The sequence below is a fragment of the Epinephelus moara genome, chromosome 16 (assembly GCF_006386435.1).
Source record: "Epinephelus moara isolate mb chromosome 16, YSFRI_EMoa_1.0, whole genome shotgun sequence".
Taxonomy (NCBI): Eukaryota; Metazoa; Chordata; class Actinopteri; order Perciformes; family Serranidae; genus Epinephelus; species Epinephelus moara.
In genome coordinates this window covers 24,112,407-24,183,651 of record NC_065521.1, presented here as the reverse complement: position 1 = coordinate 24,183,651, position 71,245 = coordinate 24,112,407, and the positions used below count along the sequence as shown (strand labels likewise).

Genomic DNA, 71,245 nt, shown 5'->3' with positions numbered 1-71,245 from the left:
TAATGGTTGTTGAGACATTTCAGTCCACAAATGTTAAAAAGGAAACATCAGAGAAAATTGCATAGTCATAGTTTTCCTAATATCAGGCAGCCTTACCTGCATATTGACTTGCATCTTTGTGTATCAATAAAATCTATGTCATGTACTTCTTGTATGTATGGTGTGCATATAGTGTGTTTTTATCCAGCTGTGTGAAACTAACACCTGTGTTTTGTCTCTGCAGTCAGATTATCACTTTGAGTACACAGAGTGTGACGCACTCGGGTCACGATGGAGAGTGGCGGTTCCCAACAAAGCCGACATATGCACAGGCCTCCCCGATCCAGTTAAAGGCACACAGTGCAGTAAGTGTCCGACTCTTATATCTCATTTTATCCACCATCCACAATCTGTATCACAGCTATAAAGGTCCAGTGTGTCGGATTTAGGGGCATCTATTGGCAGAAATGGTATATGATCATAAGAGTCATAGTGTTGTCGTTACCTTAGAATGAGCCTTTAATATCTACATATGGAGAGGGTCCTCTTCCAGGGAATCCGCCATGTTGTTTCTACAGTTGCTCAGAACAGACAAACCAAACACACATGGCTTTAGATTGGGTCATTCATGTTTTCGCATCTTCCACCATAGTTACATGTTTGGCTCATGGGTGAAGTTTCAGTTCTGCAACCTCACCTCTAGAGGCTAATTAATCTCACACTGGACTTTTAATGAGTAAATATTGTCACCACACTTTATCCTCTCTCTGTATCTTGCCATGTTGTCCACATCTTCATGATACTCTTCCACTGTGGCCTCTTTCTTTCTTTTCCTCTCACAGCCTTCTCCTGTAGTGAGGGGGAGTTCCTTGACATGCAGTCGCAGCAGTGCCAGAAGTGTGCTGCAGGCACCTACTCGCTGGGCACCGGCGTGGCCTTTGATGAGTGGGACAGCCTGCCGTCTGGTTTTGTCACCCACGGGGTGACCGGCAATGGCGGGGATTCCCACACAGACTGCTCCAAGTCAGTATATGCCTCAGTTGTAATATGATTTTAAAAGCAGGTTTTACTGATCAGTCAAAGCTCTCACTGTTTCTTAGTTTCAAGTGGTGCTGGGTATTATACTGATATTGTGACATGAGACTAGATATTGTCAGATTTTGGATGTTGTAATATCATATGTGTTATATTTTCCTGGTTTTAAAGACTTCATTAGAGTAAAGTGATGTCATTTTCTTACCCCACTTAGTCATTATATCCACATTACTGATGATTGTTTATCGAAAATCTCATTGTGTACATACTTTGTGAAAGCACCAATAGTCAACCCAAGAATTTCATTGCAGTATCAAGGTATTTGGTCAATGAAATCGTGATATTTGTTTTTCTCCATATCATCTTAGTTTAGTTTCAAGAAACTCATCAAACTGTTTCTGCTGCTGCTGTTTCTCCAGCTCAACCTGGACGCCAAAGGGTGACCACATAGCCTCAAACACAGACGAGTGCACTGCAACACTGTCGTATGCTGTGAGCCTGAAGCAACCTGGAACTGTGACCTTTGATTATTTCTACCCGGACAGCAACATTTACTTTGAGTTCTTTGTAAGTGCTTTAAGACGACTGTTGATGTTGACAAAGATGGCTGTCTTTAGAGGGGGATGTTTGGTCACCTCTGACTCAAATCTCCTGCAGGTTCAGAATGACCAGTGTCAGTCTACGGACTCTGAGAGCCGCTGGATGAAGATCTCTGACAGCTTCTTCAGCAAACACGGGGTTTGTCTCACTGTTGGTCTTCGTCACACCTGCTGGCGTCTGGTTTTCATTTGCCGGAGAATTCAGATTGTAAGACCTTTCAATGTTTTTGTTCCTTTCTCATTTTCACATCACTCTGTGCAGGTTGAGCTTAAGAGCGGCAACAATGTGTTGTACTGGAGAACCACTGGGTATACTCTGGAGGGCAGCACTATCAAACCCGTGCTGTTAAAAAACATCGCCATCTCAGGTAGATTATCTCTGTAGTGTGTCGTGTGCAGCAGTCACTCCTCAGCTCTTTCCTGTTAATGATTACAAGTTGATTGATGCTGTTTTTTTCCAGGAGTGTCCTACACCTCAGAGTGTTTCCACTGTAAACCCGGCACCCACAGTGCAAAAGCAGGATCTGCCCGCTGCACCCCCTGCCCTGCTGACACCTACTCCAACAAGGGTGCCACCGTTTGCCATCAGTGTGAAAAAGACAAATACTCAGGTTTCTATTTCTAATGCTCTGTCCACAAACACCAGTCGTGTCACTGACCAGCATACGCTTTAACTCATACATATATCTGAACTTACAACTGTTACGCATTTGCATATTGTCGCACTCGTGCAAAGTACTCTGCATGCAAATACTGCATTTACTGCTTAAGTGTGTGAGGTTTGTCTTATCTCTGGATCTTAATGTGAGCTGTGTGTTTTCCCTCGTCCGGCTTGGTTTGTATTTTTCCAGAGGCTGGCTCAGGGAGCTGCAAACCGAGACCTGCGTGTACAAACAGTGACTACTTCTACACCCACACGCCCTGTGACTCTGAGGGAAAGGTAATGTAGGTTTAGTAGAGGTGAACACACACACACACACACACACACACACACACACAGATTTCACCTTGAAACAGCCAGCAGCCATCTGGTGTAACTATTAGGTTTCTGTAAATATGGATTGTCTGGGCTGATTGTGTGTGCCACAGAGCATCTGGTGCCTTCTTTCATGTATTCATGTCTGGCTTGCTGTGCGTCTCAGACTCAGCTAATGTACAAGTGGATCGAGCCGAAGATCTGCTGTGAGACTGTCAAAGAAGCCGTGAAGCTGCCTGCATCAGGGGAGAAGCAAACCTGTCCTCCATGCAACCCGGGTTTCTTTGTCACCAACTCTTCCATCTGTGAACCCTGCACCCAAGGTTTCTTCTCAAATGGCACAGGTGCAGAATCATTACCCTCCTCCTTAAATGCATGTCAGACTTTCATTCATGTGTACATACCAGAGACCTTGACATTTGATACTAAGTATATTGATAATAATAAACGCTAATCTACAGCCTTTGTGATAATAAGAGTCCCACAGCAGCACTATAAAGATCATTAAAATAGATGGATGTAAATTAGTACATTAAACTATCAAAGAGTCAAATGTTCTTGACTGATGTTTCTTGTTTTATTTTCCAGTTTTTTAGCACATGCATACTCTGACAAAATAACACATTATTTACTCACAGCCTGCAACGAGTGCCCCGTTGGAACAGAGCCAGTGGTGGGTTACGAGTACAAATGGTGGAACACGATGCCGAGCAACATGAAGAGCACTGTCTTTCGCCGAGAGTTCGGCGAATCTGAACACAGCACGGGTGAGAAACGTAATATTTGGGCAACACAGTGTAGATGGAGAGGGCAGACAACACAGCAGTTAAATGATAACCATCATAGTCAGAAAAAAAACCCCTAAAGAAGGGTGACCGAAAACAGCTAGAGGTTGAAGGATGGCACGAACAGTGGGAAGGCGAGGAATCTGGGGACCGCAGACAAAAAAATATAAACCATATAAACCTTGCTAGTTGGATTGTTTTGTCAAACTGCTATGTCAAAGCTGAGAAATTAACTGTTAGTTGTGATATTAAATGTTATTTTGTTTGTAATGACAGCATGGGAGGTGGCTGGAGAGTACATCTACACTGCCCCCGGGGATCAGGACACAGACTACCTAATGCTCACGCTCGATGTCCCTGGATACAGGTGAAGTCAAACATGTCTCTTAAAGGAGTTAAATGTCTATATGTGTACTATATCCAAGTTGGAAATGCTGAATGAAAGGTCACTTGTGTCCACAGGCTGCCTCAGTCCGTGGCCAAAGACAGCGAGACGAGTGAGCTTTCTCGCATCACCTTCGTCTTTAAGACCACGTGTACAGCTGACTGCAAATTTTACTTCCTGGCGGTGAGGAGAAATGTTCCCACATATAAAAAAGTAAAGCTTGACATCACTATGATGTGTGCGGGTGATGTGATGTGAGTGTATTTCTCTGCAGGGTTACAATCAGTGGAATAACGAATTGGTGGAGCACTGGAAAGGCAGCAACATGCAACAGTCATACTCCTATGTGATCCAGAGCAACAGCACCACCAGCTTCACCTGGACGTTTAGAAGAACAGAGGAACGTAACGTGGTGAGACGCAGTCATATATACCCAAAATCACTCTTCATCTGTGACCTTCATACAGCTTCACCCCCTCAGCCTTAAACATATCACGCCGCAGAAGGAAGTGTGCATCTACTCATGAACGAGAGGCTCATGCTTGTGACAGTGCAAGAAGAAATCATTGATGGCACTAATGTTAGCTAGCTCAGTGGTGCTAGGTGAGCTAGCAGTAGATGCACATGTTTTCTGCACGGTGATACAGTTGATAGGTGTATTTTGTTAGAAATAAAGTAGTTCCTACATGAAACTGCAACAAGGTCTGTGGATTATCTTGAGTAACCAGGTCATGATTTCAGGAAAGACACATTGCTGTTGAGTTTTTCAAATGTTTTTTTTTTTTTTGCGCTTTGCGCACCACAAGCCAAGTGCCATCTAGTTCCATTATATTGGAGTGAAGACGTCTCTACGGCCGATATCTCCAACAGTCTGCAACTCATACTGAAACAATCTAGACTGATAAATAGCACAAAAGTTAAGAGGAAATAAATGTTTTTAACGTTTAATTCATGGCAGTCAGTTGGACCTCTTAGGTCCCTCTATGTGTTCTTTGCTGTGCTTCATCAAAGTGAAAATTTACAGAGAAGTAATGCATTCATTTGGGGAAACAAATCTGCTCTTTTTTCTGAATTAATGACATAATAATGTTGTTAATTAAAAAATTGGGCTTTTTTCTGAAGTGAATGCATTATGTTTCCTGAAAAAACTTGCTAGTAATCTCTGACAGTAAATGTGAAAACAGTGTGCCGAGAACTACAGGTACATGTAAGAGGAAGTCTGACACTCCATTAGATTTATAAGAGAGTGAGAAGATGAAGCACCAAATTTAACAATAAATACGGTGAATTTATTTACAAATTATGTCATTAAATGTTTCAAATCATCACTAGAATTTGTTATGTCAGACTGCTGTGGCGTCAAGTTTTCTTTCTCAGATTTGTGGAGTTCTTTTGCAGAGTGAGTTTCCCCCAGTTGCTGCACTGAACTCTAGAGGGCAGTCTAGAGCTGTGTGTCTACTTTGAAAACCTTTGAATGACCTTTGCACATAGTCTGACTGAGAGCTGAGAAGAAAGCATGAATAGACGTAAAATAAATCCTAAAAAGGACAGATAACTACTCTGTGTGTAGAGTGACTCATCTGGTGACTAAAACTGTCTTCTCTTCCCTCAGGAGCGGAAATACAGCTCTGATTCTGCAAAGATCTTCTCCATCCACATCACCAATGTGATCGGAGGTGTGGCCACTGAGTGTAGCCGCTGTGCCCTTAATTCCGCTATGGCCGACTCCGCCTGTGTTCCCTGCCCACCGGGACACTACATGGTCAGCGAGACTGGAGCGTGTGAGAGCTGCCCGCCAAACACCTTCATCAGGGCCGGTCAGCCTGTCGGAGAGGCTGCTTGTGTTCAGTGTGGACCAAACACACAGAGAAACAAGGTGATGGGAACAAAATCTTGACCACTAAAATCTCTAAATACAAATTCCTGACTTAATTGATCAATGTACAAATGTCTGCAGAGCTGTTGAGGACATAGAGGTCATGTCTTTGAGAGGAGTTTACTATTACTACTACTACTACTATTATACACAGTGGAAGATGTTAAAGGCTAATTTTCACACTTTTAAAGACTTTATCTCTCTAAGTATGACTGTTTTAGTTTGCAGAAATAATCTTCACTATGTGCCTCCTACTTGCCTTGTTTTATAAAATTTACCAATATATATCGACCCACATCATGTAGCCTTTACTAATGTAATTCTATACAAAACAAAAACACACAGAACTAAAACACAAAAACCAAATAAATTTAGGACTTACTGGTAGGATGACCTCTATATTCCACCTGATATCAGCATTTCCTGGTTGTCTTCTTTGGGTTTCCCACAGTCGGTACATGAGATTATTCCACCCACTGAAAACACAATATGTTCCTCTCCATCCTCCAGGCCTACACAGCTTGTCTCAGTGACTGTACGTTGGATGTGCAGACAGGAGAAGGCGCGCTGCTGCACTATGACTTCTCTCCTCTGTCCAACGTCAGCGGCTTCCACAGCAGCCCCCGCTTCACCAACAAAGGCCTGAGATATTTCCATCGCTTTAATTTTGGCCTGTGTGGGAGAGAGGTGAGAAGCTGTGATCCTGGTGACTGGTGTTTTTCATAAAATTTTAGTTTGATGTTAAAGCTGCTGTGTCTCTCTTACAGGGCAGAGTACCGGCTACCTGCATGGACAATGTGACAGCGAGTGGGAAAGAGGTCAAAGGTTACGTCTGTAGGGCCACTGTGGTTCCTTCTGAAATCAGGAGTCAGAGCGTGGTGTCCACCCAGCCTTTCATCATCGGTGACTCACTTGCCGGTATGGACTGAATGCTGCATCCACCTATTGCTGTAGAGGAGAAAATATTTAGGATTTCCCCAGATTTTGTCATTTGCAGTACAGTTGTTAAAAATGCCCTGATTTTAATTAAGGGGACACAGTTTTATCATTTGTATTATATATTGTTTAGTCTGCTGGGACGTCTCAACAACCATTGGATAGAAAACTTTGTACAGACATTCATGGTTCCAACAGGTTGAATCATAATGATTTCGGTGATCCTCTGACTTTTCCACTTGCACCTCCATGAGCAAACACTTCAGTTTATGACCAGCCAATGTCATCCCCATCAGCGTCAGTGGAACTTTGTACTTAGTGCTAATTAGCAAATGTTAGCACGCTAACACACTAATCTAAGATGGTGAACATAGCAAACATTAGACCTGCCAAACATTAACGTCAGTATTCTCACTGGGAGCCTTCTGCACGCTGATGTTAGCATTTAGCTCATAGCACCACTACACCACAGTACTGGGGGTGGAGATCTTTAGGCACCTTATGATTCCATTCTGATTCAGAGGGCTGTGATGCAATTATAAGACGATTATTGATGCATCACATTTTTTTTTATTTCTACGCATGATTTATTTTTTGTCAGTGTGTGACAGCTTGCTGTTTTTAAATTATAACTTTTTGCAGTGGTGAAAGAGGCATTCAGATCTTAATGTTCAGAGACAGCAAGAATAAATATGTGTAATAAGTTTGTCACACCATAAGAAAACGTGTTATTAAGCACCCAGCCACATGCTCTAAGACGCTAGTCATGCCCACTCACTCGCAGTAAAGCTGCAGCCTCTTTTAATTGTAGCACTGCCATGGACGCTCCATCTAGCAGCTTCATTGGACTTGTACAACCATACATGTTTAAGCTATCAGAGCCAGATTCACATTTGGAGTCTGAGGTTATTGACCTGCCCGAAAATCAACCTAGTTCTTAGTCTGCAACAGAATGGCCATTTTTAATTAATCTTTAAATTAATAGATAGTTCTTGTGCTTCATTGCGTCATCCAGCAGGCTTTTAACCTGGAAAATCCTGGACATAGAAATGGTGAAAAACAGTTTAATGGTCTTTTGTCCCCCACCTTTACACAGCACAGCCTCTGAAGCTGTGAGCATGGCTGCAGACTTGTTGTCTCATTACTGTGTAGTTTGATACCTTACAGTGTAGTTTTACCTCCTCAGGTCCACAGTCAAATAAACAGTCAAAATACACGTCGCTTCTTAGGGCTGATAGAAGATGAAGTTGGAACTGCAGGTTTACACTGTGTACATGTCATAGATCAGATAAATATGTTACATGTCTTCTTATTCTGAAGGTGTGACGACAGACACGACCCTGAACGGCATCTCATCTCCAGAGTGGCTGTTTCCCGCTGCGTCCGGCCTGCCAGATGTCATCTTCTATTACAAGTAAATAAGATCACAGTTTATCATTTATTTATTTTCATTCATCCACTGTGATGCTTAAGAGTACATATTTGATGCTTGTGAAATTTGTCACATATTGGAAGTTAAGATCTTTATGTTTGTGATGTTTCCAGGTCCAGTGAGACGACTCAGGCCTGTAAACAAGGCAGGTCGACCACCGTCAGGCTGAGATGTAACCCCACAGTGACTGCTAAAGACCACATCACGCTGCCAAGGTAGCTTTCACTGCGACCAAGCTCAACTTTTGACCCTACAAGAGTTGCTCAGAAAACTTTTGATATTACACACATATTGTATTACAGCAGTCACACTGAGCTCTGAGCTGTGGACAAAGAGGCTCCTCTGAGATTTTTTTTCATCACATACAGGTTGTAATCATCCCTCTTATCTGTGTTTTCCTCCATAGTAACTGTTCAGAGGGGACGTGTGATGGTTGTACTTTCCACTTTCTGTGGCAGAGCCAGCATGCGTGTCCACTCTGCACCAAAGACCACTACAGAGAGATTGTCAGCGCTTGTGTCCAAGGAATACAGGTAGAGCTGCACAGGCACGGTCATACTGACAAAAATAATTTTACCTCCTCAACCCCACAAACCCATCACAGATCCATCACAAACTTGCATTGTTTGGAGAGAAATATTGAAATGTTTAAAATTTCTATTATGTCAGACTGAATTACAGGGTAAAAAAAAAAGATAATATCATTTGCAAGACAAAATTTCCATTTTATATGACACTTTAACTCTAAAGAGGGGTGTCTTGCATTTCTTTAAAAGGGAACTACACCCAAATTCATACATAGGAATACTATGGTCTAAGACAGTCAAAAAATCTTAGTAAAAATGAACAACTCTCTCCCAAATGCAAAAACTACAGTGCTAAATCCCTCAAAGATGTCATTTGTTTAAAGTCTGGAGCTGCTCCACAGTAAATGAATTGGGAAAGACGGCAAGGCAAAGCCAAAATCACAAGGCACACCTGTATTTATATCTGTGCACAATAGCTGCTATAACTTGTGTTATCACTCTTATCATGACATAAGACAATAAAAGTAAGAAAAAATAAGACAGGTAGCTTTCCTAATACTGTCTACTGACTCTTTTCTTTCGTTGGTAGGTTGTCTTCACTGGTGCTTTGTTGTAATTTGCAATAAAGCGGCTTTTTCCTTTTAAATGTTATCACCCCTCACACTGGCTGCCAATCAGGGCTTTTCATGACTCACACACTTATAATTCCCACCTGCGAATAGCGACAAATAGATTCCCTGTGAAGGTTTTTTCAAATTTGATTAAATTAAATTACATTTTTAGCTAGAGTTTGCCTCTTTATGAGGAAATGGGTGCACACAGCATACTGATACAGCCAGCTAAAAATTAATTCATCACTTTTTGTATAGGCCCAGTTGAATACTGCAATAATAATGTGTGGTTATAACAAAATCCCACAGCACACCAGTGTGCCTGCTGCAGCACACCATTTGAGAACCACTGTTCTAGATAACACTGAGAACAACCAGGGGAATGTTCAGTATATGGGTGTATTTTCTGTTTCAGACCTGAGAACATTACAATAGAATAAAGCTCATCTGGGTATAAAAAAAGAAAATAAACATACTGTGGTTCCACAAAATCAGTCTCCTATTGATTGGTCTCATGTTTCTGGCTTTGAGAGAGAGAAGCCCATGTTGACAGACATTGATTGAACTTTCCTAGGTCATGGAAGTAACATATTGAAATTCTTTATTTAGGTGGTGTTTCCTTGAAGGTACTATAAGCATGATGCCGACACAGTGAAACACTGGAACACACATATATAATGTTTAAGTAACTTTTATGGGAAATTTAAAGCAATAGTATGACATTTTGAGAAATAACACTTATTCACTTTCTGGCAGAGATGAGAAGATCAATCTTGGAACACATCAGCTTTCAGTCTGAGGATGGTAATCCTCTGGGGGCGATGGCCAATATTTTGAGCTGATCTGATGTAGCCGGCTGATATCCAGCAACAACACATCCTATTCTACGCGCCTGTGATTTTGTCTAATCTCTATAAACAGTTATCTGCACATGAATGCAGGATGCAGTTGTAGTCTTTTGCGTATTGTTTTTATAAAACTGCTTGTGACATCTTGACCGTGGCTTTCGCTTGCAAATGAACATGTAGCCCATTTTGTAGAAAATACCACAGTACATATAGTGTATTGCCAGTCAGCCTGAAAATACAGAGATATGAATTTTTGTCCATATTGCCCAGCCTTAACTGAGGCAAATCTAACTGTCTCTGTGTGTGTGTGTTTCAGAGAACCACCTATGTGTGGCAGCAGCCGTTGCAGTGTTTCGGAGGAGAGTCACTACCGCCACAAAAAGTCAATGCCTGTGTGACTCTGGATTTCTGGCTCAAGTTTGGTGTTTCCACGGGAACGATCGCTGCTGTGCTGCTCATCAGTATCAGCTGCTATTTCTGGAAGAAGACACGCAAGTGAGACTTCGGAGCTTAGCATTTCTTTTGGTGTTTTCTAAAGCACTGATATGTCATGTTAATAAATAAGATTAAAGCATAGTAAAAAAACAACTCTCCCAATCTCCACAGGTTGCAGTATAAATACTCCAAGCTGATGATGAGCTCCGGGGGTAAAGAGTGTGAGCTGCCCACTGCAGACAGCTGTGCAATAATGGAGGGAGAGGACGCAGAGGACGACCTCATGGACCTCACCAAGAAGTCCTTCTTCACCAAAATTAGGTCCTTCTCACGAGAGGTCAGTGACCCCTTCATTCACACATATTGAGCTACAAATAAGGCAGCGTCTCATGCTTTATGTTTTTATCCATGTGTTTTCAGAGGACATCAGATGGATTTGACTCGGTTCCACTCAAATCATCTTCGTCACACCATCAAATACTGGAGGAAGACTCTGATGATTAATTCAGAGGACGAACAGATTCTTCTATCAAACTTTAAGACAAACCGATCCAACAGACGGAGTCACAGAAAACAGACTTTTTAAATTAATGAATAGAGTGATAGTTTTATTGAGTATTATTTGTCATATGTTAGGCTGCCGAACCTAATATTGCAATAGGAAGTCTCCATATTGGGGATATTCTGTATTTTCAAAGCCAAATTGTGTTTTTCAAACTTAGATGAGAACCAAACCGTGGATAAAGTTACAATTTTTGTACATGTGTCAGACTGTGTACATTTTACATAATTGTGAGTGTGTATTTCATTCTTTTTTTTGTTTTTTTTTTGGTTTTTTTTGGGCTATCCTGTTTTTTATTTGACCAGCCACCCAGTTCAGGCTTATAAAGTTACTGGCAACATGTGAATTATATGTGCTACAGCTTTTGATAACCTTTTATGCTGCACCTAAGATTATGATATAATCTTGCTTTGTATTTTCTACAATAAAAAAACAACACAAATGTCCATCTCGAGAAATTAAGAATAACCTCAAATGCTGCCTTAAAACCATATTCCAAAGCATAAAAATTTCTTAATAAATCACTTTGTGTTACATACATTATATGATACTTTTATGTTACTGCTTCATATGTTCATGTGTATTGTCATGTGCCTTGGATTGAAACAAAATATAGCTTTATATAAAGAGTATTTCTTCTGTGGTTGTTGGTTTAGTTAAGAATAAAAAAATGTGAATTTTAATGTCATGCACATGTAATAAATGTTTTAAATATTTAACCAAAGACTTAAATCTGCGTGTCATGATTCCAAAAAACGGAAATACAAAATTTTAATCAAAAATGTCTCTCTTCTGCAATTTTCCATGGAAACACATAAAATCATAAAAGTATCACTATAAGCAGTAGTGGAATGTAACTACAAACATTAAGTGAAACACTGCACTGAAGTATCTATTTTCTGCACTGGTACTACTACTTCACTACAATACAGAGTAAAACATTGTACTTTTTACCCATTTTTACATTTTTCTGACCACTGTTAGTTACTAATTACTTTGCACATTAAGGTTTTCCTCCCAGCTGGCTAATTTTCACCTGCAGTCCTTTGGCAAGATGTTTTGATACCAATAAAAAAAATATCACAGAATAAAAACAGCAGTAAGCCATAAAGACAGCATTAACTCCAAAAAACAGAAATTCTCAAGCCATGTAAAGCAACAAGCACCAGCATCAGCAATATAATCTTATAAAATATGTATTGTTTTAGATTAAATACCAAAAAGTGTATAAAATTGTTAAAAGTAAAGTGTTGTAAAGTGTAGTAGTGCTGTTTACACATTAATGCATCAATAATCCAAAAATATACTATAAAATAATGTAACTGATGAGCCATTCTGCTGCATTATGAATATTTTTCACTTTTGATACTTCTAGTACATTTAGTTGATAATACTTTTGCAGATAAGTAAGTTTGAATAAATTGGATTTTTTTTTTACATGTTTTCTGCCACTTTTTAAGTTAAGAATCTTAATAATCTTTCCACCACAAACTGTCGTTTTATAACTCCATGATTTCGATTATTGTTTCGATTAGGGTGTTTCATTTTTTCCCGGTAACACCTGAAAGCAGCACTGGTTTTAGTTTCCGTCTCTGTCCTCGGGCTCAGCTCGGCCGCGCTCGGCTGTCCCAAGTTGTGTTCTCTCGCGAGAGTTCGCGACGTGTTGCAAGCGGGGTGAAATCTCGGGAGCTGTCTGAAGGAACAAATAGCGTGAAGATTTAAAAACGTGCATTTAGCAGACGGTGATTCTGCAACATTTCGCAAGAAGGCAGCACCGTGACTTTCGATTATTTAAAGCTCTCTATCGACGATAAACGTTTAATTTCGCCTCTTATCGTAACTTGGAGGAAGTTAAACTCTGCACGGCTCGGAGTACCCACCTCGGAGCAGAAAGTCAGGTCGGTGGTCGGCAGTTGGTTCTGCAGGAATGTCGCAGAAAGAGAGACCCAAGTTTTATCGACAGGAGGTCAACAAGACGATATGGGAAGTCCCAGAGCGGTACCAAAACCTGTCCCCGGTTGGCTCTGGCGCCTACGGCTCCGTCTGGTAAGTCACTTTATATGTTAGTTTGTGAACGTTAGTGTAGCCTAGTCACCTAACTTAACCTCCATTCATTTAGACGAGGCCTGCGCTGCAGATGCTAAAGTTAGGTTAGCTGGTCCCGAGTGTTGGCTAGCAAGGTGGAGCCACGATGTGCTTTCGAACAAGAAACCCTGTTGACTTGTTATTTATGTCGTGTTATCCACCTGTAAAACTTGTATTAAATATGTCTAGGTGCATATTTACTCACACAAGCCGCACTGCAGGAAGCTGCTCACTAACTATAATGTTCAACTGTTGGGGAAAAAAGTACGTGCGTCTTTATCTGAGCAGTGTTACGATCCAGAAATGACTAATCGATCAGTATTTGTAATCACGCACTGCAGCTGCAGGTCCTGTTTTCAGAGGGTACTTTTACTTTTATTTGGAAAGATAGACTTAATTTACATAATTAGTGCAAGATCCCACCAACAGGTGATGTAATCTGAGTAAGCAGAGATGAGGTTAACAGATACTGTTGGGTGTTGCTAATGTGTTTTGGAAAGATCTCGAGAGCAAATGTTTTTGATCATGTGACTATATTCCTGTTATTGTTGCTTTCATATACATATGTAATATAAACTGATATTATCTAAGTGTAAATAGTGTTAGTAGTGTTGATAAGGTGGCCAAAAGATTAATGATTTCAAAGGTATTTTCACTCATGCACAATAGTTAGATAAACTTTGTTTTGATGGTTGATTCATGAGTCGATTGACAAAAATGCATAAACAATTTGGAGCATTGATTAATCGTCATCAAGCTGGGAAAATTACTTTAACTTGAGGATTTGTTGTTTTTCTGTTTATACAACTGGAAATTAAATATCGTTACTTTTTGGCTAGTTTTCTATTATTGCATAGATTAAATTATAATTATGTTAATTATAAAAAGACTGATTGGTTGATAATGCAATTAATGACAGGTCATTTCAGTGTCCTATTTTACAACTTTAATGAAAATGTCTCTTTTAGGGGGTTCTGCAATTAATGTTTTCAGTTATGACAGATACATTTGCAGCACATAATCATTTGCATTTACAGTGCACATGAAATCTTGCCTGAGATTGTTTTAGCCGAGCTGCTGCTGAGGTGGATTTCCTTAATGCTGCATCTGGGCAAAGTATAAGCTTTCATGGCATAGACCCTTTGCATTGGCCTGGTGATTAAATAGGTTGTGCTGATACTATCTAGGACACAACATTGTTGTGGTACACTTGATTTAGTGGGCAGATGTTTGTTTTGCAAATGGAAGCGGACAGCTGTGCTGTTGCTGGGCAATAGGATAATCTGTTGCTGGTCAGATTACTGTCAGCTCACCAGTGCATTGACTGGCATTGTTGTTTTTTCCAAACAGTTCACTGGCTTATGTTGTCAGTGTTTACATGATGGACTAAGTGCACTGTGAAGTTTATTTACACTGAAACTGTGTGGCTTCACTGTTGAGATGGCACATAACTGAACATTTTACAGTTTATAGAAAACACTGATAATGATATCAGGTTATCTCGATAAGCATTATGGACTGCATTCATACAATGACTTTGTCCAAAGTGCTCACCAGTCTTTTTCACACACAGGCATACACACACACACACACACACACACACACACACACACAGTATACATCAGTATTAATATTGCACCAATATTGAAGAGTTGACTCTTGTTGCCTTCACACAATGTTTACATACTGAGATCATCATCAATCATCAGTAATGTGGATATGATGAATAAGTTGTTAAAGGCAAATACCAGAACAACTAGAACACTCTGGAACGTACGTAATTTACGGTCAGAAAATGACCTCACTTAACTGTAATGCAGCCTTTAAAACCAGGAATAGACAACACTTACCATACAATATCCAAAATCTAAGACGATATCGAGTCATATCACAAAACAGATAAAATATTGATATATCACCCAGCCTTATATTTAGTTATCAGGGTCAAAAAAGTTGTCAAAGCAGTCAGTGTCTGTGCAGCTTCATTTTTCATTAAAATATAATTGCTGACACATTTTGACCAGATGCCTTGGGAAGCCCCTTAATCTGCTTTGAGAGCTTATTTCCATGAGGTCGAGCAGTTTCTCTCTCTGAAATGCATATTTGTTATTCTTTTTCTTAAATTATTATCCATATTGAGCCTAATTTGGTTGTAGTGGATTTGCTCTTGCTATAGATACAGTTTTTTTCAGAAACATACATATGCTTTAATAGCTTGACACATGCACCTACATTTGTATTATGAGAAAAACATGTAGGTATAGGTTGATGTGCATTTGTGCTGTTGGTGCATCCCTGTTCACACTGGTTTTTGAGTCTCAGCAGTAGTTACCAGTGGCTGTCCACTGGCTGTGACTATGGTTAGGTGAGCTGAGCCGGAGGAAGTGTTGGGTTTGGCTTAGAGACAGTGAGCCTTCAGAGTGCAGGACAGATTGCAGGCAGGGCTGCTCCCAATCTGCTGAGAGATGACATTTTCTGCTGATGTCGCCCTTTTCCCGCAGCCTTCAGCAGCTCTTACTGCACCTCATTTGGTTTTGAGTGCAAACTCAGCCCATTTTTTCTCATCTGCCTAAAAATGACAAGCCTACTTTTCATGTCAAGTTAATTTCCAGTTCAGAGTGTTGGTTTTAATCACACATAGGTTTTATTCTTTAAATCAGTTCATGCTGACAAAAAATGTTGTATGTAAGTGGGGCTACAGAAACAAGTGTGCAATTACTGATGACATTAAAGCTTACACTTACACCTCTTTTTTTTTTAACAGTTCGGCACATGACATGACATCATTTTCCAAGGTAGCTGTGAAGAAGCTCTCTCGGCCATTTCAGTCCATCATCCACGCCAAGAGAACGTACAGAGAGCTGCGGCTGCTGAAGCACATGAAACATGAAAATGTAAGTCGACTTGTTTCTGTTCCTTTTTCTTCTGTCTAATGGTGAACAGTCATATAAGTTGTTTCCTTATGCAATACCTCACACTGTGTTTGCTTATTATGTTGCATACATGCTTATATTAAGGACAACAACTGCCCATTATTGTGTGTTGTTAACTCTACACTGGTTTTCATATTTTTGCAGGTGATTGGCCTCCTAGATGTCTTCAGCCCTGCAACGAGTCTGAAGGAATTCACTGATGTGTAAGTTGAATGTGTTTACCTCAGCGACACTGTGCATGATCAGTGTTCAACAGACTGCAGCCTTTAGTTTTGCAGCAGACAATGCTAGCTGCAGCTGGGAAACACCTGGACACAGGCCAGCTGACTAAATACACTGGAACATTTCTTCGGCTGTTAACTATGTTAGTTATTCATTTGCTGGCTGCCACAAGAGTCATTTCACCACCAGCTTCCTTTTCTTTGTTTCCTGCTTTCTGGCTTTGTGAAACAGATCTGCTTTGCTGGAAAACAGGTAGTTATTGTTTGTTGATGTTAGAAGTTGTTAGAACAGGGAAGTGGACATCTAGACTGTGAGTCAATCCTCAGACGTGTTTGCTGCCTCCCCCGTCCTTTGTGGAATGCCTCTTTTCTCTTCTCTACACACTGACTGACTTGTATCAAGATCTAATTGTGACGGATTTCAGTCGACAGCCGACATAAGAATGTGTCTCAACTACACGCTTGGAGTCAGATTTCACTGCCCCGTTCATTTTTAATTTCATACTTCTAACATGCCCTAATGGAAAATTATTCCTCCAGATTTGACTCATCCTGACTATTTGGGAGCTGTGTGGGAGAGGGCAGTGCAGCATCAGGGGACCCACCTCATGTCTGAGGCCTTGGTCAACTGCATTGGCAGGATTATTTCTAATACCTAACATGCATGTCATTTGTGTGGGAGGAACCCCACTGAAATACTGGGAGAATATCAACTCCCACTACCAGAGGACAGGAACTTGGAGACAGTGCTCCTTGATTTTTAACCAGGGGAAACTGCAATCACTGGGAAACAGAAAATGTTGCATGCTTGAGCTTAGTTATATAACTACAGATGAGGATATGCAGAAGCTATTTTGTGACTAAGGACTTTTTATAAGCCTTTTCAGAGTAGTTTGCTATATGCAAATCAAATATATTCACATTTGTGTCACATGAAGACAGTCTGAGAATGCTGTCAGGGTTATACTTGCAATGCAGGGTCTCCACACTCTAATACACTGTATGGCATTTGCTATCTGAAAGAGTGCCTCTGCTCTTTCCCCCTAGAGTTTAAGGCTGTATTTCATTCTCCCTGACCACTAGAGATGATGTAGATATGTGTACATCCCAAGTATTATACGCTGTTTCTGGCAGTCCTCTAGTAATTTACTTCTTAAACGTCCACCTTTGCTGTAAAATACTGCAGGAAAACCCTTATGCATGCTGCACTACCTAGGCCGTCTCAAGCCTCCCTGAACCCTCAGAACCGGTTGTGTTTCAGGTGCAGTCATGCCTGCACTGAGAGCTGTTCACTGTCAGATCATCCAAGATACATTTAAATGCAAAATGTTAAAAAGCTTGGGCTGATGTAGAGTACCGTACCAAAGTTGACCTTTTTCCCCTCAGTCATGTCTCCAAATAGCATCTCTCTCATGCAGCATGTCTGCATGGCATTTTCATATTTTACAAATGTCCATTATAAGACTTGATATCTTCATGAATAACATTTTTTTAAGGAGAACTCCGCCGATTTATCCATCAGTCTATTTATAGGTCTTGAGGAGTGTTACTGCTAGTGTGAAAAAGTGGCGTAACTTATTTTGGGAAGGGAACTGCGAGGGATGCAATCTTGAGGAAATTAAACTTGTGACATCACCGGCGTTACTGATAACATGGGACATTTCACAGTAAGGAAGATATCTGTAGAGCTCTTACTTTGATCTTTAGATCTGGAGATCTTCCCCTTGCTTTGAACAAAACAAAACAGGAACATTTGGTGTTGGTGTAGCAACGACAACATTTTTTCTTTTAATAAACCTGCTTACGTTTTTTTTTTTCTTTTGGGCTCGGCAGCAGCTCCCTCCTCCTCTTCATCTCCCGCTTCTCCCACAGGGTTTGCTCTCCACCCAAAGATCACTGCTTCTTCCTCTTTCATCCTCCTGGTCTCCTTCGGGTTGTAGTTACCCCGGTAGCACGAGTCCATGGATGCTGCCTGGCACATGTTTGATTCTGGCAGAGCTCACTGTGGTCACGCCATCCACACTTTAGAGTTGGAGCTCTGTGCTGTGACTCTGCTGCTGCTGCTGCACAGAGCAGACACTCACAGTTTATAGCTGTAGCATCTGTTGTCTGACCAAGTATTGATAACACATTTTACAAATTAGAGTTTTTTCTTTTAAGAATGTGGACACTGATAGTTATTTAAAAAGCAAAACAATGGTGGGGCAGTGCACAACTAATGTTATCAGTGTGGGACTGGTGCATGCTCCAACACTGTTTAACACCAACTACTGCCACGAGCATAGGAGCTGCTTGAAACCTGATAAATTGTCCCAAGTGATGTCACTTGAGTCAGCATCTTGAGGCTGAAGACTGCAAGTTTTAAAAAGAAAATGTGTGAAGTTACTAACGTAATCTTAACAGACATCTGTAGCCTGCTCTTCACCTCTGCTCGAGGCTAGTGACTTGAGGCAACATTAGCTGCTACAAGCATAACACTGTTGAATCTCTGACTTAATTGTTGGCAGTTTAATTGCATTGTGGGTAATGTAGACAGCAGCTTTAGACAAGAAAGAAGAATGCATGGATTAGGAAAGACTATATTTCTGGCTCTGATGCATCAGTTTTGATCCTTATAATATCAACTATCCATTCTGAGGATATCATTGTGCAGCAGTGCATTTCTAAATCAGTTCTTTATTAATGTGCAGCATTTATATGTCAAATTGGAACAATACTTTGCATAGAGACATACTTCTTCATCACACTTAGAGCAGTGGAAGCTATGTTTGCTGTTGAAATGCAGATTAGCATGTCATATAAGACTGAAGGCAATACAAGATCACACTTGTACATTGTGTGTGAGACTGGGCCCCTGAGAGAAAGGAAGAATAGACAGAAAAGAGGAGGGAGAGAATACACAGGTGGTGTGGAGCTTCTCTTACACTACATAAAGAATAAATGCTGAGTCACAGGTTGTCAGAAAGAAATATGGCTCTCTTATATGCACATCTGCTAGAACATTGGAAATGTTTTGAGTGCATTATGACATCTAGGAAAAATCCCAGATATGCAGGTGCCGTAACTATGGCTCCCCTGGCTCTAAAAATACAGGCTGAGTCACAGCGCTGTGGTAAGGCTCCTCCAGCCATGCTCCTGTTTCTATAGGAGAGGAAAACAGAGGTCACTATTTATATCCCTTTTTTTCCAAGGCGGGTGAACTTTGGAGTGTGTCTGCGTCCCCGTGTGCTGCTCAGCACAAGTTCAAGCATAACCAGGTGCTATTTTAAGGCCTCGCTCTGTGTGCTGTGTGAGAATAGAAGAGTATTCACGAAGAGGGTATTTGTTGAGCAGCAGACTGACGAAGCAGCACATGGCTCTGTGTATTTTGGCTGTAACATCCTGCTCTCGCCTTCTTCCACAAGTGCTGTTTGGGCATTTTAAACAGCTCTGGGATTAGATTTGAATTATCCACTGATGCAGTCCCATTAAGCCCATTTATCTGGGTGTGCTGTTAAATGACGTTCCATTTGTGAAGGGCTTGGCCTTTCAGTGCCTCTGGAGAGAAGTGCGAGTGAAAAGAAGTAGCAGCTAAACCGGTTTAAGCTCACATAGCCATATGGGAAATTAGTTTCACTGCAAACAACTCTGGAAAAATTTTTTTTGAAGTGCAAATATATTCATTTATATCCTTCTGGCTTTTTGTGGAGTGAAAAACTGTTGACATGTTTTCTGATGTTTGTGTCTGTTTAAACTTTTATGATTGGCAGGTATCTGGTGACTCACTTAATGGGGGCAGATCTCAACAACATAGTGAAATGTCAGAAACTCACAGATGACCACGTGCAGTTCCTCATATACCAGATCCTCAGAGGGTTAAAGGTGAGGTTTTAGAGAAGTTGGTCAACAATTTGGAAAACTCACTCACTTATCTTCTTGCCAAGAATTAAGCTACTTCTACACTAATATGTTGTTTTTACTGACTTTTGAAATGAAAACAGTCTTTGTACACACAAGCATTTTAGCACTGTTACAGAATGGTCTCTGTCCATACCAACTATACCTGAAAACACAATGACTATTCATGTACAACATGGATATATAAAGAGACCGGGATACAGCTTTTGAGGTGTCATCCCGTTCATTCCTATGAAAGTTGCCCAGTGGCGCGTGAAGTAAAAAACCACCATGTATAGAATTCCCCAGATGACAAATACTGCCTCTGCATCACTGGGCCCATAGAGCTAGTGCACGAGAGACTTTCACCATTTTAGGCAGCTGCTTAAGGTTTAGCACTCTTTAGCTAACTTGAATAGCAATAAAATAAAATAATCTTGCGCCTCTTCTAGACTTTTCAGATGTTATCAGACCGAATTGATTGATGTGACGCTGACAAAAATGTATGCACTGATTTTAAGGACACCTCTTCAGCTATGTAAGTCTATGAGAAAAAGTATTTTTGGCCCCAGTAGCTTGACACCGAGTTCAGAAGTTATAATTCCATTGTTTTGTGTCTATAAAAATTGGCTTTAAAGCCTGATGCACTTCCTAAAGGCCTTACGTATACTAGGCATGGGGTGCCAGTGGAAACATGAAGCAGATTGTCTACTCTGAGTTCAATGTCAGTGTGTTTTTGTTTTGTTATTTTCTTTTTTACTTTACAGTTGGATCAAAAATCTCCTTGCCGAGTCATTTTTTACTTTCCCTTATACTGTCTATTTTTTGGCAGTTATTAAATAATGATAAAGACTTAAGTTAACTGTCATGAAAAATGATCTCATTTTATTCACCTTGATCTCAAACTTGCGGCAAACTGCGCAATATATAGTTGGACTTTCATCCACATCCTACCAACTAACTTTTTTTAACCACTTGGATGATCGAGCAAGTGAGTTGCTAGATCTAATAGCCCCACGTGGCATTTTACTTGCCCCGAACAACCCCCATTGTTGAGCCCTGCTACTTTGCAGTAGATTGCACAGTTACAGAAAATATTATAGAGGAAAAGTAGGACCAGAGAGACCAGACAGTTGATAAATAAATAAAAGTAACACGATAAGGCGGTCAAAGATGCAGAAAACAGGGGGACATACTAAAGTGGTACTGGAAGCATTATCCATTGCTGTAGGACACCATGTCAGTGGGAAAGGAGTAAAGTTAACCTGAAACAATAGGTATGTAAACCTAGTTTTAATGTTTTGCTTGACACGTCGGGACTGCTGGGGCTCAATCAGTTTGTGAACGTGGGTGTCTTTGTCATCTTTTTCTAAAGGCTTCATATCCACCTGACGACTAAAACCAAACCCTGCAGTTTTCAAGCTAAAATTAGGTTATAGTGTTTTCAAAATTCTCTGTTTTCGGAGTTCAGAAACACCGGAGTATTGTGGTGTAAATATAGCACTAGTTGTGCATTTTAAAATGAAAACATATTGGTGTGGATGTAGCCTAGGATGAGAAGATCGATGCCACTCTCATATCTGCCTAGCTCAGCATAAATACTAGAGCCCTGAAGTCTCTGCTGGTTGCCTGGCAACCCCACAGTGAAGATAAGACCATGGGTAGTCCCTTCACACGGCCACAAAGTAGACTGGCACACAGCCTCTCTTAAAACCACCACTTTTAGTTTGTACTCTTTGGTTTTTGTGCAGGCATTACATGTTAATAAGTGAGCTCCAGAAGTTGGTTACATTCGAAAAGAGCCAAGCTAGCGGTTTCCCCCTGCTGCTAGTCTTTATGCTAAGTTAAGCGAACTGCCTCATGTCTGTATTTAGTAGACAGTTATGATAACAGAGAGTGGTAACAGTGTCTCATCTAACTCTCAAAATGTTAGACGAATCAGTGGTTCCTACAATGTACTGACATTATCTGTAGTGTTTAATCAATACATCTTCAAACTGATAATGGAATTTAATGCTCATGTTCTCCTCCATCTCTCTGCAGTATATCCACTCCGCAGACATCATTCACAGAGTAAGTGCCGTGTTTGTTTTTTGTCTGACAAATGTCAGACTTTGTGTTTGACTCTGATTTTGTGTGTCAGGGTTTATGACAGCTTCCACTTGGCAGAGTCCGGCCTGTGCCTTGTGCAAACACTAAAGAGAAGTCGTAAACAGGACCTTTACTTTTACATGGTGTTGATGATGTCATGCTTCTATTTTAATGTCAACAACAAAGGGGACAGATTTATTTCCATCATTAAAATAGGAATAGTTCTCCAGTTTAAGATTTCAGATGTGCTGTCCTTCCAATTTTATGGGCATCTCCTGAACTTAAATTACACTAATTCACATTCATGACTTTCCTTTCCACAGGATTTGAAACCTAGTAATCTGGCGGTGAATGAAGACTGTGAGCTTAAGGTCTGTGAGCTGCTGCTCTTATAAAAAAAAATACCAGTTTGTACTGAGTCCACATATGTGAATATTTTGCAAACAGCGTTTTGTTTTGCACTTCAATCACTCCCAGATTTTGGATTTTGGTTTGGCACGGCACACTGATGATGAGATGACTGGCTACGTGGCCACCCGCTGGTACCGCGCACCAGAGATCATGTTGAACTGGATGCATTACAACATGACAGGTAGCTTTTTGATTGATTGATATGTCCCTATTTTTGTGACATGCATATGAAGTGACCAACCCTCATAGGTTTACAAGACACAGTTTCAGTGGTCAAACATTTCATTACATTACAAAATTACAGGTTATTTTACAGCTTGGTCTTACACTAAGTATACTGCCTTCTCTCCCAAGCTTTACAAATAAAGTCTGCAACACAAAAGCTCCCATTCTGAAGCATGACTTAAGTTTTTCGTGGTCATCTAGCCAAAAGAAATCAGGTCATTTTTACAAAAACGCACATTTCTTATGTCCTTTTAAAGCAAAACATGAACCTCATTCTCAGTTTCACCTGGCTCACACACAAAAGTCTATGCTCCTCTAGTGTGACATTAAACCTGCTGGTCTCTAGAACTAATGGTAGTGTTCCTGAGTGTAACTGTGCTTTGTCTTATAAATGATACTTCACATAAAGTTCTACACTGACTGTAGCTATTCTTTATGTGAAAATAAGTTTATATAGTATATCAAACACAGACTATTTTGCTTTATATTTGATTAACATTTTGCCCCTGATCTCCTGAATATCACACGCACTAACCTGTTCTGTAAAATCAATGACAAATTGTTCAATTAAATTAATGATTTCAACTCGTCAGTCCAGGGATAACCATGAAAAATGTCCCAGTTGAATCTAACATTGTAAATTACATTTAAAAGATCATCCTCAGTGACTCTCTGCACCTATCTATCATGATAAATGAGCTGTTTAATAAGTGAATATTAATGTTTGTGCTTCTCTGTGTTTCAGTGGATATTTGGTCAGTGGGCTGTATAATGGCAGAACTCCTTACTGGAAAAACTCTTTTTCCTGGAACTGACCGTATCCTTTTTCATTTGAGAGTACAGTGTGTTCAGAGCTCCCATAGCTGGAGAGACATCATTTGCATAACAAATCAAAGGGGTTAAACTCACATTGATGTTGTTGCTGAAGTGCTGATTTAGGATGTTTTTTTTCCTCGCACAGTAGCAGAAACTGAGCTGCAATGCCTCTTTTCTGTGCCCTCTCACCAAAACCTGCTTTTCTGCTTTCTCTTCCAACACAACGCTGCCTGAGGTGTATTTAAATATTAAAAATGTAACACAGATAGTACCTGTTTCCACGCTTCCCTCTGGCTTGACACATACCCTTCACTGTAATGTTTCCACTGACGTGCTTCAGCTCTCCCTACACCGTCAGTATGCACCGTTGGCTTGGGTCCACTTTCTGCCACCACTGCCAGTCTTTGTATGGGCCTATCAATCTGCACTGTCTGTTCTCAATATTTTGTTTATCTTTCTCTCCCTCTGCCAGCGTTTTCAGACTTACGGCTGAGCTTGTACGTTAAGTGTACCACAGGGCTGTCCACTGCGTCAACCTTTACTGTGTTGTAAGCTGTCCACTTGTTTCACATACTTTCTTTGCTCTGTGAAGACGTGTGTGTGTAGGCTTTTTCTTTTCTTGCATCTCATGTGTGAAATATAAAGTAAATGCAGTGAAATTTAGCATCACTGATGGTTTTTAAGTGACATACGTTTCACAAGGAGGATGAAGACAGATTACAAGTTGTCCCTTGTCCAGCCTCTGGTCTTCCTTTACCGTGTGCCGGTAGACATTGATCAGTTGAAGCTAATCATGATGCTCGTCGGGACACCAGGGCCTGAGCTCTTGATGAAAATATCTTCAGAGTCTGTGAGTTCATACGATGTGCAAGGTTTCTCTCTAACCAGTTTTCTCCTCTAATCTTGCCACTCTGTTAATAACCTCGGTGTATCTGCTACCAAACTGACAGCATGTTTTCCAGCTTTCAGCGTTGTTGGTTTCAGACTTGCTTCCTGCCTCTTTAACTGGGTGAAATAATTTACATTTGTCATGATGTGTGTGTGTGTGATAATGACCCAGGTGATTGGGCTCTGGCTTTCACTGATTGACTGTAATTCTTCTCAGTCTTAACTGTTTTTTGTCACATTTTGCTTCAGAGCTTGAAGCTTGCTTTTCAGTATAACATTGTAGATCATGTAGTCTTTTTAGCCGCAGTGTTAGATTGAGAAGCAGCTTCTTAACCAACTGTGCTCTGTCGCTATACTCCCCTTGACACAAGCTTCATAGATATAAACCAGCTTCAGCAGATAATGCGTCTAACAGGAACGCCCCCAGCATCTCTAATAAACAGGATGCCCAGCCATGAGGTGAGCAGGATCCACAGTTACTTTCTTTAGACCAGACAGTAGGCCGCGGTGGGAGGACACTCAGACCTGATGTAACCTTTGCTTTGCTTTTAAAGCAACGCAGCTCTTGGCTTAGTGTTCTATATTTATCCTGACACTGCTAACCCAAGATGGGACCATACTAACATATATAAAATAACAATAGCAGCATTTGATGCCAAGATTGAACTGTGTTAATCTTTCTTAAACTTTAATTGTCTTACCTGTTAAGTGGGGTTGTATGAGGTACTTAAGTTGAGCTCCTAGTCAGAAATTTCACCTTGAACGCACCCGGGAGTTAGATTCTAACAGTATTTGAAACTTAATATATTGCTTATTTGCACTTTTGTGTTACTTTTGTCTCATTAAATCTGTCATACACACAGCCCTGTCCAACTTCTATCTGTGGACATGTTGCTACAGTGTTTGTATGCCCAAAATACAGTGTAATGTATTGTCATCAACTCATATTGTTAACAGTGGCACGCCTGTCTGGAACTGGTATTGTCAACAACTTGGTTTTCTGACTTGTTGTACCGGAATGCTGTCAACTAGGGTGTGTTGTCATTCCCAGCTCTGACCTCACGAGGTAAATGGGACACTGTGTTATCCATAGTCAGTGTAAATACCTGCAGTAGATGGCTGTTGGCACACTGCTGTGGACAGGGGGCAGCAGCAAAACATCAGTTTAAGTGTACTCTAGGATATTTTCATCACTTCCCCTTGCCGTCAGACAGCCCTCTCTGACAGGGAGCTGAATCTTCAACTCGTCTAGGCTCTCTTTAAAGCCACCAAACCCTGTTGACAAAAAGCAGTAATTTTCGCTAGCATAGCAACGGAGCTGCTGATCTACCGCTGCCACAATCAGTTAGGTTGTGTTATTGAGGGAGTTCAGTGAATCCAAACTAACCCTTTAAATCCCCAAAGTCAAACAATGACTCAAACTAACTTAGCGATTTAGGCAGCGGTAGACCAGCATGTCTGTAAAATTAGTGTTTTTGTCAAAGATGGTGGCTTTAAAGGAAGCAATGTAATGGTTTTATCTCCTTGTCAGAAAGAGCTCACTGACAATAAGGTGAAGTGGCGAAAATCTGCTAAATATAGAGTACATCTAAACTTATATTTATTTTGTGCTGACTGCCTTCTACTGTAGGTAGTACACAGAGTGTGGATAAGTACCTCATACAACCCCACTTCAAAATAATATTCAAACTATTCCTTTAAGTGATAAGGCTACGAAGGTGTTAACGGCCACACTAATAAGTGCATCACTCAGTTGACTCAAACTACTTTGGTCAAGTGAGGTGTGAGGAACAGCATGGCCTGTAGAAGCTACTTTCTGCGATGTAAGATTTTAATTATCAAGTTTAATCCTAGTAATTGTATGTACTCTGACACGCTCGCTGAATGAGATTGTAACAATGACTGCCAGAAGTGGCTCTGAACGTGTGTGGTAAAGGCATTTGCGTGCTTGTCATTTCACTCGGGTGGTATTAAAATACCTCCTCAGAGTTAAACATGCACAGTATGTGCTGTAGCGAGGCTTTCTGTTGGTAATACAGCAGTTACTAACAGCACTTTCTGTGTGGAAGATGCTTTATTCTGTGGTTTTCTTTCTGTTTGTGGTTCTGCACACTTGATTTCTTGATTCTATTAACATGTTTTTGTGTAATTTTCCAAATGATAAAATACCTGCCAGCCTGCAATCTAAAATTTTCTTTTATACCGTGAGAATTATTATCAGGAAAATCATAATGAGTAAGATAAATAAATCTGTCTTTTTTCACTGGTATTTTCACAGGGTATTTTCTCTTTTACAGGATATTTGGGGCTTGCTGTTTTCAGTTTTTAATTTATAAGAAAAAGAACTGCATTTATTTAGTTTTATTATTTAAAAAATACTAAAATAGAGTAAAAAACATGATGAAAACTGTATATTGAAATAGTATTTGCATCACTTAAACCGTTGAACTGGACACAGTGACAGAGAGGGCCACATCACAATGTTTTTCCTCTCTGTCTTGCTGTTGTGAGGCAACATGTCAGGGCTGTCAATCACACGTTTGCCGCAAGCTACATAGCAAAGCTATCAACAGCTGCTGCGTATGTGTTTATGACTGCCTGCGTCTCACTTCAGCAGTCAGAAACCCCATGGCGCTAAAAACTTACCTGAAACTTCTCCAAAAAAAGTGGACCTCTTTAGTTTATGTCACTGTATTTTAGTGCAGACAGTAAAAATAACTATTCATTGTAAAAGGAGGACCTTGTTTACTGTAAACTGCACTGATCTGCGTCATCATGCACGAGGAAACACGACAACCTGTGGTGCGTGGGGGCATGAAAATAAGGGTGAAAATAATTATTTTTCATTGAAGATCTGTAAAAAAAAAAAAAAGTGAGCCTCAAGTGTACTGCAGACACCACCATATATACTCTTAGTAGTATTTCTATATATTCAGGGTTATGTGATACAGTGTAGTCAGATCTGTACATAGTGATAAGTGAGCTGTAATAATTTGATGCAGGTGGCTGTATTGAACAGAATCGGTAGCATGGAAATATGTGAGCATTATGAAACAGGCGGTACTGAATGTGGGCGACACGTTGCTGCTGGTGGGAGCTGACATTTGATTTACTGTGTGTATTTTCACAGGCCAGGAACTACATCAGCTCCTTGGCACAGACTCCCAAGAGGAACTTTGCTGATGTGTTCATTGGTGCCAACCCACTCGGTAAGACCAGACATCTGCTTTATCGTGTTGTGGTGACACAGCCCTGCTAACTGCAATTAATCTTTTCTTTTTTGTTTTTATTGGTTTAAACTAAACTTGGGTCAAAACTCTCAAATCAAAGACAAGTTGATATTTAGCTGTGTTTACATGTTTTTAAAGCTGTGGACCTCCTGGAGAAAATGCTGGTTCTGGACACAGACAAGCGGATAACAGCGGCCGAGGCTTTGGCTCACCCATACTTCGGCCAGTATCACGACCCAGACGACGAGCCAGAGGCCGAGCCCTATGACCAGAGCTTTGAGAGCCGCGAGCTGGAGATTGAAGAGTGGAAACGTATGTCATTATTCTACACAGAAAGTCTGTAAAAAAAAAAAAAATCACATAATTTAAGTGATTGGTTTGCAAGAAACATAATATAGAGGTTTGTTTCTCAAAAATGTTATTTATGTTTCCTGACATGTCCCTCGTAGTGGGCATTGTGTCAGTCTTTTTCACAAAAAGTAGATTACAGTACAGTACATTCACATTACAGCTTTAAACACAGGTTTGAATGCACCAAATGCATCCTCAGTGTGTTGAGATCCGATTGGTCAGAGCACATTCGGAGGAGGTCTGGGCCACATATGGCCACATTCTTTTAGCAGAGACTAATGTTTCCTGGGCCACCACCTAATCAGCTGACTGCATTGCTTATCTGACACCCCATCGGATAAGCAAACCATTTTTTGCTGCCTCTACACAGATCAGATGCAGTGCTGAAATACAGTCCTCTGAGCCACTCTCCTCCCTGCAAATAGTCAGGTCAACATCTGCCTGGTTAGCACAAGCTAACACAGCAGCAGCTATTCAACGGTCACAACAAACTCTCATTTGACTCTGTTGTTAAACCAGATAATAACCGTAACATAACGTTAGCCGTGTAATGATGTGCACTGTATGTGTGTGCGGGTGGACTCTCACCAACTGTCCCTGGCGTAGTGGACCCCACACTTCCGCAGCAGTAATCTCGTAGGGGTGGGGAGGCAGAGGGGCTGCAGCCAAGGTGTGTCATGATAAACAGAGAGAGCAGAGCGAGGGGGGGCTGAGCAAATCAGTGGGCTGCACGCAGGTCTACAATGAAATGTGTCGATTTTTCCCATTTTTTAAAAGCCTAGTAAAGAGTGTGGATAATGCACAACAAACCTCCCACTGCTTAAAAACAATGCCACATTTGGACATATTTATTTGCATGTAAAGTGGGAGAGTAAGATCTGATCACTAGTCGTCACTTGTGACGCACGTGGGGATGTATTCTATTGCCAGATGTGAACAGACAGACAGAGTTGTCCTCTTGTGATTGGATTACCTTTACCCAACAAAGGACATAGGTTAAAACGTGAATTTTGAAAGGCTTAAAATGAACATACAAATCTTAAATCTTTATATCATATAGTTAAGACTCTCATACATAAGAACATCCTTATAGACAACAGAATATATCTATAAATTTGATCTTATATGTCCCTTACTGCCATAAAATGTGTTAACTTCAATCCCCACTTTTTGAAAAGACAGAAGATGTTCTCTTGGTCACACCCCCATGTTTGCACAGGAAAGCCCAGGATGTGCCTCTCACAGTACATTAGGACTTAAACTGCATGAATTGTGTTTGAGATAAAGGCCTCAGTGTCATGTCCTCCACGGAGAACAAATATGAATTGCTGGGTCTGCCATACTGACAGTATAAAAACCCTGATATGTATTTGAACAATGTCTCATTTCTTGCAGGATTAACCTACGAGGAGCTGTGTAGTTTTGAGCCACCTATCTTTGATGAGGACGACATGGAGTGAGGGGACGTGCTTCCCACATTGACCCCAGCCGCCGACAATTTGTAACAACCTCAAACATGTGCATTAGTGTTAAACTCTAAGACACATTTGTATCAGAGTGCCTGCCAGCCTTTGTCAGTCTGTATTAACCAAGAAAACTTTGTCCACGAGTAGCTCTCGTTAGGAGGTCATTACCAGCGCAGGGAAAGGAAGAGCTCGACCAGTTATCATTATTCTTATTTATGAACCACTAATGTTGAAGGTCTGTTGCTGGGAAATGTCACTTCTTGCCAATAGCTGAAATCATTTTATATTCTTCAAATTTTTTTTTTTTTTTTTAAATTTAGATTTTGATGACTCATCACTGTGACACTGAGATGCTGAAACACCTGGACCTATAGCTGTGCTATTTTGTGTTTTTAAATTTTCTGTGGAGTAACTTATGAATAAGCTTCCATCAATTGAAAAAGGAATATGCTAGTCTACCACTCGCCCTGCCAAGCTGTCACATATAGCACTGGGTCACATGTGTTTGTTAAACGATTCAGTTATATTGTTCCTGTATTTAAAAAGAGATGATTCTGAAGGGTTTCATATCTGTGACAGAAGTAAATTTGATGTTTTTAGGTATTTGACAATTTGAGAATGTGCCTGTTCTGTGTAGTCACTGACCTTCAGTGCTCGCCAACTGAATATCACACGTTTTAATGGTTATTTTGATAGTTTAGATGCTCTGTGAGTCATATTGTGGCAACACAGAAATATCTGAGCCTCTGCTGTTTGAGAGACAGTGCTATTCAACAAGACACCCGAGTAGGAATAAAAATATTCGTAATGGGTACACGCTCTACTCAAAAATATGTAAATATCTGTGCGTAATTTTTTAAATCTCTGACTTATTGTGCTTATGTTCTAAAGCAATCACTTTTAGTATGTACATCAGTTAAAGACTTGTGTGTGCGTTTGCGAGAGTGTGTTGTTGGTTTACAGGAATTTTAAGTGTCATGCTAAAACCTCTAATAGAAATACTGCTTAAATGTGTAAAAGAGGGATTTCAGATGTATTTATACTGTGTGGAGGTGGTATTTATAAACAACAATCGAAAGATCCCTTAAACTATTTTCAGTCCAGCAGAGTAACTACTATCATCAGTCCTTTGTTTAACAAAATAAAGACTTATTTTTAAGAGACCTAAGTTGTTGTCATTTTTAAATTCCTTATTTTCTAAAGACATTTTTATCAACAGTGCCAGTCCTCAGTGATTTCACTTGATAATTAATAAATTAATTGATGTGGATGATTTTACCAAGAGGACAATGACCTGCATAGTGATTTTGTATTTTGAAAATACATGATATGTCATTACATTTACTGAGTGCATGTTAGGACTGGCACAATATCAGATTTTCAGTACATGATTATCATGGCCAAAAGAGTTCATGATGACAATATCAAGATATTTGTGGAAAATTGAAAAAAAAGAAGATATTATCAGTCACATTCATCCTTAACTTTTATTTATTGTGTGTGGGTTTTTTTTCTCTCTTTTTGGCAAGCGAATTGTACTCAAAATACAAGTGTAAAGATGTGGAGAGTGTCTGTAACCAGAACTGCAAAATCATAAATAAAGAGTAATTGCACTTACAGGACAGTAAAAAGGCAACCAGATGTTGTTCAGGGAAGGAGACAAACTGATAATGTGAAGAAAGCGTAATGAATTAAGATGGACTGGATTACTTGTGTATCATTAACATGATGTCAATATATAATTTTTAAAATGGTTATCGTCAGTGTTGGTATATTGCTTCATCCCAATGCATATTTTGTGGTGGGGTGAAATCAACTTAACACAGACATGATGTTTGGACACGTTTTCCAAAAAATAACCAGATATTCCAGTGCAGAAAAGACAAAGTTTTAGCTTAATGGTAATTTGAAAATAGTGCATAGACACTGAAGCTAAAAAAGAATACTTTGCAAATTGGCTAAGCTGTTACTTACAGTTTTCAGGTGATTTGCCAAGGTCAGTGTAGATTTCTGACCCACCATTTCCTTTGGTGTATCTAGCACTCAACTTTTGGGGTCATCTTTGCATATTTTAAACCTATTCTAGACACTTCTTTTAATTTATGTCAGAAAAATAAGATTAGATCATTTAGAATATTAATAACAGCTGTCTTAGGTTATATTTTGGACCCCAAGTACGACCCTGCAAATGTTAATACTGCTGGCAGTGGTAGTGTGGGGCATCTTTTTGCACACCACTGTCAGTTTCAGTCTCTAAAGTGGATTTTTTTTTTTTCCGTAGAACCGTCAGACATTTGGTTTGTTATTTGAATTAAAATTTAACACAGGCCACAGATAAACCATTTCATCACCTCACCCTCCATCAAGTAGATTATTTGACACTGTACACACACTTTAAGGCAGGCATGTCCAAAGTCCAGCCCGGGGCCAGTTGTGGCCCCCCGACCAATTTAAAACGGCCCTCGGCTACACTATATGTGGCCCACCAAACAATATTGGTCAATCAAGCATGATCACTTTGAATTTTTTGTCTTCACCTCACAATGACAGGACTATCATACAGTTTGTAGACATGCATCATGAAGGAACTACACAGGCAAAAGGAATGTGTTTACACAATAAGACGCTAATAATACATCTGTTCACTTTAGCCTTCAACTAGCTCTGACTCTCCTGATACAGGTCTGAAACTCTTTACACTTTTACTTTCTATTTATGCTTCACGCTGCTCCAACTCTTTTAAAATCTTACTTGACTTTATGATTTGCAGTTTTACAACTCTATGATTTACTGAATTAGTTAATCCATGTTTTAAACTGTTTTAAATGTAATTTTATATTGAATTGCCTTGTCTGTTTTATGTCCAATATGTGTATTTTCATTTGAAGCACTCAGTGCTTATACTGCCCTTACTGTAAAGCACTTAGTGCTGCATTTCTTGTACGAAAGGTGCTATATAAATCAAGTTTATTATTATGATCATTATCATAATGTCAGCAAGAAAGTATGTTAGTATGTCAAATGTATTAATATAGTGCTTTTCATAGACATAGGCAACAAAGTGCTTGACAAGGCCAATATACAACATACAAGAATAAAAACATAGAAGATGGGGCGTCGGTGTCTTGGTGGTAGAGCGGGCGCCCCATGTGCAGGGCTGTTGCCGCAGTGGCCCGGGTTTGAGTCCAGCCTGTGGCCCTTTGCTGCATGTCATCCCCTCTCTCTCTCCCCGTTTCACACTTAACTGTCCTGTCCATTAAAGACAAAAAATGCCCAAAAAATATCTTTAAAAAAAAACAAAAAAAAAAAACATAGAAGATAAAGCAACTCCCAGGGCTACACATCAAAGCAAAGGGAATGGTTACCTAACAGCAGATGTTACTAGGTAGCAGACATGGCACCATCAATGAAGCGTTTGTTTGTGATTTATTTTAAATAATCCATTTAATGATAGAAGCAGCTGCCCCCCAGGTATTCTCACATGATCTAATCTGGCCCCCATTCATAAAACTTTGGACACCCCTGCTTTAAGGCAATATACTGTAGCACTGCCTCACATTGAAAGTAAATAAAAGGTTAAATATTGAGCTGGCAGTGCCATCAGTACTGCCACATGTGACACTTCTTTGTAGCAGGCTGTTCACTCTCTGTGTTTTCCTGCAGCTTCAGTGGAGTAAAAACCATGAAAGATGGTCTGGTGCTCAGGTGGAGACATCACTGGGGAAGCTCCCCCTTGAGCAAAACGACCCAGTGCGCATGCGTGGAACATTCGATCACTGGTGGTGTAGCTAACGGCTAAGCTACGATTCCAGCCAACATGGAGAGGAAAGGTAAATCTTTACACCGACACGCCGCACACTGTATGAGCAATGATAGCCCGTGTGTGTGTTGACAGTGCAGTTGATGTTCCTCCGCGGTCACAAATGTAAAATGTAGCCGAGCTGCATGCGTTCAGAGGGTGGTTTAATTGAACGCGTCTGTCATGCACTGTTGAGCTGGAGCGAGCTACGTTAGCTCTCTAGACATTAGCTTTAGCTTCAGTGGGACATGTCAGGATTATGTAGCTGCGTTTAGCTTTATAGCTCTGTCCGTGTAACCCCCAATACCTTTAACACCGACAACATTAAACAGCCGCTATTGTGTTAACCGAGCAGCTAGCCACCGGAGTAAAATTACTATAATGTCACACTGTCGTTACAGTCGTTTAGAAGAACGGTTACCTGGGTAGGTAGCTTACTGATGTAGCTTTACTTAACGTTAGACGGCTTCCAGTATCAAACCGGGTGACTGGCAGCCCGACAGATACACCGTAATTGTGATTTAGATGTTGGAAATTATAAATCTGGGATAAAACAGTGCATAATGACCGGGCAGGATGAGGTAGTTGTACGCTTTGCCTCGGACAGTGTCATCCTTTTTGTCTTGAGTGTCAAGCAGACAACAAACGGCTTCCAGACAATGGCAAGATAACTGGTCACTGGTTTCTTTTGACAGTTCTGGCACTCCAGGCGAGGAAGAAGAGGGGGAAAGCAAAGAAGACCACCAAAAAGTGAGTTTATCTGTTCATTTTGTATATGACAACCTCAGGCATGCATTTGGTCCCTTCAGTCAGAGGTGGTTGATTGTTACAGCTTGACACATGCACTGTGTGTGCATGGTCCAGATGTTAAGGTGTGAAACTAACACAAGGTCCTTGACTGCATGCTTGCATTTTATTTTGGTCTCTGCATGATCCAAAGATAAGGAAGTGTAAGCCTGGTTAACATACCTCAAAAGAGCACTCTGGGTTGGTTTCCATAGCTTTCCATTTTTGCATGGAGGTTCAAGTAAGGGCATTAGCATTATTCATTAGGACAGTTATATTTATGAGATATAAATTGTACGCTGCCCGTATAGAATGTGCAGTATGCATTGCCTGAAATAAACCACCCGAAGACTATGTCCTACTATAGAAATAGTTTATGAATGACTGCATAAAGATAATGTGACATTTAGGGCTCGAAATAGACCGCTCAAGTGTTGATCTCCAATACTGATTGTTTTGGTGCACCTAACTATTTACTAATCATGCCATCAGTGGCATCCTCCGGAGTGTTACATAACAGCCTGAGCTATATTTAAAACCAGAGAATGAAGAAGCCCACATCAGCCCACCGAAGCATGGTATTTCACTGAAAACGGCACTACTGCAGATACTCACCTCCTGATAGTGTTATCCTCATAGCTGAAACATTCATCATCATATGATATTAAGAAGCTAATTAGAACGTAAAACAGTACAGTTGCATGCAACGGTGATGCTTGCATGCTGAGCACCATGTGCACAGAAGAGCAGTAGCACTTGTAGTGAAGGACATTGCGGACATAGCAGCTATAGCTCTGAATCAGTTGTCAGGATGAATATCAGTTTAATTTAAGCCTCTCAGGGGAAAATATACATCAGAACAACTCAAATATTAGACACGAAGTTTCCTTCGCACCCACACTAATAAGCACCACCAAGAAATAGGTGCACCCACCCAAAATTAGAGCAGCCATGTATTTTCCTTTCATGAAAATCTGGCTAATTGGAGAGCGTGTGGCTCCACATTTAAGTAATGATATTACTTTGATGCCACCCTGTCTTCATTCTTTGATTGTCAGTGAAGAGCTGTGACTGAGTATGAGAAATGAGAGGATTAATTATCACCAAATCTGATTGCTTCCTACAAATGTGTTATTAATTACAAGAAACTCCGTTATGCAAGAGTAGCTAATACATTTCACATTCATTTAAAAGTCAAAATTCTGTTCAAATGATTTAGTAATTAATTGCCGCAGTTTGTTCTGGTGCACAAACATGCCTTAAAAAACCTCTCTGCTTCAAATAAGCGTGTCAGGCATGAATAAGTAGGTTGTAGATTATGTGGAAACCAGCAGCTCATTTGTGAGACACTACAGACCAGTTTGGGAATTTATTTGAATGTGATCTCAGCTCTCTTGGCTCCCGTGGTGATGAGCAGCCTTAATCTGCTCTGTGGAGGAAGTAACATCAGGCTGCCTGGCTTTCAAGTTAATATTAGGAACTGAACTGTTGGCAAACACAGATATAGGATGTTGCACATAGATACACAAAGTGCTCAAATGCCAATGTGATTTTCATACTTTATAAAATGACTGAATATGGTGTTATATGATTAGAAATATCCTTAGCTGTAAAGCCACTTCATTTTTCCTACACATTAGCAGCTGTCAAACATGATTGGTTGAAATGCCAGAACAACTATATATTAATTTCTCATTTAAAGAGTTGTATGACTAAATTAATGAAACCTCAAATGAATACAGGATTATTCTCGTTAAAAATGGAGGTATGTTCTCGTTATAAAGCAGGTATACCCCCTTAAGAAAGGCATTATATATTCAAAATTGACACTTAGGCCACCCTGTTGTTCACTGATGCCTGCATTGATTTTTTTTTTTTTTTTTTAAAGATATTTTTTTGGGCATTTTTAGCCTTTATTTGATAGGACAGACAAGCGTGAAAGGGGGAGAGAGAGAGGGAGTGACATGCAGCAAAGGGCCACAGGCTGGAGTCGAACCCGGGCCGCTGCGGCAACAGCCTTGTACATGGGGCGCCTGCTCTACCACTAAGCCACCGATGCCCCGCATTGATATATTATTAGCTGCAGTTATGGTCAAAACACTGGTAACTACAATAAAAAAAAAAAATAATAATAATAATAATATGAATAGACTTTCCGACAGGTCCTTTATGCTTATGCTAAATGTCAGTCATAATTATGTGCAGACGCTTAGATGCCTTATTTTTTTTGGGTTCTTGACATGTAGTGCATTAAAACATGATATTTTCCTGTAGTAATCTGCAAAACCTATTCATTTTCCTAATGCTCTTTTTATAATATCTTAATTTTTGTTCAGTCTTTTATGGCTTGCTCTACATGTACTTTGTCTCTTCCATCTGACAACCCGACATAATGACAAAATAATTGAGCTCTTTGTAACTGTGGCACCCCAGTGACACAGCATTACACCCAAATGTTTTATTTTTATGATGATGCATTATTTTTTTCTTTTCTAATGCAGCTGCAGTTTTTTTTACCCAGATCCTATTAATTTGTAATGCATTATCTACCAATACTGAGTACTGAAGTCCTGACTGAACAGTGTATTATAGTATCACAGTTGCACAGTGCACACTTAACCCAAAATAGGACTGCATTGAGATAAGTAAAAACCATTCATATTCAGACACGTGTTGACAGCTGCGTAGCAGCATAGATTTCGTTCAGTGTTTCCTACATTTTGTGTGTGTGATATGTGTGTAAGGAGGAGTGTCAGTGGGGATGTGTTGTGGCAGGAAGAGTTTGATGAGATTTTGACAGCGTCTCTTTTTCTCCAGTATAAATAAAATATAGAAGTTCCAATGCAGTTATCAATCATCAGCAGCAATTCACAGGCGTGGTCCACCTGAAAGATGTTTTTATAACTCAAGTTGCCTTTGCTCGCTTACAGTCTCTTTCAGTGTGCAAGCTGCTGTGTATAAGTTTGTGAGTATTTTGTTTCTAGCAGATAGAGAGCAATTAAAATTGGTTTCGCTTTGGATTGGCTTTGGACGTCCTTCTGTATTTGTTTGAGCTGCTGTTAAAGTTCAAAGTCCTTCAAATTGTGGATTATTCTTAATGGTGTTCAACATTCATTTTAATTAAAAGTGGTAATACATTCTGTTGGTTAGGTCAGGGCAGATAATGTCAAACCTAAAACACTTAAAGGTAGATTACAACATAACTTCCAGGTGACGTGATGCAAATGAACAACCTGTCCAAGGTTTAAAGGTCTGGTGTCTGGCCAGCGCAGCTTTGCCATTGTGTTCCTGTGGGAATAAAGCCAGCTGCTGCTCTATTGTTTTGTCTTGGGAACAATTAGCTGTGATGCATTAAGCAGGATCTAGGTGTGGTTAAATTCATGGGGTGGAGGCTAATGACAGTTATTGTTAACAAACTCTGTAAAAGATGTAGAACATTTGTGTTACCCTTGTTAGATAGTTGTTTAATAGGAGTGCATTCATATAATTGAATGACAGGTAATTGGTAGCAAGTGCTGTATAGATAAACACTTAAAAAACTTCCATTCTCAGACAGGAAAGAATATGTCAGGGACTCTGTTCCTTATGAAGTCTATGATGTTTGTGTGCATGTGTTTGTCCATCAGGCAGCCAGTCAATCCAAGAGCTCGACAACATCCCCAGCAAGAAGCCTCGCCACAGGAACCCGAGGAACCTGAGGAGATCCTTGGCTCTGACGATGAGGAGCAGGAAGACCCCAATGACTACTGCAAAGGTGAGTCCTGTCTTATTCAGTAGGTTAATCTACATGCTGTGACCCAGTTATTATAAATAACCAGATTTAAATGTTTGATGAAAGCGTTGCTGTGGTTTACAGTAAATAAACTTCCTTTGTAACTGAGTTATGCCAATTTATAATCTTAATTTAAGACAACCCAGTTAAGGTATTTTATGACAAACTGTCTAAACTGTTTAGTCAGCCTGTATTTTCTCCTCTTGTAGGTGGCTACCACCATGTGAAAGTAGGAGACCTTTACAATGGAAAATACCATGTGATCCGGAAACTGGGCTGGGGACACTTCTCCACCGTGTGGCTCGCCTGGGACATCCAGTACGAGAAAACCTTTTTCTTACTGCACTGTTTTGTTTTTGAGGCCTGAAGTTGGATACAGATTCAGTAGCAGCTGACTCTGAGACTGTTGTGGTACGACCTTATACAGTGCTTCCTGTTAGCGAACGTTGCTTGCTCTGTGGTTGCAGGGTTAAGAGGTTTGTTGCAATGAAGGTGGTGAAGAGTGCGGAGCACTACACAGAGACAGCAGTGGATGAGATCAAACTCCTCAGATCCGTGAGTAGATGAGTTAATTGCACACAGAAGATTTTGTGAGTTGAAATCAGGAAGTGGAGTAAATGTATGCAAATATGTACTGATGACATTAATGCAGACACACTGGGATGATAAAGTTGGTAAAGATAAATACTAGAACAGCTAGAACAGTCTGGTAAGTTCAGAAAATGACATCACTCTACTGCAATACAGCCTTTAAAATCAGGAAAAGACAACACTCATGATGTAACCATATCCAAAATCTAAGATCCTATCTAGTCTCATATCATGATATCAATATGTTGCCCAGCCCATTACAGACTTTACATAATCTGTGACTTCCCCCATGGTTTTGTGTAACAACATTCGGCATGTTAGACATGTATGTTCAAGCAGTATTCCATGACTACAGATAAAGACATACCAGCTCTGTATTGGTCCAGTCTAACACTGTAAGGTGTAAAGCCTGAATGTTGTGGTTGTGTTGTTCTGCTTCTTTGTTCCCAGGTCAGAAACTCAGACACCAATGACCCCAACCGGGAGATGGTGGTCCAGATGTTAGACGACTTCAAGATCTCTGGTATTAATGGAACTCGTATCCTTTAAAGCCAGATATTGTTAATGCTTCCTGATCGTATTCAGATTTGATCTCTTTAATTGCCTCCTATTGGGAAGACTAAAGCCTGTTAATTCTTAGAAAAACACTTTGACAAGGAGAGGATCATTCCTTCCCCTGGTGTCAAATTTAGCTGTGAAAGCAGTATGCAAGTAACAATGTAAACAACAGGTGATGGGCATAATAGATGGAACCTTGTGTGTCCCAAACAGACTTCCACCTATCACAACACTTTGGCTGAGTAAGATCCACTGAATGCCACAGGGAGAGCTGGAGCTGTAACATGACACTCCCTAACAACACTGTAGTGTTTGCACTTCTATGACCCACCCAATAATGTTTATAATTGTCATGTAGGTGAGGTGACCATAGAGCCTTAGCATGTTTAGGAAATTGTTTTCAGTGTGGCTTTACTTGCATTACCTTAACTGTTGTTGTCTTCAGATGTCTGCATGGTGTTTGAGGTGTTGGGGCATCACTTATTAAAGTGGATAATAAAGTCCAATTACCAGGGGCTGCCCCTGCCATGTGTGAAGAGCATCATAAAACAGGTAATATTTAGCTTTTGTATGCTGGTTTCTCCTGATGGAGGTTTGGTTATAGCTTCCAGCAGTTAAAAGGGCCAGGTAAACTGTAGGCGGAGTGACAGGTGGAAACAAGTCAGGGCGGAGCATTTTGTGCTTGCATTTTTTTCAGCTAAGGAGCTTTTGTCATAATGTAACTGATTCATAAATGTTGATACAGTATGCTTGGATAATTGATTTTACATCACTAAGTATTGATTTATTTTTAGTTTGCTCAGATTGCTCAGATACACAGTTAAACCTTTAAAATCCCCATTTATTCATTTTCCAGGTACTCCAAGGCCTGGACTACTTGCACACAAAGTGTCAGATCATCCACACAGACATCAAGCCAGAGAATATCCTGATGAGTGTCGATGAGCCTTATGTACGGAAGCTTGCAGCTGAAGCCACGGAGTGGCAGAGGGCTGGGGCTCCTCCTCCCTCCGGTTCAGCAAGTATGAGACAAACACTTGTTCATATTTACATTCATGAGCTCAGTTTGGTCACAGGTTGTACTCATCTGATATTCTCTTTTCAGTAAGCACAGCGCCTGCTCCAAAACAGGTACAACCTTTTATTATTTACTTTTTGCATACTACATCAGCCTCCCATGTTCTCAGTACAACACATTTAAAGCAGTCCCACAAATGTGCAACTCTAAAGTTTTGAATTTGTTTTTGTTTTTTTTCTGACAGACGGTAAAAATGTCCAAGAACAAGAAGAAGAAGTTAAAAAAGAAGCAGAAGCGTCAGGCGGAGCTGCTGGAAAAGTGCATCCTGGACCTGGAGGAGATGGAGAAGACCACAGAGCCACGAGAGGATGAAGAGGATGAAGATGAGGACCCGCAGTCTCCAAAGGGACGGGCCTGCGCTCCACTCAGACAGGTGTCTATGCAGGAGATAGTTAACGAGGAGATAGAGGGTAAGAAGCCAACGTCACAGAAGGAATATTTGCTTTTTAATTTTTTATTGCTGTTGGTTAAAGTTCTGTCACAGCTGTGAAACAGTAATAAAATCCCTGGTATGAGTCACGAGTGTAAAGAAATGTCTTCCGCCTTTTCCTGATATTTTCAGAGAGCAGTGTGGATGCAGATCTCATAAGGGTGGGACCAGAGGGACTGTCGGAGGTGAACTGCAATGGCCATGTGGAGTCAGACCAGAGGCAGTCCCAGTGGAGGGAAGAAGACCAACACAATGGCAACGCAGAGCCCACAGAGCAATGTGCCAGTCAGGAGGAGCAGCATGAGGAGTCCCCTGTTCAACTCATGTGCAATGGTGTGGACTCTGCGGATCTTACAGAGCTGGACACTGAGACTGAGGGCAGGGGTGCTCGTAGTGGAAAAACTGAGAGACACCATCCTGCTGGGCGGGAGGAGGGAGAGCTGCAGCAAAGCATTTTGCAGGAGGAGGATGAGGATGAGGGAGGGCACGACAGACTGAACGGTCAGTCAGCCAAAATCAGTACATCTACTAAGTGCAAAGAGTTTTTTTTAGTAGCTGTTTGCTCTGGCTGGGCTGCTTTTGAAGTTTAATAAAGCCGCAGCCATGTGAACTTTGGAATATTGATCGTTAGGCTCTTCTTTTATTAGATGTTTAGTCCATTCTTATCTTTTCGTCTCTCTCTCTGTCTCTTTCTGCTCTCACATAGGCAAGCTCACAGCAGGATCCCTGCTAGTTAACCCCCTTGAGCCAGTCAATTCAGACAAGATCAAGGTCAAGATTGCAGACTTGGGAAACGCCTGCTGGGTGGTGAGTAGCCTGCTAATGACCTGAGGGATTTCCTGATTAGGGATGAAGCCTCCAGCTAGGGACACATGCAGTGTCATCTAGCTACCAAAATAGAAATACTTAAATCTTTCAGCCCTTTGTTTAATGTGTTGCATTGAACTAAGCTTTGAAATATAATGGCAGATAAAGTCAGATTCAGTTCTCAGACTCAGCTCTGTCACACATTTTGATTATTTCTCCTCCTCTGTCTCTTTCTCTTTCAGCACAAGCACTTTACAGAAGACATCCAGACACGGCAGTACAGGTCCTTAGAGGTGCTCATTGGTGCTGGATACAGCACACCGGCCGATATATGGAGCACAGCCTGCATGGTGAGAAACTGCACTGACAATCAACTATTGCATTGTGTCGAAACCTAAGAAAAAAATCACAGTCCAATGTACCTTGAAGTGTTATGAGAGCGTAGCAGCTGGTGTGTGGGAGTAAAGATATTCCTTCATACGGTGTCTTTTCCTTTGTTTATGATGATTGTGTTGTCTCCTCAGGCCTTTGAGCTCGCCACAGGGGACTACTTGTTTGAACCACATTCTGGGGAAGATTATTCCAGGGATGAAGGTATTGCTGGGACTTCCTCTTCCTGCCTATTCTCTGGTTTATCCAGTTATAACTGCGCAGCATTAATCCTTCTTGGTGCTATATTTAGCAGTATTTTTGAAATGTATGCTTTACTGGTAAGAGGCTTTATCATTGGTGGTAATTTTAAACACTTACTGCTGCTGTGAAAAGCTTCATGATGTTTTTTTTGTATGAAATTTGCACTTATTGGAGTTGTATTGCTATTATGAATTATTTAAAATATCCACACATCAAATAAGAGTTTCACAGTAAGCATGGCAAGTTGTGTCCTTCGCTCCAAATTTTTCAGTTTTCATAATAAGCTCCTGTGCACTTTCTTTAATTTCCCACTGTGCTAACACTTAAATGGGGTACTCCATTACAGTGATTTCAAATGGTGTCAAATTCAGAGGAAATCAAGGTGTGAATCATGTGATGATGAGTACCAGCATTCCTGTGTTTATTTCCTCTCTAACACCTCAAACCACACTGTGACTGCACTGGAGAGGGGGCCATCTCTCATTTCCTCACTCATCTTATCTTCACCTCCTCACTCACTCTCGGTCATGTGTCATTGTTCTCCTCCTTATGCTTTCTTTATGTTAATGTTGGCTCGCTGCTTAGCTTGAGGTTTCTGTACTGACATGATTTTGCTGCAGCATGTCAGGTATGTGCTAAGATTCGTTTTATTGGCACATGCCCCGCAGCTGTTAATCGGCTTCCTCACACCTACATTGCATGAACTCATGATGCTGTTGCTTAATATGATTCTACAGCTTGTTCTGTTGTTTTTTACTAATCACTCATCATGTATCAATATCTGCCATTCACGCTTTAGTGCGTATGCCTTTGGCTGTGCTTTAAACCTCATTTTCAGTCTGGTTCCATTTCATTTGTTTTGTTATATGAAAGTGAATGGCCTATATGTGTTTAAATGTGTGTAGCTTTTGATGTAAATAATATAGACGTCCTATAGATGTGCTTTTTGTCATACGCTGTAGGCTGTCATCATCCATTGTTCCTAATACATTGATACTAGGGCTGGGCAAGATATTGATCCTATATCGATATTGTGATGTGAGAGAACAGTGAGTGTTTCCCTGACAATTGTACGGCTTGGTGCTCTGCCAGGCCAAAAACTATTGTAAAGTATATTTCAATAATGCGCAATATCCAGTCTAGTGTTTCCCCTATTTTCAGTCATGCAGCGATGCACTGCCATGAACTGCAGTGGCGCAGTCAGTTGAAAAGTTGAAGTGAAGATGACGTTGTCGGGACTGGTTACAAACAGGCTCAGTCGTAATCAACACGCGTACGTGCTGAGTGACAAATTCAGTGTTTTGTGTTTAAAGCTGAGCTAGACCAGAGAGCTTTCGGTTAAAGCAGATTGTGATGTTGTTTTGCCACCATGTTGTCAGTGAAGTTTGCTCGGAGTGATATAATGTGCCCCGGCGGTGCTTTTTATGTGGTGTGAGCACTGCAATGGACTCTGTTTAAAAAAAAAAAAAAAAAGAAAGAAGAAGCCTTTTGAATGCTACATGCCACCAGTCGTGGTGATTTATGAGGCACTTTGGCCTTGTGTGCTCTGAATAATTTGGCACGCAGTTAACACACTCCTCATAATTGTTTGAATGAAAACTCAACTGGTATCTGCTCCTGGTGTTCTTTGCCGCTGTTTTGAAAGAAGTTAATAACAGGAGTAACAGGTGAACCAGATTTAAAAGTGACACGTTTTAAAATAAGTGCTGTGTGGTGGATTTAATTCATGGCGATGTGAAGAGTGGTTCATGTGGATTTTGAAAAGTATCTGAAAAATATTTTACAAACATTAGTGTTACATTTGCGAATAGAATTTGGTGTGGGAGACGACCCCATTTATCCACATTAATACTGATTATTTATCATAAATCTCACTGTGTAACTGTGAAGACAATGATAGTCAACCCTACAATATTACCGCAATATATGGATGACATTGAGTTATTTTGTCAAAAATATCGTGATATTTAATTTTCTCCGTATCGCCCAGCCCTAACTGTTCCACATAACTGTTTGCCATCTCTCTCCTATCCCCTCTCCTCCCTCGAAACTGTTACCCTCTGACTCTCTGTCTCTCCTCCTCGGATGTGCCTCATTTCCAGACCATCTTGCTCTCATGATTGAGTTGCTCGGTAAAATTCCTCGTCACTATGCTCTGAGTGGGAAATACTCACAGGAATACTTCACCAAGAGAGGTACGCCACCCCTCTGTCTGTGGCTCGCTCTGGGAACGGTGGATGTGAGGTGAAGGGGGAGAGTCAGCACATTCAGTTCTACCAAAGTTGTTGGTGTGTGCAGGCCAGTGGGCAAAATAATGAATACAGCCCAATAAATGTATCTTACTTTGAACAGTGCCATGAGACATTGATACAAGTGTCAGTAGTTGTGCCAAAGATTGCCTGGCAGAGGTACACTCACTACCTTCTTAGTTGTAGCCAGATGACTTGGCTGCCAGTACTGTATTGATCCCTGTAGGGGAAATTCTCATTACTTTTTTCCTTCATGGGTTAGTCAACTGCTTTTAACTAGCAGTGTTTCTTTTAATTACAGACATGTGTATGATATCAGTTTCCGAATATAAAATGGCATCAGAAGTTTTTATGAGCGTTTGTAACACTGTGATAACTAAGAAGGGGTCTGGGAATAACACCTCATCCATAAGGGATCTCCAGCCTGAAATAGTTTGAGAACCTTTGTGCTCCAGATGGCCCCTGTGGAGCTGGCAGACATGTTCAAGAGCGCTTCTGCAGGGCAGATGCCTGTTTCTGGGGCTTGAACCTGAATCCTGGTCTCTGTGCTGGAAACCCTCTGCTGCCTTCACTGTGGCACAGAGTCTTAATAAGATAACCTTTGTAATGAATCAGTGCACTGATTTCCTTACTGTGATCTTATTACATTTGTCTAATGCAGTAATGCAATGTGCTACTGTTCCTAAATTCAGCAACCACATCATAGTTACCAATCAAACAGTTATATTGTTACTTACGTTACATAAGTTCTTCAGTTTTCTGTATAATGGCCGGATAGTCTAGTGCGCCTCTGGAGAGCCTCTTTAGCCTTGGCAGTCTGTTACTGACTGAAGGAGGAACAGGTTGTCTGTGAAACGATTTAAGAGACTCTCACTGGGTATAACCGCTGCTTTAGTGATAAACATGTCAAATAAGCTGCACTAGTCTACTAAGAAGCCATGGTTTGGTGAGTGAACGACTCGAGTGAGTTTGTTTGGCCAGTTAAATGCAGTTTATGTGCCATTTAAAGATATTTTTCTCCTCTTAAATCTGTCATCAATATCTAACAATGTCAGGAAGGCTAGTCTCGTATTTAATTTATAGATGTACTTTTATTTTAAGGTAAGATGGGGATTTGTGCTGATATGTGGGCACATGTAAGGTTCAGTACTATAGATTTAATTGCTGATAACATGACAGTACATCTCAGGCAGTGTTGCGGAGTACTGCAAAATTAATGTAACAAGAAGTGAAATAAATTACTTTCTTCAGGGAGTAAAAAAAGTAAAATAATGCATTACTTTTTAAAAAAGTAAGGAGTGATGTGTTATATATATTTTTTGAGTAACGACCCCAACACTGCTGATTTCTTATGTTATTTGTTGATATGGTGAAGTGTTTGAAGTGTGAGAAAATTATCGAGACCTGCGTTACTACTTTAAAATTAGGATGAGGCTTCAGCAGGTATTAACAGGTGTATATGATAAAAACACTGCCAACTTAGTATGAGTAAGTGAAGGTGTTTGCTTTGAGACTGAAGGAAAGGCTTATCAGTTAAAGGCTGATTACAGTGAGAAAGAGTATTATTCCCTCCTAGTTGTAGCTGGAGCGGAGCTGGAAACAGTTTAAGAACCTTAGAGCACTTGTAATGTCTGGTGGCTAGGTTTGATGACGTGATTTCTAACTGTAGGTCTGCGCACCCAAGCCTCTGCAACAATCTGGCCCGTATATGTATGTGTGCTGTCAGCCTGACCTTCCTCAGCCCTCCACCCACACACCCAGAGTGGGCCTGTGACTGGGACACTGTCTGACGAATGTGTTGTGTGTCTTGTCTGTCTTGTCCCTCTCCTCTTGGAAATCGGCTGCCGTGTAGACCATATAGCGCTGATCATTGAGCTGCTGGGGAGTGTCCCACGCAAACTCATTATGAGCGGCAAATATTCCAAGGATTTTTTCACCAAGAAAGGTAAAACAAAGACGCATCAGTGTCAAGATGAGAGACGGCTTTCTGCCTGTCGTTAAGATCATTGCTTAGAGCTACCTATATTTTCACATTTTCTGTTGTGTGAAGTTTTTAAAATGTTTTTTTACCTGAACTTTAATTGTTAAAACATTCCCATCATTAGATATTACTATTTAAAAGAAATGCCTGTCCTGGAAAACAGTTAATAAACTCAAATATTTAATGTATGTTATATCTAGATATTTGAATATGTTTTCACAGACTAAACTAGCTCATGGTAAATTTACATGTGGGGAACTGTGGTATGTTCCTGCACGGCTCTCTGATGCTGCGCTGTCTGTCCGTCTGCAGGTGATTTGAAACACATCACCAAGCTGAAGCCGTGGGGCCTGCTCGAGGTGCTGATTGACAAGTATGAGTGGCCCCGTGAAGAAGCCGAGTGCTTTACTGACTTCCTGCTTCCCATGCTGGAGCTGATCCCAGAGAAGAGAGCCACAGCCGCGGAGTGCTTGCGTCACCCCTGGCTCACCCTCTAGTGGAGACCTCCAGCCATTGCACCTCCCTCTCCCTGTCACTCTCTCCAGAGACTGCAACAGATCACTTTCCAGTTTGGGCATATCAGATGAATATTTATTTCTCTTTATTTTTTTGTTTTGGATTTCTTATGTTCTTGTTATTGAACTAATGCTTCTGTGTATGTTTGCTTTGTGTTTGTTGGTTCTCCTCTTGGTGTGACGACGTCAGGAATCCAGTGGATTATATTACTTTGTGGTCATGTTGGCTCCAACCTGCTGTGCTCCGTTCACCCACCCAACTAAGCAAACCTGTTATTGTACTGCTAGTGACTCATCCTTGTTTGTTACACTCCTGCACTAAAACCCAAACAAATCAAGGATATGTAGCCTTTCTTGGTCATTTTTGTCCCCTTTAAAAAGGATTCGCTATCACTTCTTTTCTCGTGCATTTTCATTAGTGCTGTGTTGTTTTTTTTTAAGAATTATTTTATCTTCTATTACACATGTAAGGTATACATTTTGTATTTGTAAAGTAGGCTTAGAAAGTTGCACACTGGGCTGACATTTACACTGACTGTGGTAATGTTCACAGCATTTTTCCAGACAGAGTTTCCACTGTCTGATAACGTAGGTCATATTATTTAGCCATAACAAATCCGTTGTCACCTGGTACTTAGTGTGGTTAGTTAATTATAATAAATGAGATCTTTCATTCTCATGGGAGGCTGGTATTCTCATACAACTATTACAATTCAGGAATATAGTGTTCTAAAGGTTTCAACAAGAGGACATGTTAAGAAGCCCAATTTAAAGGAAAAAAAGTGAAAATAAACTGTATATATCTGTACCAAAGAGTTTGCCTTTATGTATATTACAGTTATGTACAGTTTTTAACAGATCTTATATCTTAGCTAAACTTATTTAGCTGGGTAGCTGTGTTTTAATAAAGCGTATGGAAGATGTGTTCGCGCTCCGTTGTGTGTATGGCCAACTGTTCAATAATGTCACTGTTTTTACCATAGAAATGGTGAGATCCGATGTTATGTAATGGTGTCCCAAATTGATCATATCAGAGTTACCTATGTATCTATTGAGCCTAGGTCAAAACAACAATTTACATCAGTGTCAGATTCAAGAGCATAGACGTACTGTAAGCTGTCAACTTACAAAACTGTACAACACACCATACAATAAAAGCAGATGTTCATACAATACAAAGTGACTGTATCCAGCTTGTTTCTCTGGGTTTATTAGGTTTGTGACTTCAAGTACAGAATTTATTGCCAGGTTTGTGAAGCAGGAAAAGACTGCTACATTTCAATTAACCAAAAGTACATCATGACATTTCAGGATGCTTGCTCATTGCCCTCAAAGCACATCAGCATCACACTTTGGTCCTGGAGGTCCGTGTTCATCAGTTGTTTTCTGTAAAAGAGGAAAAAATGCTCTTATGAAAGAAGTCCTGTCTTTAATTGACCAAAAAGCAGTTGTTAGAGCTGTAAAGAGCAAAATCCTCATTCATTTTTATAAGCTACAACATAGGAAAACGTTGCGTAGCACAGTTTTGGACCTGGCTCTGCACCCACATGCCATGAACTGATCTCCCCCTTAGATTACTTTTGTAGCAGTAAGGCTACATTGTTTCTAGGGTGAGTCTTTCCCTCCATCCTTCTGCTGAAATTGACTGGAAATCTATATTTTAAAACTGATATTTTAAAAAAAATCCTTTATCTGGAGCCCTATAGAGCAGTGGTTTCCAACTGGTCCAGCCACAGGTTCCAGATTTCACCTCAGTCATTAGTTCAAGGTCCTTAGAGTTGAATAAATTCAGCGTCATGCTTGTGTGCGTTCATATCATTGAGCTAGTTTGTTGTCTCTGTTAAGTAGCTGTCTGCTATTCACTCACTCTACAGCAGGAAACAGCACTTCAAAATAAAAGCTATGTGCCGGAAATTCATTGTACTTCAAAATAAAGTGTTTTTTTACAAACTCGACACATTCATGGGTCACTTATGGGCCATAACAATGGACTTGTGACCCACTTTTGGACCATGACCCACCAGTTGGGAACCACTGCTCAAGCGGGTTCACATCTTTGTCGCCTTTTTCCACCTCTGATGAGTTTGCACCTCTGTGAATACCTTTAGTTAATGGAATCAAGATACTGAGCCTTTACCCTGTAATACTGGTTTATAGACACAAACTAAAACAGTAAAGGAAAACATTTTCTGAGACCTCTACGTCATCAACAAGATCAACAATTATTGACAAAACTATTGTTTGCAATCTGGCACACATAAAGGAACACTTCAGCCCCCAAATGATAATTTGTATATTGATTACTCAACCTGTGTTACGTTGAATTTTTGAAGAAAACTTTTTTTTGCATGCCCGTGGTAAAAGGGGAAAACTGAGAAAATCCTTGATGAATCGAAGTCATAGGGGGCCACGATTAACAAAAGCAAAACTATAACAAAACATCTGTTTATAGACTCTCACACAACTCGTGCAGTATAATCCAAATCTCATTTATGCAGTGGTATGCTCAGTACTTCTCAAACAGACAGCCCTTTGCAGCAGGGACCCGAACTGAAAGTAAACTTTGCAATGCTTTTTTCAAAGCCAGACTCTTAACAAAAACAACCACAAACCATAATTTTACCTTGCTGAACACAAGAACTGCTTGTCTATTGCTGCCTCAATTACTTAATTAGTTTGAGTTATGTGACTTTGATGAATCCAAACTAACCCTTTAAAACACCAAAGTCACACAATAATACAAACAAACAAACCGTACTCGTTAAAATTTTTTACCTTGCTAAAAACTGTAGCAAGGTAAAATTACCGTTATTGTCAGTAGAGTCTTGCTTCAAAGAGAGCATAGATAAGTTTCACTTTCAGTTCAGTTTCCTGTTGGAAAGGGTTGTCTGTTTGTGAAGTACTGAGCATACAACTAGATGAATAAGTTTTGAATTACACTGACAGAGTTGTGTGAGAGACTGTAAATGATGCTTTGATATAGTTTAGCCCCCTGTGACTTTGATTCCTCAAGAATTTCCTCAGTTTTTGGATTCTTCATTTAGTGTTGAGGCCTGTGAGAAAATCATAACATGAAGGTAACTGATACACAAATGGTCATTTTGTGAGTGAGGAATACCTTTAAAACACTGGGCATTTGCTACATAATACTGGTTTGTAGACACACAAACTAAAAATCTGTAGGGATAACCTAGATTAATAACCTTATAACATCATTAATATCATATTTGACACAAAAGCTTCTGAGTCCTCTACATTTTCAACAAGATCAATAACTGGTAAACCCCATTGTTTATAATCTTGCACATGTTAACCATCATCCAGTGGATTATCAGTGTAATGCAGGAAGTAGAGGCTTCTTATACACCAAATCCAAGTTAACTGCCTCCTTGTTGGGCTCATATGACTTGCAAAAAAGTACTTGTACTGTATGTGTCCTAATGTTTTAAGATAAACATTTACTTGATTGAAGCAGCATTAAACTACCCATAATGTTGTTTGCATTACCTCCTCCTCCCTCCACCTCGAAGTCATCTGGCAGCAGTTTGTCCTGCCGGTTGCCGAGGGTGAAGGACAGGAGTGCCAGGAGCAGGGCGTCCAGGATGCTGATGATGGCGAGGATGTAGGCCCAGCGCACCGTGCAGTTCCCCAGGCTGTACTTATCTGTCCTCTGGCCACACATCCTCTTCACCTCCGGAGAGTCCCAGCCGTCTGGGTAGATCATGCAGCCCATCACCATCAAGGCAGCTGCGGGGGAAGAAGACGGTCACTGAAATGGTGTAGCCTTGCAATAATTACCCCTTGTGTGTGCTCTTACTTTGATAAATAATTATTAGGGAGGTTCTTCTGAGCCCCCGGTGCAGGATAAGGCACAATGTACCCCCATAAAGTACCAAAGGGTTCATTTATTTATGGCACAGCGGAGCAGAAGATGCTCAGCGGGGCTGTTTGTATGATGTACTGTTATTAAAGTTGTTAAATGTTAAATACTCTTCATCTGGTAAAGTGTCCTCTGGGCCTCTGCCACAGCTACTGTGAAAAACTTTAGGTTAAAAATATGGATTTTGTAGGTATGTGCATTTCAAGGAATGGCCAAGTTATATTCAGTGGTGGAAATCAAGGTTGTTACAATTAACTAAAACTAATTTAAAAACTAAAACAAAATGTGGGGGGAAAAAAAACATTTTAGTTAACTGAAATAAAAATAAACTAGAAAATTAGCTGGAATTATACGGTTTACTTACAAAACTAGATATAATAAAATTTATATATTCTAAAAAATAATAAATATTTCACATTTGTCAACACAACAAGCATGAGGAGGCATTGGTGCATATGTTTATTGAGACTGAGATGTCCACATGACTGTGAGTTAACTGCCCTCATTAAGTCTTGTGTTTGTATTTTATTTTATTTTGTATTCTATCATGTATTTCCTAAATATTGCCCCTGATAAATACTCCCAATATTACAAAAAAAACCCCAAAACAAACAAAAACTGAATTATAACTAAACATTTTTTAACAATTAATCCTAAACTGAAAGGAACCCCCCACCCTGAGGTTCGAACCTCCCACCCTGGGTTTGAACCAGGAACCCTCTTGCTGTGAGGCGACAATGCTAATGCAATGCTAATTATACATATTAATAAAACAATAGTTTGTTTTGGGCTCCATGTCTCATTTCAGATGTCTACCAGAGGTTCGCAGTTAAATCAAAGAGACATTTAACCCCTAAACCTCTCAGATGGTTTCATTTAAATAAGTGTTCAAAGTCCAAATAGGAAAGATTATCTATTATTTCACAAATATGCTCTAGAGAGATTCATGAAGGCATGACATGAAACCCCCTTTTATTCCTCTCTCTAATTAAAACTTAGCAGGAAAATGAACACTTGAACATACAGCAGCATGATGAAAACTACTTATAATGACAGAGACCAACTTTGGTAAAGAATTATTTGACATGTCCTTTTTTTTAAAATACAGTCTATGTTCTGAACTGATTCACATAACATGACTAAACTTAACAGAAAGACACACACATACACACCATTTCGCCAATTGTCAAAGAGAGGCATCATTGGACTGGTGACAAGTGTTTGTGATGTTGTGTGTGTGAATGCGTGGGTCTGTGTGCGTACATGGTTTGCTGTCTCCCATTAATCATCTTACAACCTCTCAGATTTTTCTGGTGACCCTTTTGAAGGACCTGACCCATAGCTTGAAAACTATTGTAAAAAAAAATCCCACACACACACATGCATAAAAAAAACTACCCGATTGTATCTAAATGCTGCTAACACACTGCTGCATCAGTGTAAAGCATATAATAATGTGTATATGATAATATATCAGTCACAAGGGGACATTTTGCTGCAGGACGAGTACTTTCAGTACTTCTGTACTCTGACATAAGAAAAGGACATGAGTATTTCTTCCAACAGTTGTTATATAGGCTCATCCGACTCATTTCCTCATCCCTGGTGTGCTTCAGGTGTGAGTTCAGATCAGTGAACAACACAGTAACACCTGATATCGTTACATGTAAGCGATCCACCATCAGAGGTGTCAGAGTCTGGGCTGAAACTGGATCCTTATTGGCTTCCACAGTGAAGAACAACACATCCAGTACAAACACACACCTCGCCTGAAAACTGAGAGGTGAGAAGATGAGTTTATCACCTCACACTCAGTTTACAGTTCATAAGAGACGCCTCACTCATCCCTCAGACATGCAGCTTCGTCTCAATTTTGATATTCCGGAGCTGAACTTTGGTTATGATTTTAAAGGTTTTGTTGAATTTGTACTTAAATGACAAAATGTAAAAAGTTGGCTTTTTTTTGACAATGAGATGCAGACACTGAAACAACTACAAGGTTTCAAAAAGTGGAGTAAATGGTGGAGTCACTTACTCCTTAGTGTTTCTCTAAAAGACTGTGTGACCTTTGACCTTAACTTTACTCTGAATATGAACAGCAATAGACTCCTGTGTATTTCAAACCTTCATCCTAAACCCAGTGAATTGTTTGGTCACACAGTTACTGTACTGCCACAGTATTTTTAGCACAATGCATCAGGATCAATAATCTGATGATATTTTAAGGATTACCACTGCTGTAATCCCCGTTGTTAACCAGCCTCACAGTAAATATTCAACCTTATATTGAATTATCTTTCAGCTTCAGTTGATTGTAAGGTCAACTGATCAGACACGACTTGATAAAATCAAAAAATATTTGCAACTTGACTTGGACTACAACACCAGTGACTTGTGACTTGGAGCTTTTGGAGGAAATTTGCAGAAATTTTTCCAACATGAGATGAGTTAAAAACAAAAAGCGAGGACAGAAACATGCAACATTATTTCTGTTGTGCTACTGGTTAATAGTGCTATATGCTATTTAAGTGCAATGTCAGCACTCCTTTTCTTATAATTAAATTCAATAGCACTCATTTTAACAAATTTGTTCAAACAAATAAATGCAGTTCTTAAAAAGCATTCATGATTTTTGTAAATTTAATATATTTTTACCTTGTTGTAAAAATCTGGCCAAGAGCTGTTCTGACTCAAAACTCAGAGTTTAAGATGCAGGACTTGGTGCCTGAGTGCAACGATGTGAGGCTTGTATAATTACTTGTATAATTCAAAGGGAGCTGACAAAAATAATTAATGTTAAAAGGGTAGGTATAATAAGCTAAGGCTTCAGCCTGCACCTTTTTGGTCCTGTTTTGTTTTTAAAGCATTAACTTAAAGTTTATTTATTGTCTATCTACCAGTGTATATGAGTTTTGCAAGTTGGAAAATGACTGAACTAAATTAAACTAAACTAAACTAAAGACCTGAGACTTATGTAACCTGCTAAACAATGACTTTGGTCCTTCCTCTGATGGTGTCACTACATTTACTTCAGTAAATGACTTAAATACTTATTTTACCACTGTTATATACGTTATATTATTATTTCCACTGGTGTTAATATAATATTACAGCCTAATGTATTTAACAGTGGTGAAAGGAATGGTATTATTTCCACTGGTGTTGAAGCTAGTTTTAAGTACTTTACATGCTGTTGGGTACTTACTTATATGCGTTTTGTTGTTGTTTTTTTTTAAATGTGAAATCTTGATCTGAACAGTTAGAAGTAACTATATCTGTCAAAACAAATGTAGTGGAGTAAAATAACCTCTGAGCTGTGGTGCAGTAGGAGTAGCCTATGAAGTAAAGACCACACTCTTCCTCCTTACCTGCGGCCAGCTGCATCCAGGCACAGATCTTGTACACGTTCCCAGCGTTGCAGAAGAAGAACAAGCTGAAGCAGACCATGGTGCCCACGATCAGCAGCATGGAGGTCCCCACGAAGAACATGGCGGTCCTGAAGGCCGGTGAGGGGATGGAGCTGAAGTCCAGCACGCTGCCCTTACAGGTGAGCTCCGAGGTGAGCGCGTTACCGATGCAGTAGTGGAAGAGGCCGAAGTATCCGGCCTGAGGGGTGTTGACGCTGTCCCCGATCCAGTAGGGCTGGATGAAGACCACCACGGTGATGATGACGAAGCAGATGGTGAACACGGCCCACATCACTCCGATGGCTCGAGAGTTTCTCACATAGTTGGTGTGGTAGATTTTAGCAGCCTCCTGGGCAGGAAGCAGATCCATGTCCACGAGCTTCTCTTAAATATGTCTTAAATATTCTGCGCCTTCAGAACATCTGAACATTTTCATCCAAGTGTTTAAATCCACATGTGAGTCTATAAACTCCTCACCACAACACACAGACACACACACCTGCTGCTGCTGTGGGTGCTTTGCGGTGACAGACTTGGCTCAGGATTCAGCACCCTGGACAGCACCCACAGCTCTCTAATTAGTGACGTTGCTCTGACGTCAGACTTTGACAGCTGTCTTACAAAAAAAAAAGTAAGTTAATACTTTCCTTAGCCTACTTACTTTATCATTCATCTCTTATTTTGGCTTGCTAAATACCCCCCACACAAATGCAAATGAAATTGTTGGGTAACACTTCATAAGTCAGCCCGAGTTTTAGAGTGTACCTCTCGCCCACTTTACACATTTATACATTACCTAGTACTTTCATACTAAGGACAGGCAAACAGTGCAAACTTCATAATCCAGCCCGGTCTCTGTTGTTAGTATATACTTAGGTGGAAAGTAATGCCTAGTTTCCCTGTATGTTTTGGTGAAAGTACGCTGTAGATGTGAGAACAGCACCTACCATGTGGTTTCTCTGTAATTAAATAATAAAAACATTTTATAACTTTTCATGACTCATTATTGTGTATTTTAAGATATATGTAGGCTATATTATTCCATTACTGTATTGTTTGTGTTTCATCCTCGGATGGCACTACAAGACTTCCAGAGATGTGCACTTGAGAGAGGTAAGTTTGCTTTGAACTCCAGCCTGCCTGTTAATTAGGCAATTTGCAGAATATAGACCCATTTCTTGAAATATTCATATTCAAACTCATTCAATGAAATGTAAACAAAACATAAATATTAAAACCCTGGAGTGTGGGTGAAATTGCCTAATGACACATAGGCTACATTAAAGGTACTGAATCAACTGCCATGAGCAAAGGGCAAAAGCATTTGTTTTTATTGCACTTCATACATATACAGATTCATATGAGGAAATTAAACCATAAGTTTCGGGAAATTACATAAATGACGAGTTATACTCTAACTCCCGGGAAAGTATATGTAAGTTCCCGGGAGTTAGCGTATAACTCCCGGGAAAGGGGGCGAGAGGTATACTCTAAAACGCGGGCTGACTTATGAAGTGTTGCCAATTGTTCAAACCTGTTTATGAATTTAGGATGAATATATGAATGCCATAAAATATTTAAAGAACTCTAAACCTATGAGGACTGTACTGTTATATACAAGGACTGATAATGGATCATCTTATCCTGTAGTTGGTGCTATGATTTAGTCTTTTTCTCTGCCTGTACTTCTGGCCCCTGTGTTGCTTTTGATGTATTTTATGTGTTTTTTATTTGTCTTATATGATTTGTCTACACTATTGTCTTAGATAAAGACTAAAAAAACATTCTTTACTGAAAGTAAAAGTCTGTTGCTAAGTAAATTGGTCTGTTTGTATTTCATGCAGAGCTGTATATTATGGAATTGCCCAATTCTTAATTTTAATTTAGTTTTCATCAACAACAATACAGTGTATACAATTAGAAATTACTCAAAAATGACATAAACATAAAAAGAAAGCAGCACAGACATCCATGTTGACATCTTAGGTTAGGTTAGGTTCTTTAATGTCCCCAGGGGGATAATTGTTTTCACACATCATCAGTCAGGTTGGTTTCAGGGCAGCATACACAACATATAACAGATAACAGACCCTCTTCCCACATATTCCCCAGATAACAAATAACAAATAACCCTCTCCCACACATACCACAGAAAACCATATAAACATAAACATGACATAAACAGTGTACAGGGGTGAAATATTAAATCTACATGTTTTTGTTTAGGGCTGTGATGGCTGAGGGGACAAAACTTCTTTTAAAATGGGCTTAACCTGGGGCGTTGGTGGCTTAGTGGTAGAGCAGGCGCCACATGTACAAGGCTGTTGCCGCAGCGGCCCGGGTTCGAATCCAGCCTGTGGCCCTTTGCTGCATGTCATCCCCCATTCTCTCTCTCTCCCCCCCCCTCACACTTCCCTGTCTTGTCCATTAAAGGCAAAATGCCCCCAAAAAATATATCTTTAAAATGGGCTTAACCTCACTGGTTAGACAAAAGCACATTTAAAATAGAAAAAAAAGGAATGAAAGATAATAGTACTAATTGTCCACTCCACATTATAATCACACAGATAACATACAGGTGCAAAATGTGTTCTACAGGCAATGACATATAATGTATTTATGTGATATGTGCATGGCCGGAATATAAAAGTAAAAGTTTAGCAGAACCCTACTGGATGATAAACCTCATCGTATTGATACTAATTGATACTAATGGCTGGTTTCAGCCATCTCATGGTCACACACTTTAAGGCTGCTGTAAGTCATAAATATAAGAGGTATTTCTAATTCTATTTTTGATTAAGTGTTGTCAGGTAAGAAACACTTTCTTCACTTTCTTTTTAATGCAATCTTTAAAGAAGCTTTAATGTAAAAAGGTCATTCAGGGAGCTGGCCCTTTGATGGTGACCACTAAGTAACAAACACAGTTAAAACCACCAAAAAATGTCTTTGAAGACTTAAAAATTATTCAAATATCCATATAATATACAGCATACGAACCTTTGAGGTATACAAAGCATATATTTAGAATTGAAACAAGATCTTTTAATGTGACCTACAATCAGTGTTGGGGAAACAACATTACAACTGTAGTTTACCAAACTACTACCTACTTCACAATGAAAAGTAGTTAATTACATCTCAACTCCTCTTGAAAAATGTAGCCTGTCAAAGTAAATTTAGTTCCCAAAGGTGGTTTGACTACATCCAAACCACATCACAGGAAATGATCACAGTCTGAGTCTGGAATCTCCTATCGTTACATGGAGGTACAGCTGATCTCACAGTGAACAAAGTGTACTATAGGTGTGTTTGATTTGGGGACTTTGGCAGGCCAGTGCTCACAGGCAGCCCGAGGATGTGTTTTAAGGAGAGGACTAGGAGCAGTTTGGGTGGAATCCAGAAAATACAAAATTCTTGGGGGAATTCAAAGTATTCAATTGCAAAAGCAATACAAAAGACATGCACACCCCAACGTCCAATAGGGTTGGTGCTGAACCAAAAAACGTCTGGCGATGTAGAAAACAAATCAGTCTGCACACCTAGCAGCTCCCTTTTAGAGGGAGTTTAATGCAGAGTGCCCACGGCTCTTCCTGCAGACATCTTGGTTTGAAATCATAGGTGATTTTGGTCAAATGACTGATTGTCGTTAAGTGACAACTGTGGCCAATAAGCTGAGGCACTGTGACATGTATATGTATGGAACAAACACCATGAGAATACTATGAATATGTAGTTTGTAATAAACTATATGACTTATATAACCCAAAGTAGTTAACTACTGAAAAGGCTATTTGAATGTAGTTTAACTGCCACCCAACCACTGCAAACTGTAGTTAAACTAAAATTTAATGAAAGTACATTTTTCCTCTGGGAAAGTTAAGCCCAGGGGAGTCCAAACGTTTCTGAATTGGTGCCAGATCAGATAATGTGAAAACACCTGAGGGCCAGCTACTTCTCACAAATGACACAAATGCAACCATTTCATCTTTACATGGAAAAGTATTCACCTTTCCACTGCTCCTAAAAGCAGCTGCCCTCGCTCTTGACTTTACACCTCTATGCTGTGGCCTTTTCTGCTGCCTGGTAGGAAATATGTGATGTTAGAAAACTGTTCATTTGCTTCTCTACCATCTGTTTATGAAAAACACATAAGTTCTGTCTGTGTAGTTCCTACGTGGTGCATACAAACTGTATGACAGTCCTGCCATTGTGAGGTGAATGAAAAAAATGCAAGGTGATCTTGCTTGATTAACCAACATTATGTTAATCATAAAATATATTCTGATAGAAGCTGAGGGCTGTTTCAAATAGACAAGGCTGGTTTAGTCTAACCTGTAACCCTCGTGTCTCCTCAAAAGACATACAAACAGTATGTTACTTTGGCTTCAAACTTCCAAGGGGTAATTTTTCTATTCTTACTGCAGCTTATCTGCATTGTTTTGCTGTTTTCATTTAGTGCTAACTCCTCTTTACTTCAGTGTTTTTAAATGTCATAATGTGATATTTAGTGGATTCTGCCCGACAGTTTGCTGAGCTTTATGGCTGATGCCCAGGAAGCTTAAAATAAAGGCTTGCTGATATCAAAATTCAATATTGCTCCAGCTGAATCGTCTTATTGAAGAGCTGCTTATCTGGAGACTTACTGCCCGTGACAGGAACACAATAAGGATTTTATTTTGATAAATTTTGTGGCAGAGGATGCTGGGAGTTCAGCAGCCTGAGTCTGTGGTGGCTTAGAAATGGCACAGATGTGAAAAATCTGATACGTGTGGGCAGCTTCAAATCACACAGCACACTTGTGTTTGCCAAAAGCAGCTGGTCTGTGCCGCTTGATACCAAAGCAGAGATCTATCTCTCAGTCACTGCTGTTCGGGAGACTGTTTCCTTCTATTTTAATTGCTCCTCTGTGGGCTGATAATTGATCATATTCAATACCAGAATTGAATTTTGGGCAAGAACAGTGAATCTCATTTGCTGCTGCCCCACTTTATAATTAATCACTCTAAATGACTGGTGTTTTTATGTAAATGTTTTAGTAACACTAACTGTCTGTTTGAAATTACAACACACATATGGTTTAACTCTTTGCACATGTTGGTATTGTGCCACAGTCAGTTCGGGGTGACAACCCTGGCCCGAGGCTGACAGGGGGCAGCCGGACAGAGCATGCCACCATCTGTACCCTTCACCCTCCAGTCAGTGCTCATAACAAGGAGCTTGAGGGCCTCCTACGTGACAGTTTGCCATGTGCAGAGAAAAGTATTCAGGGATGAGCAGTTGTCCTGCGTCCCCACAGGCTCCCTGACAGCTCCCTGCAGCTCAGGAGGGACAATCAGCTGCCGGTGGGGGGTAGCAGAGAGGGAAACATGAGCTGTGCCTAAAGACAGAGAGGGTGGGGGGGTGAGATGGAGAGGAGACGTCACAGCTTAGATAAAAGACTAATCAAAATCAGTCTGTGGAGGAAAAATGTGGGGGAGCTGCTTTTGAGAGCTGCTCTAATGAGGCGTAATCCCTGATACATATGACAGCCTCTAACGGTCTCGTCAAGATTCCATCAAGCCTGCTGTTTCTTCAGAGATGCCTTGAAGAGGAGATGTGGTGCAAGCATCTCGGTGAAAAACATGGCAGAGGATGGCCAGTGCGTCAAGGCTTCATGCACACACGAGCACGGATATGCTTCACACTTTTAGGAGGATTAACCTTTTTATTTGTTTTCTGACATACAGCCTTGTTCCAGGCTTGTTTTAAAGTCAAAACATTAAAAGCCTGTAGTGATATGATGGAATTAGTGAAATCCAAAAATCCACTTACACTGCACTCAGAGCTCCTGGTTATGAATTAAAAGATAAATCGTGTCCAGTTGTTCTGTTTTAGCTCCCAAATGAAGATGAAATGTAATGTCTAACTTAAAGGCCGACGGGCTGGATGAATTGTAGCTGTTAACACGAGGCGTCTAATAAAACCTTTCTAAACCCATCTTGATTTTACAACACTTTTCCCATCACAGACAGGATCTGATGTTAAAGGTGTTTAACTGTGTTACCCACTTTATTGCTCGTAGGTTTGATTTTAGAGGTTCCACCGTCTCCTGAATATAAATTGAAGTAGCGCCTGTCTTTCACTTTAATGAGGAGAATGAAGCTTTGTTTGCATGGGCTCTGCAATCATTCCACCGTCTGTCACTCCATACGGTTTTAACTATTTTCAAACAATGGAGGAAGCAGAATTGTCTTTTTGTTTGTTTGTTTGTTGTTTTAAATTATTTATCTATGGGCCACAATGCAATCTACCGAATATCGGATGAGAATGTTGTCCCTTGTGTTTCCTGTTTCACCCTCCTAGTGTCATGTTTGGGTGCGTTCTGACTTGCATGCCTTTTCCTTTTCCTTTTAGTATGTACTGCAGCTGCCCTTAAAAAGTACGTACTGTTGCATGCTGTATGAGTACAAATGGGACATACTACTTCCTTATAACATTATGCCCTGAACTTTGACCCTCTTGCTTTTATATCCATTACCTTGGAGATGAAAGAAAAACACCAATTCTCCAGAGACGGAGATCAACCCAGAGCAATGTATGTAGTATAGCTATAAAGTTATAACTGCACAGATTGCAGATTGTAACATATTATATTTGTGACAGTGACATTACATCTGCAGTTCTCTGTCATATTATGATATTTTGTTCACTTAAACTATCAGTATTCCTAGCATTACTAATTGATTGGTCATCAGTTTCTTGAATACACTGTCATCCATCATTGCAACTTCTCAGATCTGTCAATCAGCTGTCAACCCTTCATCTGTTTGCGGCTCAGTGGGTGTAACATATCATTTACTGCGCAGAAGATTGTGCATCAGAACAGTCAGAAAAGCATACTGACTTGCATACAGCAAAATCAGACTGGATGTAGTGGAACATCCTGGTATTTTTGGCATACTGCATTTCACATACTATTTATTGGGACATACTAACTGTGCGTTCCAATACCCATACTACCATACTATATAATATGCCAACAGAAGATTCAGTATGTCCCAATACATAGTATGACAAATGCAGTATGCCAAAAATACCAGGATGTTCTACTACATCCGGCCTGATTTTGTGGTATGCGAGTCAGCAAGCTTTTCTGCCTGTTCTAACCCACAGTCCTCTGCACAGCGGAAGATTTGTCACATCGACTGAGTCACAAACAGATGATGGGTTGACAGCTGTCAGAGGTTGCAGTGACGGATTCAGGGCGTAATGTAATGAGAAAGTGGTATGTCCTGATTGTGTGCATACAGCATGCAACAATACGTACTTTTTAAGGGCAGCTGCAGTACATACTAAAAGTAAAAAGAAAAAGTATGTGATTTGGAGTGCACCCTAAATCTTTTTCTGATATACTATACAGTATGGTAGTATGGGTATTGGAATGCATCATCAACAATCAAGCCACTGCAGTATAAAACCCCGGCTCAGTCTTCAGCCCACTGCAATCCATTTTGCAAGTTAGCCGGTCACGGGTTGACTTACTTAGTCAAGTGTGGCTTGACGAGGCTAGCTGCTAGCGTGAGCATCAGAGGCTGTGCTAACTTGAACTTCCGGGTTAGCTGCTGAATGCTTTGCCATGAGGTGATATTTCAGGCTTGAAGTACATCGATGGTATGAAAATTCCTTACTGCAGAAATTGTAGAGAATGGTGCTCCTATCAACAGTTCCATCTGGGCACTTTTTAAAACGTAAATGTTCCATTCACGGGGCTGAGCAGCGTCGTCTCGTCTGCCTCCATCATGTGACAAAGCCCCTGTGGCCTTCAATGACGCACCAGGTCTAAGGACACCACAGAACAGGATTAATCAGCATTAAGTTTTTCAACACGTTACTCTTTCTGTGATTGAGTAATCGAAATTAATGTGTTATTTTGACAGCCCTAGTTATGAGTGTGTTCTTCTTTGAACACAGGGATATTTCTGAAGTGGCAAGTTGATTCACTCACAGGGGCCCGTTCTCTGCTCCAGAAAGAGCGGGCCCAAACACTCTCTCCACTTTCCCTACCCCATGGGCCCCAGTGCAACTGCACTGCCTGCACTATCTATCTTAACGCCCCTGCATCTACCCCAAAGTCCGCCATGTTGTTTCTGTATAGGCCAAGTACGGACAAGCCATTTGCCTCGGTCACTGTAGCTCTCCTACACACTTGGCACATGGTTTCACATGGTTGCAATCTGCAACCTCACCATTAGATGCCACTAAATCCTTCACACTGGACCTTTAAAGTACAATTTGCTGACACACTTTGCAGGACTTTTACTAGTAATGGAGTATTTTACATTGCAGTATTGCTACTTTTACTTTAGTACAGGATGTGAAAGCTTCCTCCACAACTGTCAAACAGTAGAATAAACACGGCATCTTAATTATAATTTCCCTTCAGCAGCACTGTGAGACTGTGGTCTGTGGTTATTTAATTAAACCCCATATTGTTTTGGGAATAGTTATAAACAATTTAAACTGAAACAATAAAGACATTTACAAAGCTACACTTTGGTTTTTCTTTAAGTAAGAGCCGCCAGATAACAAGGGGGCTGCAATTAGATTACCACAAACCAACTGAAGTGAATCTGAGGTTTTCGGCTCCCCTGGGGGCCCCGGGGGCTCGTAGACAGTTTCTCTGCCTGTTTGGGAATCCGTCCTAGCCATCACCTCATCCAGGCTCTATCCTGTTGCCTGAATGTGGATTTCCTGAGTGCAACCAGCTGACAGAAAACTGGCAGAAAATCAACCCAAATTCCTGTCTTCAGAAAGCCTGACAGACAGACACGGTGTGTATTTTTAGCCTTATGAATAGTAAATAGTGGAGATGTGACAGGAAATGAAAGAGGAAAGAGAAGGGAAGACATACATCAAAGTAAACCAGCTTGATTTAAATCAGGGATGTTGCAGTTACACGGTCATTGCTTAGACCCCTGAGCCACCAGGAAACCCAAACATTGTCTTTGTTTTCTGGTAATTATCTGAACTTTTATGTCTTGAAAGTGAATAAGAAATAATTAATCAATGTTAGAATGAGACAAATTGAATTGCTGCATCTCTCTACACACACTGTATGGAGCCTCAGACCTATTTACACTTAGAGGACTTGGAGGGTTGAGCATACATTAGGCTGCTTTTCCTCGGATGAGTGAATTTCTAAGTAAACCTGATAGCTGAGCTCTTCTGCCGTGTCATTCTTATACCTCGGGGAGTCAGGTTTGTTTATCCGTTTGTTCAATAATTCCTCTGCCTCACTGCAGTTCAGATACACTGTTAAAACGATCTGCCACTCTGGTTTCCTGTGCAGAAAATACACAAGCGTGAGAAGAGCGAGGAAGGGTACAAGTAAGTGAATATTTTTCATCTGGCTCTCTGCACGACAGATCACAGAACACAAAGTGATGCTTTTTTATCATTGTAAAGTGAATATCTCCAGGCTTTGGTCTGTATCTCTGACACAAAATGGAAAAAAAAAAAGATAACATCATCACCCAGGACTCAGAGAACATGGGATCGACAATTTTTAATCTTTTCTGACACTTCAAAGATGAAACAATTAATCCCTTTAATCAATAAAATAATCAGCAGATTAATAAGTAATGAAAACAATCTTTATGTGCAGCCCTAAAGGGAAACTAGTCCATCACAGTGTGACACCACCATTAATGTGCGGGGACTGACATATACAGCAATTTGATGGTTTAATACTAAAAACCCTTGGAAGGTCAAACCTCTGGTGCACTATATCCATGATGCCTGTGCTTTATGTTGTTTGCCATGCATAATCACACACAGCACTGGTCAGGTGATCTGACTCAGGTGACCTGTGACTGCAGGATCACAGGTGTTAAGGGGGGGGGGGCGTGGCCTGAGAAACAAAGAGGAACGGAATTGTTTGGGGTGGGGAAAGAGGAAATGTCTTCTGGAGGTAAATGGAGGAGAAAGGTGGGAGCCAGGCAGCAGTCAGTGGAGAGGGGAATAATCATTAAGCTCCTTTTTATGTTTGCTCGTCGTCCATCTGAGGTGAACAAGGAAATCAGTGGATTAAGGGACCATGACTATTGATCAGACGGCTGGAAATCAAGCCAAGGCCAGATTACCATTTCTCAGTTCTACATCTGGTGAGTCTGATTTTTTTAAAGGGAGGACATATATTTCATTTTTGTTTTTTGGACTTTTTGGTTAGCTTATGCAGTCTCATTAAGGAGGACTTTTTTTGAGTTGGACAAACCTTGTGGACACTCAAGTGGACACTGTGGTTATTTTCTTCCTTTTTTGTGAAGCTAGGTGCATTCCTTTGTTTGTTGTCAGGAGGGCTGTAAAGGCACCCAAATTCTGCAGATGCATAGGTCTTAATATAGTAGCTCTTAATTGTTACTAGGCTCAAAACTTGATGATGATTGTTTTACTAGTGATGAAACCACCAGGAATGAATCACCTGACTTTAGTTCCCCTGAGCTCTGTGGAGTGTTTTAGTGTCATTGTTTTGGTTTTCTGGTTCACAGCATCAATGTTTTGGTTCAGTCACACGTAAAAAAGTTCTCATACCGTAAGACTTCAATTAATAGCCCGGGTTATTATTTGTTTCAATTACTGAAATCAACAAGCCTATATTTGGGACAGGCGTCTATATGGGACAGGCCTTTAATTCCTTTCACACAAAACTGTTCAGCAAAGATCAGAAAATACAATCAAATCATGTATGTTAACTACCATGAATATTACTTGAATAAAAATAAGGCTTCACATAATATATCACTGATAAATCATTCATTAGATCTAGCTCTGAAAGCATCAGAGAGAGTTACAGCACTTAAGGATTATGGCACCCGGCATACTGACACAACACCACTTTATCCTTGTAAAACAAAACGCACAACTTGGATTAACTTTTATGAAAAACCCTTTTAATTCTTTTGATCTGAGGAGCCTTATGGACTAAAGGAATATGAATAACTTACAGGGTAATGGAGAAATGGACACATAATTTGAGGTAGCCAACAACTCACTTTTATACATCCGAAGACCCAGCCTTTAATTGAGACAGGCCTTTATTTGTCAAAATGTGTGGGTAGTAAAATGGACAGGTCATTTAACTGGGACTAGGCTTTGAATTGAAGTTTTACGGTAACTCTTATTAACTTATCAGTGTTCTATGGAGGACAGCAGCCACATAATTGTCAGCTGACGAATCAAACAACAGTGTCCATCTACAGCTTTCCTAGCTGACAAATAACTTCCTTAATGGACGATAATGTTCACAGTATGATTTTATTTAAGCCTGAATGACAAGTCAGCAAGTCTCCCTTGACTTGTTTGTGTGTGTATTAGAGCTGCAATGATTAGCCTAATAATCAGTCAGTCAGTCGAATGAAAATTAATCACCAACTATTTTAATAATTAATGAATCACTTCAGTCATTTCTCAAGCAAAAACATTTGCTGCTTCAAGCTTCTAAAATGTGAGAATTTGCTGCTTTTCTTTGTTGTTTATGAACGTAAATGAAGAGTCTTTGGGTTTTGGACTGTTGGCGGACAAAAGAAGCAATGTGAAGACGACATTTTGGGCTCTGGATTTTTTTGTTGCTGTTGATGTTGATAGACTTAACGACTGACTGATTAATCATGAAAAGAGTTGTCAGATTAATTTATGATGAAAATAACTGTCAGTTGCAGCCCTAGTTTCTATGGGCCATGTGGTCGTGGTGCTGAAACATCACTCTCGTCACTGAAATTTAGCGGTGGATCTGGCTGTCGGCTTTGATAACTATCAAATGGTGTGCCGACTCCACCTTCTCGCCGCACCACAGTTGTACACTGGTGTGGTAATGGTGTAGACTCAGTACATCTTAATCAGCTCAGAGAAGTCTTTGGTGTTTCTGTGCTGCAGTTTGTGATTGGCTGATGTGCTGGTACCAATATACCTGTGATAGCCTCATAATATTCAGTCAGGCTCTAGTTACACTATCATTATTGTTCACACAACAAAATGACATATAATATATGAAGCATTAAATCAACTGACCAGTGAGCATGGACGTAATTAGTTTTCAGTGTTAATCCAACTGTAAAAGTCCAGTCGGCCAAATAAACATCTGTAGATGTTGTTATTGGTCAGTCCAGAGCCATATCAACTCTGAGTGGACAAACAAGCCTGTGAAGCTTAAATACCCCCTACAGTTGACACTTATTAACTGCTGGGTGTAACCTGTGATCAAAGCTATAGTAGAGGGTATACTACATGTTGTGGCAGGATGCACACAGGCTGTTTAATTACATCACTCCTTAAAAGGATGTCTGTGAGTTTCCACCAACAGAGACAAACCTCTGCAGATTGTCACTGCTGTAGGAGTTAATGTGTATGAATGGATTCAGTCACAAGCCATTAAACATCCCCTGGTCCTTTTTGTAAATGGGCGAGTCCTACTTCCTTGGTTCATCATATTTCTTTCCATAATCCAATACGAGGTGTGTGAGCTGTTGTAAAATGGCCCGTGGCACTTCTAATAACCTTGGCACCTTTATTACATTTATGGCCAACTTTCATCAAACGAGCGACATGCTTATTCCGTGATGTGATTAAGGTCTGCTGCCGAGACGCAGAGCAGAGTACATCATAATGTTTTTCTGGGTATGTGACAGATATTCTATCATCATCATATGTTTTTTAGCTATAATATTGCTTAATGTTATGTGACTCATCTTGCCTCTTGCCAAAGTGTCTGCAAGAAGGCGCTTTTTTAGGTCTTGGATTTATAACAAACAAACGCTCGGGCAGATTTAGATGCCAGTGCCAATTAGAGATGAAGAGGCATTTCATCTAAATATTAACTGTCTTTTAAACTCAGGGTCCTGATTTCTTTTATGACTGTCCCACAGGAGCGTGCTGCCCATTGGTGCTGGTTTGAGGAGAATAATAAGATTAGTTAGTCTTCTCTACTTAGTATTCAGTTTAATAAACACCTTCAATCAGTATGCAGCAGGGTTGTTGCAGCAGGGCAAACTGTCAGTGTATCTCCAATATCCCTTCATTTCTACAGTTTTAATCTCACCTGCTTTCTGCATACTGTAATATCCTGCTAAACACCCCCTTGTGTTGCATCAGTAACCTTCACCCTCAGCTGTACTGTGGCTTTGATTCCCCGCAGCAACAATGTTTGAAGATAATGAGCTCTGTGAGCTTAGTGCAGGTGTTGTAATGGCTGCAGCGGCTCTTCCCAGGGAAAGAGATGAGCATCCACATTTTTGTGCTCCTCGCAGAGCAACAACCCAAACCTCATCCTCACCCTCCCTGATCCCTGACCACGCACTAACGTCCCCCCCCCGGCATCATTACAGCACCCCAGCCTCATAGATACTTGTCCAGCCGGCTCTGAGGCCGTTTTATTTCATCCCATCTCCTTTTTAGAATTGGCGGGGTTTGGCAGGAAGAAGCAGGAGCTGATCCAAAGCTCAGCCAGACGCTTCTTGTTATTTCTGAGGAAAGTGCACAATGGGCTTTCAGACCCTCAGCGACCCGGCACCACTGTATTTGGGATAACCAAGGCATCTGCAGTGATTACAACCCTTGGAACGTGTGTTTGGTGTCACACTAATGAGATTTTTTTTCCAACACAGATGCTCCGCTTTTGTGCAAAAAAATAACACATGAAAAATGCCTAAAATGCTTTTCCTCTCTCACTGCATTGATGAGAAATATCTTTTATTAGCCAAGATCGTCCAAGAGGGGGCAGTATGCCATTAGGTGTATTGAGCTGGGTCACTTATTAGCATGTATGCACAGAGGATAGATTAAGAGTGTGCTCCTCCCATACTTCCACTGAAACATCCAGATGAGGAGCAGACTGTCCTTCTTGTTCATACATGTGTATTTGCATACAGTGTGTACACAGTCACCTGCAATAGACAGGGAGGTTTGTTCAAAAAATCAATATTAAATATGCCACATGAGAGTCCTGTAATGTTTTTTTTTTGTCTTGCAAGGTATGCCTGTGTTATCTTTTGATGTTGAAAAGGACCCTGAGAGTATTTTACATAAATCCTTTGTGATGTGATGTTCTTTGAAGAGGCTTCTGAATCCTCCAGACTGATTGTATTAATACACAAAGTCTTTAATCACATTGATTTTCATATTCAAACACCTCCTTCAAAAGTAATTTCTTCCTCGTTTGGATTTATGAATCATCACGTTTATTCCCTGGATGTCTTGCAGACTCTGGGATTGAAGCCCAATGTGTATGTGTGTGTGTGTTAACATGATATCAAGTGTGAGATGGGGTCATCATTCAGTCCTCCTGACAGACTGAATCCCTGTGAAAACACTGCTGCTGCTTCTCACAACACAGCTGCTATCGGTGCGACGACACCAGCTCCATCTCCGAGCTGTGCACACGCTGCATGAGATATCAGGTAGGGGTGCAGTTATGCAAGGGCACGCATGGCAAGGAGGCATATTTATCTCAGGGGGTGAATCTCATCATTATTCTTTCCTTTTCAACCTCCTAAGACCCGAGGCTGTGAACTTTGATTGCGTGTGTATTCTCTCACATGTATAATATCAGAGGCCCTCCAGTGATTAAAGAAAACACACCTATAATTTCAATCATGATGTGCGGTGCCCTTTTGAAATGTCACCATCAATACGTCTGTCAAGTGCCCTGAAACAGAGGCGAGGGCAGCTGCCACACACCAGTCGATCTCCCTTCAATTCTTGTAGGTGCTCATTTAGGTTTTGTGTGGTTTGTCATGTGTTCACTTCCAGATTGTCACTGCATGTGTCTGTGAGAGTGTCTTGAGTTCTGTGTGTAAGTGATGCTCCAGCAGTTATATAACCTTGTAGCAGAAGTGATAGGAAGGAGGACCCCCCCCCTCTTCGACAGTAAAATTTGGCGAGGCGGTGCTATGAGAGCTGTGGGGAAATTCTTGCTGTTAATTGGACTGTGAAGAATTCCTACTGCAGATTCAGCCCACTCTCCATGTCACTCTTCTTCCTCTGCAAGTTCACACCACGGATTGTATAAAGGGTATTAGTTTACAGCTTGTCCTCTATTTCTCTCTCTCTGTCCCAATTCTATAATTGTATTCAGCATGGGCGACAAAATATTTGTGATAGAAAAGATTTGCTGTTACCATACAAGAAATCAGTGTAGCAGTGCAGATTCTAACTGTGAACGATACATGAGACATGCACTGACAGACATCAAGCAAACTGCCACTTTGGGAAGCCTCTCCAAAGAAATATTATTCTGTTTTTCTGTCTGAGAGTTAGATGAAAAGATCAATAGCACCCTCATGTCTGTATGCTAAATATAAAGCTAAGCTAGCAGGCCGTTATCATGAAGCATACAGACTGGAAACAAGGAAACAGCTGCAGTCTGGCTCAGTTCAGAGTAATAAAAAAACGCTTAATGTCTTGTTTGTTTAATTTGTGTAAAAATGTGAAGTTGTGGTGTTACGGGAGGTGCTGGACTATTTACTGGGGACAGTGACTTCCTCGAGTCTTGTTGCCAGGCAACCAGTGGACACTCCAGGATGTGTTCCAGTAAAATTTAAAGGTGCTGCAAGGCAGATATTGTTGCCTTTGAACAAAGCCAGGCTAGCTGTTTCCCTGCCAATGCTGACAGATTGGGTTACATTTTATGTCACTGAGCTAGTGAAAATGTTTTTGGGCCCCTTCTGTTAATTTCAGACACTGTTTGTATGATTTGGGTTGTTTACCCCAAATAAAGGTTTGGTCATATTCCAATGAATCGCCTTTAGTCTTAATGCTAAGGGACTGTTCTTTACTTATCAGAGGAGGGCGGCGGCTGGAGTGTAACTTGTTTTTTTATTTTATTTTATTTATTATTTTGATCCTCCTGAAAGCTAAAAATATTTTTCCTTAAGCCTCCCTGAGTGATCCTATGTGCTATATCGTTATCATATCTTTGTCATGGACTTGCATGAGTTCCCTGAAGACGTTTCAAGAAACTCAAGCAAGTCCAGTCTCCAACGATATAGCACTCAGGACTACCATGACCTAGATGTCTGAGAATCTTCACCCTGTCCCTGAGTGACTGATGGAAAATGAATGACCCTCCCTCCACCATAAATTAGTCATTAGATTTTTAAAACTTATCCTTTGATGCTTGAAAGTTAAAAATTACAAATTGAGGACAAAATCCTAGAGTTAAAAAAAAGTATTAGTTTTTTTTGTTGTTGTGCATGTTGGTGATTTAGTGCAAATGGTTAATTGTTTAACCATATTTGAAAAGAGACTAATTAAAGACTACTTTAATCTCAGATTTGATTATGTTTTTTTTCTGATGAAAGCATTTGTCGCACATAATGTGTCCTAGGACCATCAAAAATTTGAAAATCAAACAATAATTTCTGTTTTTACAATATCCAGCTATGATAATTGTTTTATTTTTGGTGTGTTTCAAGCTTGCCTCCCAAAAGCCACCCGCTGGTTTCGAATTCATGTTTTCTGTAAAAGACGAAAAGAATAAACATACCCTCCAGAAACAGGCCTTCCAAACCCACTAAACATATGGGTTTGAAAGGTTTTCTTTAAAAATCAGCGATAAAATAAGTAAAAAAAAATGCAACAATTTCAATTAGTATGCCCCTCCCCTAAGCCAGAAGTCCCTCCCCAGGGATTAAAAAATTACTTGACATGCCTCTCCCTTTTTGCACCACCCCTCCCCCACATAAATAACTCAGTCCCTAAACTAAGCTAAACAGCAGCTGGTTGGTATGGAAACCGAAAAATGGCCATGCTTGCAACATCACAAGTTAATTATTATCTTTAATAAACAAGCTTTGTCATCTCAAGATAATGAGATAGCCTGTCATCATTAGAGAAAAAAAGGTTGTTTGAATTAACTTGTGATCTCGAGGTCATGGCATTTAAAGAAAAAAAAAAAAACATATTGCAAGCATGGCCGATTTCTTTGTCCGTATTAAGCAGCTGCTGGTTTCAGCTTCATGTTTACATGATCTGTTTGTGTTTTCAACGACTGCCATTAAAACGAGCAACCACAATGCATTAAGCAGAAAGTCACCAGTGAACACAGTTACTCGTTACACCATAAAACCAGACACCACTGTATTTGTACTGTTGTGTACTGTACTGATAGTGACCAAATTATGTTTATTTGTGGTTGATGTCAGACC

The 71,245-nt window shown here is 40.3% G+C and overlaps 4 protein-coding genes across 6 annotated transcripts in view; 3 read left to right on the top strand and 1 right to left on the bottom strand.

The window, feature by feature from the left end:
• elapor1 (endosome-lysosome associated apoptosis and autophagy regulator 1) overlaps nt 1–11,718 on the top strand; it is a 16,178-nt gene extending 4,460 nt beyond the window's left edge. Inside the window, exons 2-22 of the mRNA XM_050063914.1 lie at nt 224–344; nt 822–1,002; nt 1,434–1,581; nt 1,672–1,752; nt 1,876–1,981; nt 2,075–2,224; nt 2,465–2,553; nt 2,756–2,933; nt 3,228–3,356; nt 3,651–3,741; nt 3,837–3,942; nt 4,034–4,171; nt 5,372–5,635; nt 6,146–6,322; nt 6,403–6,553; nt 7,892–7,985; nt 8,117–8,218; nt 8,410–8,536; nt 10,306–10,484; nt 10,596–10,761; nt 10,845–11,718. Coding sequence (XP_049919871.1) covers nt 224–344; nt 822–1,002; nt 1,434–1,581; nt 1,672–1,752; nt 1,876–1,981; nt 2,075–2,224; nt 2,465–2,553; nt 2,756–2,933; nt 3,228–3,356; nt 3,651–3,741; nt 3,837–3,942; nt 4,034–4,171; nt 5,372–5,635; nt 6,146–6,322; nt 6,403–6,553; nt 7,892–7,985; nt 8,117–8,218; nt 8,410–8,536; nt 10,306–10,484; nt 10,596–10,761; nt 10,845–10,928 — 2,862 coding nt within the window. The 3' untranslated portion in view covers nt 10,929–11,718. The remainder of the gene's footprint in view (nt 1–223; nt 345–821; nt 1,003–1,433; nt 1,582–1,671; nt 1,753–1,875; nt 1,982–2,074; nt 2,225–2,464; nt 2,554–2,755; nt 2,934–3,227; nt 3,357–3,650; nt 3,742–3,836; nt 3,943–4,033; nt 4,172–5,371; nt 5,636–6,145; nt 6,323–6,402; nt 6,554–7,891; nt 7,986–8,116; nt 8,219–8,409; nt 8,537–10,305; nt 10,485–10,595; nt 10,762–10,844) is intronic.
• A 915-nt stretch (nt 11,719–12,633) lies between these two features.
• Nucleotides 12,634–30,742, top strand: mapk14a (mitogen-activated protein kinase 14a). Of its 2 annotated transcripts, none has more exons than XM_050063915.1 (12): nt 12,634–13,032; nt 15,836–15,965; nt 16,149–16,207; nt 19,975–20,086; nt 22,145–22,174; nt 22,516–22,563; nt 22,670–22,784; nt 23,574–23,645; nt 24,912–24,991; nt 27,663–27,741; nt 27,901–28,074; nt 29,509–30,742. In XM_050063915.1, exons 1-12 carry the CDS (start codon nt 12,914–12,916, stop codon nt 29,571–29,573), a joined length of 1,083 nt encoding a protein of 360 aa, XP_049919872.1. In that variant the 5' UTR covers nt 12,634–12,913; the 3' UTR covers nt 29,574–30,742. The 2 variants fall into 2 exon arrangements, with proteins under 2 accessions (XP_049919872.1, XP_049919873.1); XM_050063916.1 differs by lacking the exon at nt 24,912–24,991 and adding an exon at nt 24,415–24,494.
• Nucleotides 30,743–33,313: 2,571 nt separating this feature from the next.
• Nucleotides 33,314–47,951, top strand: srpk1a (SRSF protein kinase 1a). Of its 2 annotated transcripts, none has more exons than XM_050064522.1 (16): nt 33,314–33,409; nt 34,074–34,128; nt 37,791–37,918; nt 38,146–38,254; nt 38,404–38,491; nt 38,978–39,065; nt 39,531–39,637; nt 39,942–40,107; nt 40,191–40,216; nt 40,348–40,573; nt 40,726–41,094; nt 41,300–41,400; nt 41,643–41,750; nt 41,925–41,994; nt 46,135–46,227; nt 46,576–47,951. In XM_050064522.1, exons 1-16 carry the CDS (start codon nt 33,397–33,399, stop codon nt 46,758–46,760), a joined length of 1,932 nt encoding a protein of 643 aa, XP_049920479.1. In that variant the 5' UTR covers nt 33,314–33,396; the 3' UTR covers nt 46,761–47,951. The 2 variants fall into 2 exon arrangements, with proteins under 2 accessions (XP_049920479.1, XP_049920478.1); XM_050064521.1 differs by lacking the exon at nt 46,135–46,227 and adding an exon at nt 44,136–44,228.
• Nucleotides 47,952–47,983: 32 nt separating this feature from the next.
• Nucleotides 47,984–54,588, bottom strand: lhfpl5b (LHFPL tetraspan subfamily member 5b). Its single transcript, XM_050064520.1, has 3 exons — nt 54,027–54,588; nt 50,286–50,525; nt 47,984–48,164 (listed from the first exon to the last, which is right to left on the bottom strand). Exons 1-3 carry the CDS (start codon nt 54,433–54,435, stop codon nt 48,154–48,156), a joined length of 660 nt encoding a protein of 219 aa, XP_049920477.1. The 5' UTR covers nt 54,436–54,588; the 3' UTR covers nt 47,984–48,153.
• Between the last annotated feature and the right edge of the window lie 16,657 nt (nt 54,589–71,245).

Bases quoted from the DNA above. Each gene is read 5' to 3' on its own strand.
- mapk14a (XM_050063915.1), top strand. From the start codon at position 12,914: ATGTCGCAGAAAGAGAGACCCAAGTTTTATCGACAGGAGGTCAACAAG. The intron at 13,033-15,835 runs GTAAGTCACTTT...TTTTTTTAACAG, and splicing joins GGCGCCTACGGCTCCGTCTG to TTCGGCACATGACATGACAT. The intron at 27,742-27,900 runs GTAAGACCAGAC...ATGTTTTTAAAG, and splicing joins CATTGGTGCCAACCCACTCG to CTGTGGACCTCCTGGAGAAA.
- srpk1a (XM_050064522.1), top strand. The intron at 39,638-39,941 runs GTAATATTTAGC...TTCATTTTCCAG, and splicing joins TGAAGAGCATCATAAAACAG to GTACTCCAAGGCCTGGACTA. The intron at 40,574-40,725 runs GTAAGAAGCCAA...TGATATTTTCAG, and splicing joins AGTTAACGAGGAGATAGAGG to AGAGCAGTGTGGATGCAGAT.
- lhfpl5b (XM_050064520.1), bottom strand. From the start codon at position 54,435: ATGGATCTGCTTCCTGCCCAGGAGGCTGCTAAAATCTACCACACCAAC. The intron at 50,526-54,026 runs GTAAGGAGGAAG...CTTCCCCCGCAG, and splicing joins CTGGATGCAGCTGGCCGCAG to CTGCCTTGATGGTGATGGGC.